Raw genomic sequence first — 72,089 nt, forward strand, 5'->3', positions numbered from 1 at the left:
CACCAGACACTTTTTTTTAACGCTGCTATGGACAGGCTTTGCACTACTGTATTGTAATATATTCATCTTCATCTGAAGTCATTGAAGTGACTATATTTTATATTTTATGTTGATTGTTGTTTGCTGTGCCTTTTTAATTTTAACTTAATTTTATGCACTTTGTTCCTCGGGATTGTGGGAAACGGTATTTCGATTTTCTGTCTGTGTAAACTGGCTGAGGATTGACAATAAAGTTGACTTTGACTTTGACTTTGAAACAAGAATCCCGATTGGAAACGTCACCCGTTCATATTCTCCAGAGATGCTGCCTGACCCACCGAGTTACTGCAGCACATTGTGTCCTTTTGCCTGTTTGATGATGTGTTGGATCAAGAAAAACTGAATCAATTTTGTAGAGACTGTTGGATCTTTGTGGATTACTCTTTCCAAATGCAACCACTTCACCACCAACTCCAAGATTTGCATCTTAAAAGGTATCTTACTGAAACAGAATAAGTCATAAACTCTGTGCTGAAGTCAATACACTTACTCAGAAGGCTGACTTTGATAGATTGCATCTAACTGTTCATTAATGTGAGTTATTCTATTTCACTTACAACTGGATACTACTACAGGTCCACCCTGGATTATGGATGGGTGCCATTCCTGAGAACTGTTCATAACTCAGATATCTGACTGTGGACCAAACTTCCACATGGAAGAAGATACCCACAGGGGTGAATTGTTCCATAGGAATAGATAGGAGTAACTCAGCGGGTCAGGCAGCATCTCAGGAGAGAAGGAATGGGTGACGTTTCCGGTCGAGACCCTTCTTCAGACTGATGTCAGGGGGTGGGACAAAGGAAGGATATAGGTGGAGACAGGAAGATAGAGGGAGAACTGGGAAGGGGGAGGGGAAGAGAGGGACAGAGGAACTATCTAAAGTTGGAGAAGTCAATGTTCATCCACTGGGCTGCAAGCTGCCCAGGCGAAATATGAGGTGCTGTTCCTTCAGTGTTGAAGGCTGAGGGGTGACCTTATTGAGGAGTACAAGATCATTAGGTGGAATGGACAAAGTGAATGCTCATGGTCTTGTTCACAGGGTAGAGGGTTCTAAAACTAGAAGGCATAGGGTTAGGATGGGAGGGGAGATATTTAAGAAGGACTCTGTGCAACTTTTTCACACAAAGAGCAGTTTGTATCTGGAAAGAGCTGCTAGAGGAAGCTATAGAAGCAGATACAATTATGACTTTTAAGGACATTTGGATAGATTTACGGATTGGAATGCTGTAGTCAAATGCAGGCAAAATATTGCGCTGCATTGCTGAGAACTATATTCTGCACTCCATATCTTCCTCTTCGCACTACAGATTTTTTTAAAGTTTGGTTTGATTGCACTTATGTATAATATTATCTGACTTCATTGGATAGCATGCAAAACAACACTTTTTACTGTGCCTCAGTACATATGACAATAATAAACTTAAGATAGACACAAAAAGCTGGAGTAACCCAGCAGGACAGGCAACATCTCTGGAGAGAAGGAATGGGTGATGTTTCAGGTCGAGACCAAACATAAATCCTTAAGCCTTTAAGCCAACTTGGTTGGAATGGACAAGGCAGGTAAAAGTGCCCATTTCAATGCTGTCCAGCTTCATGACGCTATGATTCTATCAAGCCACATTTAGGTAAGTCCATGCTAACTAATAATTAATGTTAACTCATCCTAAGGGATAACATGCAACTTTGTATTATCCAGTCAATGTATTTCATTGAATGGTTTTTAACATTTCTGGTCATCATGCCGTAAACTTTTGGTGTTCAACATTGCCCAGTTGTGGGGTTCTGAAGCTGGGTGAATGAAGAGCAATGGGATGCAGAATAGGTTTGAAAAGCAAACGGGCCTCTCGTGTTGTACCAGGAATTGCACAGAGAAAAAATTAATTGGTTTTTAAAAAATGTTACAAGAATTCAACACTCTAAGCACCACAGGGAGTATAATGCCAATACAAATGCACAATCTAAATATAGGCCAAAATCTAAAAGATTAATTCAATGGAAAATAGGGACTGGAAATGTTTATTTAATTTAGTTTAGTTTCGAGATAGGGCATGGAAAAAGACCCTTCAACCCACCAAGTCCACACCAGCCATCGATCACACTAGTTCTATGTTATCCTACTTTCTCATCTGCTCCATACAAAATAGGGCACGTTTACAGAGGTCATAGAACCTACAAACCTACATGTCTTTGGGATGTGGGAGGAAAACCGAGCACCCAGAAGAACCCATATGTCACAGGGAGAACATGCAAACTCCACACAGATAGCAGTTGAACTCAGGATTGACGCCAGGTTTAGTTTAGTTTAGTTTAGTTTAGTTTAGTTTAGTTTTGTTTGATTTAGAGAAACTGCACGGAAACAGGCCCTTCGGCCCACCGTGTCTGCACCGACCAGTGATCCCCACACATTAATATTACCCTATACACACTTGGGACAATTTTACATTTACACCAAGTCAATTAACCTGCAAACATGTAAATCTTTGGAGTGTGGGAGGAAACTAGAGATCTCAGCGAAAACCCATGCAGGTCACGGGAGAACGTACAAACTCCGTACAGCCAAGCACCTGTAGTCAGGATTGAACCAGGGTCTCTGATGCTGTGAGGCAGCTATTCTACCACCACAAGGACCCTTATTTCTAGGGAAGAAGAAACAGATAACTAATTTTATAAAAGACAAACAATCTCTTCTCCTCCTCCCCATCTTCATTCATTGACATCAAACTTCCTCAAAGAAATACTATTACAGCAGAGATATATCCTTCTGTCACTCAGAATGGGTAAATTACAATCCTAATTAATTAAGAACTTAATCAAAACAAAATAGAGAAGATTGTGTAAGCAGTGCAAACAATTTATGAGCATGGGCAAAAGGATACTCAGCAAATGACTGATCATTATTATGGAGGATGGAAAAATCAAATATAAAGGCATAGTTTTGAGGTGAAAGAGGCAAAGTTTAAAGGAGATGCTTGGGGCAATTTCTTTACACAGAGGGTGATAAGTGCCTGGAACGTACTGCCGGCATGATAGATACGATAGTGGCATTTAAGAGACTTTTGGATAACACATAGACATGCAGGATTGGAGGGATATGTATAATGTGGATATTTTGCAGGCAGATTAAATTTGGTCTTGCCATCATGTTTGGCCTGAAAGTGCCTGAAACATGCTGTTAGGTGCGGTTCATTAGTTCATAAGCGATAGGAGCAGAATTAGGCCATTCGGCCCATCAAGTCTACGCCATTCAATCATGGCTGATCTATCTCTCCCTCCTTACCCCATTCTCCTGCCTTCACCCCATAATCTCTGACATCCGTATTGATCAAGAATCTATCTACCTCTGACTTAAATATATCCACTGACCTGACCTCCACAACCTTCTGTGGCAAAGAATTCCACAGATTTACCACCCTCTAACTGAAGAAATTCCTCGTCTTCTTCCTAAAAGAACGTCCTTTAATTCTGAGGCTTTGACCTCTAGTCCTAGACTTTCCCACTAGTGGAAATATCCTCTACACATCTACTCTATCCAAGCCTTTCACTATTGTGGTGGAATGTGATGGTGGATGTAGATATCATAGTGGCATTTAAGAGGCTTTTAGATAAATGCATAGCAATGTAGGAAATGGGGGGATATGGATTACATGCAGGCAGAGGAGATTAGTTTAACATGACATCATGTTCGGCAGGCACATTATGGGCAAAGGGCCTGTTCCTGTGCTCTACTGTTTAATTGTTAAGTGTGGGTTATCTTTGAATGTAGGCAGTACAGCCAAATCCACTATAAAATGTTCTAGTCATCCTCAGGACTACCCTAGTTATAAACATACTAAATCTACACTGCAATGGTGACACAATCAAATGGAATTTTTCATCTGAACTTATTGAAAGTATCCTACAGAGCTAAAACCACAAAACTACTGAAAATTGATTTTCAGCACATATTTCGAACAGGCCTTGGTTATGCTATTAGTAATTACATTAGAAGCAAAGGTGAGACACTTATTATCCAATGCAAAATCTTAATAACACTGCTTGTGTTCAGATTGCATACATGTAACTTGCAATAAACAATTTAAAATGTTAAAGAAGACTTCATTATTGAAAGTGGGGAAAATACATTTTATTTAAAATCAAAAGTATCACATGCATTTTAGTTTAGTTTAGTTTATTATTGTTACGTATACCAAGGTACAGTGAAAAGCTTTTGTTTGCATGCTTTCCAGTCAAAGAAAAGTATACATAATTACAATCAAGCCATCCACATGCTCAGATAACATTTAGTGCAAGATAAAGCCCGATAAAAGATAATTCAAAGGTCTTCAATGTGGTAAATGGGAGGTCAGCACTCTAGCTGATGAGAGGACCATTCAGTTGCCTGATAACAGCTGGGAAGAAATTGTCCCTGAATCTGGATGTATGTGTTTTCAAACTTCTGTACCTCTTGCCTGATGGGAGAGGAGAACAGAGAGAGTGACTGGGATGAGACTGGTCCTTGATTAGGCTGGTGACCTTGTCAAGGCAGTACAAAATGTAGATGGAGTCAATGGAAGGGAGGTTAGTCTGCTTTTGATTAATTCAAATGTTTCTGGTTTACAGAGTATATCATAATCATACTGGTCTACAGCGAGTGCTTTTAAAACATTTTAAATGAATATTCCTAACTTTCAATAGGTTGCTTCTCCAGAATAGTTATCCAAGTGAAGAATATCACAGTAATATTGCAAAGTTGGTTGTTTGAGGAGATTGGCAGAGCAGACTACAGTGGAAAGGTCCAGTCTTTTACACTTGTCATGAACATCGTTTATTAGATACCACTGGACTAAAATGTAGGGACATAGTGCTAAAAGGCAAAACAATAATCCAGAGGAGGGATGTTGGTTACTGCAGGGAGAGCGCTGGACATGGGGAACGGTTGAAGAAATTAAGAAAGAAACTCTCATGGATAAATGTATGGAATCTTGAAATTCAACCCTCCCCCCAAAAAAACCCCAAATATTTTGAAATACCTTGTAATAAAATGAAATTTGACATTTTAGATTATTATTAATAGATGGCTTCAAAATAGATTCAAATATGCTAGATTAGAAATTTCCTTGAACAAAAAGTGGAACCTGATTCATTCAATTCAAATCAGTGACAGGGAATTAAAAAGCAATCTTGATAATTGATCTAGTATTAAATTTTGGTCCCATAAGAAAATATCTGAGATTTCAAGGAAAATCTTGTAAAGATATTAATGTTGTGCAGGACTTTTTGTGACGTAATTGTAGTCCACTTTTCGCTGCAATTATCTGAATTTATTCAGCATTCTCACATGTATATGGTATTACTGGTTTTGGAATACATTGTAAACTGTCAGAAGACCAATCTTTCCATTGCAGCTCTGGGTGGTTGCTGATTTGCATTAACATAACTAGTTTGTTGGCAAGTCTTTCTGAAAGCAGTGTCAGGAAACAAGATGCTTTTATAGCTCCTTCAGCATAAAGGTAGTCGACTCAGGGCAGTATTAAGACATATGGTACTTTGGTCTCTTACATAGGGTTTTGGATGTTTATTTGAGCACCCCTACCGTAATGGGGAATGCAACAATTCTTAAAAAGTAGCATTGTCAATGAAAAGATTTAGTGAGGTGTGAAGAAATTTCTTGAGACCAGAGACATAATCTGGTGATCCAATTCTCCCCACTGTGTCTATTTCTGTGAAACTCCATTTGTTTTCTCCCAGTTGCCACATGCCCCCCCCCCCCCCCCCCCCCCCACCCCACACCCTACCTAGCCGGTCCTATAGGTTTCCCACATTGTCATGGCCTTTTGTCTTTCTGGCTTTAAGCAGAAGAACAAGAACAAAGTTCTAAGGAGCAGGGAACATCAGGAGTGGGTGAAGAATGGTGGGATGGAGGTCAGGATCCTGCCCCTACTGCCATCAGTTACTAGGGTCTGTGCTGCCCGACTGAACACTGTTCAAAGACATTGCTGGGCTTTGTTCGACTGTGCAGGGATTAGGCAGAGCAGTCTGAGAATTTGCCTTCTAATTAAAAAGGATAAAAGATGGGAGTAGCATGAGACTAAAACGTTGCAATGTTACTTCACAGGCTGGTGCCTGGTCACAAGACTTCCCAAGAAGTAGTAAAGTTCTTCAGCTTTTTTTACAATTGCAATTTAACCATCTTTAAAAGTAAACTTTCATTCATATCTGAAAATGACAATAATTGTCCTTTCAGAGGAACTTTAATTTCACCTTGCAAACTTAGCCTAAACAATCCGAAGGTTTATTCATGATTGACTTGTGAGCATGTGATAAACTGGTTAAGCAAATTTCTTTAATTAGAAGCTTTCTTCAATTATTTATTGTTCAATGGTAATATTGTTTCACAATATGGATATGATTTGACATTGCACCTCCCAATGGGATAACATTTGATTAAAATAAAAATCAAATATGATGTAAAGTTACCAGATAACTAATTCAGTTTGAATTCAAAGCCACATTTAAGAGTTTGTCAGCAGACAAGTGCTCAGAATGCTTTGCATGTTTGATGAAATGTAGTCTATATCACAAATGTCATCAAGGGGATTTCTTTCTTATGGGCAACTTGTAGTGACACTGTTACCTGTGAGATATTCTAACCGTAATATAATAAATCCGTGTACCGAACGGAGCAAAATATACCAAAGACACTTAGTAGGCCTGTTACTCTAATTAAAACTGTGGCTTACTTGATTTATTCTACAGCATGCATCCTGGTGTCATTAAGCCTGCTCAGGTTTAACTTGTTTTGTTTGTATTTTACATATTCAAGAGCTTGATCTCGGTTCACGCTGTCATTTGTGTAAAATTAAACAAATTGCTTTAACTTGGAGCATGTCTGGGATGTGTTCTGATTAATCTAATTCAAAGCCTTGACTCTTCCAAGTGTGCTTAGGCAAATCCATGCAAAACTCCTATATTTATGAGCAAGGAGCCCTTGACGAACACAAAGGCTCCACTTAACTGTCACAACTTTCCCCTGGCAAATCAGCAGTGGAAGTAAATCAAAAGTCGCAGATGCTGGAAATCTGAAATAAAAACAGGAATTACTGGAAACACTTCACAAGTCAGGCAGCATTTGTGGAAAGGGAAACAGTGTTAATGTTTCAGATTGGAGATGAAGGTAGATGTTTGTGTGGATTATAACAAATCATTCACTGACCCTCTACCTGTCCACACCGTTCAGAATGTTAAAACAAACACAATGACGCATTTGGCAGAGCTGCGGTCTCACAGCACCAGAGATCTGGGTTCGATCCTGATCTCAGTTGCTGTCTGTGTGGAGTTTGCATGATCTTCATGTGACCACATGGGTTTCCTCCAGGTTCTCCAGTTTCCTCCCACATCCCAAAGATTTCCAGGTTTGTAGGTTAATTGGCCTCTGGAAAAAAAAAACCCTGGTGTGTAGGGAATGGATGAGAAAGTAGGATAACATAGAACTAATGTAAAAAGGTAATCGATAGTTGGCGAAGTCTCATTCCACTAAAAACAATTACTTTGGATGTAAATGGAGGACATTTTTGATTACCAAATAGTGCCTGACGGAGTGAGACACATTGGAGGAGATGGAAAATTTCAGAGAACTGATAAAAAAGAGATTATGCGATCATGTTTTCTCTGATAATGCCAACAAGGACTAACATATGGATAAGAAACAGAAGAGGACCAAAGATGGATTGTTTGGAGATGCAGCAGTTAACAGTGCAGAGGGCCTAAGAGAAGATATTACAGGTTACTCTTTGGTTATCACTGGATAGACAAGCAAGGAATCAATGAGGAGTTGAGAGGTATTGGAAGAGGATGTTGTGGCCACTAGTGATTTACGTTCACTCTTTCAGCAACCATTACGATCTTGAACACAACATAACACTAACCACTACCTCAGTGGTTACGGTCTACTGTGGACTTTGTTTCGGTTACATGACATACTTTGGTTTTACACTATTTTGGTCTGGTTACCTAGTATTACTGATTATCAATTTATTGTGTTATTGATTATTATATATTTATTTGTGTGTTATTCCATTAATAGAACATAAATCAGTACAGCATAGGAACAGGCTGCTCAGCCCAGAATGTCAGTGCCAAACACAATGCTAAGATAAACTAATCTCCTCTTGATCCAAATCCTTATATTCCCTGCAAATCTATGTGTCTACCTAAAAGCCTCTAAAATGCCACTATTGTGTCTGCTCCCATCACCACCAATGCCAGCGAGTTCCAGGCATTCTGCACCCTCCATGTTAAAAACTAGCTTGACATATCTTCTTTAAACTTTGCCCCTCTCACCGTAGTTATGCCCTCTAGTCCTTGACATTTCCACCTTCAGAAAAAGGTTATGACTGTCCACCCTATCTATGCCTCCCATAATTTTATATACTTCTATCAGGTCTCCCCTCATAGTCTGGCAATCCAGAGGAAACAATCCAAGATTGTCCAACTTCTGGGCCTGAAAAGCTGCAGCACGTTTTGCAGCAGCTGCAGCAACTGTGCGGTACACATGACAATGAAACACTCTTGACTCTTGAATATCTCTGTCATTAATTGATGGTAAACAAGACACAATAGCCTGGTTTGTCCTCCGTCCAGCCTGCCACCTGTACTTTTCCGCATGCAATTTTCCAATGGCTGCACTTACATTGGTTCCATTGGATGGAGCACGCTGGAGTTAGATTTAGTGACTAATCGATGGGGCAGGCCAGGCAGTTAGTAACAATGAGGCCTTGAAACACCACTCTCCGCTGCCTTGCCCTGGGGCTGCTCATTGTCAGCACAGAGACATCCACTTCCCACCACCCCCTCCAATCGAGCAAAAGAGACAAAAGCTTGAAAGCATGCACCACCAGACTCAGAAACAGCTTCTTCCCCTCTGTTATTAGCCTACTGAACAGTCCTTCCATAAGCTCGGATACAGTCCTGATCTTGGATTTTTTTCTCTGGAACTTTTGCACTGTAACTCTGCGACATTATGTTCTGCACGCTGGTATCTTTCTCTTCACTCTAGCTCTTGTAGTTGCTTTTATTTGGCTTGATTATTCTCATGTATAGTATATTCTGATTTGAAAGGATAGCACACAAAACAAAAGCTTTTCATTGTACCTCAGGACACATAACAATAATAAACCTAAACCTAAGCCTAACCATCAATGCAGGTAGATTTAAATAATTTAAATAAATAAAAAATATTAAAAAGTAGATTTTTTAAAAAGTGCCTTCATGTATTATGAATCACAAATTAAAGGTTAAGTAAAATAATGAAAATTAAATCAGCTATTTAACTACACCTTCCTTTTTAAAACGATGTTTGCAATCTCATTGTATCTCAATCTTCACTACACTCCTTCCACAAAATTATTGTACCAGCATTCCAAGATGGAACGTGAGGGGGAAAGTTGGCATCTGTGAGCGGCCCGTGAACTTACCTCTTTTGCCCTCAGAAAATGCCCTAAAGTTCTGCGATTGTTTTCGGGAATGGGACACGGTGGCCTCTGCACATGGAAGCAGAAGGGTGGCTGCTGGAGGTGACCATCAGTGTGTTTGCGGAGGTTGCAGGGTGGTGGTGTTGGCAGCGGCGTCCGCGGGAGACCCTATAACACCTGGGTAGCGAACGCAGCCTGCGCAACTGCAGCATCTACGCGCTGTTCCAGAAAAGGATCTATTCTACTCATGTATAGTATCCATATACCCCTTCATTATCACCTCTTCCACAGCCAACAATGGACCATTGTGGGCTCTACTTTTCTTTGGTCATTGGTGCCGGCCCGGATTTGTTCTGAACCTTTTCATACCTTTAGTTTCCCTCTCCCCTGACTCTCAGAATGAAGAAGGGCTTCGACCCGAAACGTCACCAATTCCTTTTCTGCAAAGATGCTGCCTGACCCGCTGAGTTACTCCAGCATTTTATGTCTTTCTTCGGTGTAAACCAGCATCTGCAGTTCCTTCCTACACATTTTGTTTTCTAGTCACTTTTTTTCACGGATTTATTCTAAATTTCCAAAGAATCCATTAAGTTTAAAGGGAGTGCAGGAAAAAGGTCCCAAGTGAGGTTCAAGGGAGTGTGGTAAATAGGGCACTGATCAGTTTAAAGTCTGTCTGTCAAACTGGGTCCCTGTATGTGCAACTGCAGCCTCTACGCGCCGTTCCAGAAAAGGATCCATTGTACTCATATATAGTATGATTTGACTGGATAGCCCACTGAACCACCATCTCACTGTACCTCTGTACATGTGACAAAAACAAACAAAACTAAACTAATGGGGTATGAGTGCTGATACTGGACCTGTCTGGCTGCATGTGAAGTATCTTTCCATCTCTGAACATGCGTGACTCTAATGTGTTTCCTTGACTGAGGTGAAACCGATGGCAGAGCAGTGGGTCAGGTGCTCCAGACATCCGTGTCCTCAAAACACAAGTCCGGAAGTCAGTGACCATCTGATCCAACAAGAGGTACAATATAACTCCAATATTCAGGCACACTCAGGACTTTGGTGGGAGACTTTCCAGACTTTTGGATATTATTCCTATTCACATCCAACTTGTTTTCAAGTCAGACACAAAATGCTGGAGTAACTCAGCGGGTCAGCTAGCATCCCTGGTGAAAAGGAATAGGTGCCTTTTCAGGTTGAAACCCTTCCTCAGAATGAGATACAGGGAGGAAGGAAACTAGAGGTATGAAAAGGTTCAGAAGAAATCAGAGCTGGCACCGATGACCAAGGACAGGTGGAGCCCACAATGGTCCATTGTTGGCTGTGGAAGAGGTGATAATGAAGGGATATATATGGATACGAACAGTGGAACAGGCAGGATAAATAGGGTGGGGGAGAGACGGAGAGAGAGAGGGAATGCAGAGGTTACGTGAAATTAAAGAAATCACTATTCATACCGCTGGGTTGTAAGCTGCCCAAGCAAATTGTGAGGCGCTGTTCCTCCAATTTGTGTGAGGCCTCACTCTGACAGTGGAGGAGGCCCAGGACAGAAATAGGAAGGGGAGTTAAAAAGTTTGGCAACCAAGAGATCATGTAAGCCAAGGCAGACTGAGTGTAGGTGAGATAGATTGTTCAATGTTTGAATCCATATATCCCTTCATTATCACTTCTTCCACAGCCAACAATGAACCATTGTGGGCTCTACCTTTCTTTGGTCATCAGTGCTGGCCCTGATTTGTTCTGAACCGTTTCATACCTCTAGTTTCCCACTCTCCTGACTCTCAGTCTGAAGAAGGGCTTCGACCCAAAACGTCACCAATTCCTTTTTTCCAAAGATGCTGCCTGACCCGCTGAGTTACTCCAGTATTTTATGTCTATCTTCGGTGTAAACCAGCATCTGCAGTTCCTTCCTACACATTTTGTTTTTAAGTCACTTTCTTTCACGTATTTATTCCAAATTTCCAAAGAACCCATTAAGTTTAAAGGGAGTGCAGGAAAAAGATCCCAAGTGAGGTTCAAGGGAGTGTGGCAAATATGACACTGATGAGTTTAAAGTCTGTCTGTCAAACTGGGTCCCTGTATGTCTAAAGGGAGTGCACCATAGAAGAGTCTCGACTCGAAACGTCACCCATTCCTTCTCTCCAGAGATGCTGCCTGAGTTACTCCAGCATTTTGTGTCTATCTGCACCATACTGGGTCCCAGTGTGTTTAAAGGGGTGCAGGAAATATCACCTGGTGAGCCAGATGTTAAACTAAGGGATTCATGAGTAGTCAGATAGCGATTTACCAAAGATATACCATTTAGCGGTCCACTATACAGCTGTGAGCCAGGGGGAGTAGAATTCAGTCAAATGGCTGATTTAATCCTTCTCGTGATTACACAACCCTCCTTCTGATACCAATCCTGAGTTATGATTTCCCCATAATAAATAATGTCATACAGTCATACAGCGTGGAAACAGGCCCTTCAGCCTGGGTTGTCCACACCAGCCAAGATGACTAATCTAAGGGAATCCTATTTGCCCGTGTTTGGCACATATCCCACTAAACCTTTCCTATCCGTGTACATGTCCAAATGTGTTTTAAATGTTATTATTGTACCTACCTCAACTACTTCTTCTGGCAGCTTATTCCATATACCCACCACCCTCAGTGTGAAAAAGTTACCCCTCAGGTTCCTATTAAATCTTTCCCCCCCTCACCTTAAACCTATTGTATAGCATGGAAAGTGTTGATTCTAGTTTTTGATTCCCCTACTCTGAAAATGTCCATTCATCCTATCTATTTCCCTCATGAATTTGTACTCTTCTGTCAGATGATGCTCAGCGTCCTGCACTCCAAAGAATATCGTCCTAGCTTGCACGAACTCTCCCTATGGCTCAGACCTGCCTTGCAACATCCAAGTAAATTTTCTCTGCACCCTTTTCAGCTTAAGGGCATCTTTCTTATAACAGGATGACCAAAACTGAACACCATACTCCAAGTGTGCCCTCACCAACGTCTTGTGCAAACATGACGTCCCAACATCTATACTCAATTCCCTGAGTGATAGCCAGCATGCCAAAAGCTTTCTTGGATATTAATTTGATAGTAATGCTGAGGTAATGATTTTTCAATGGGGAGTTAACTGCTAAAAGTATTAACTGACCCACATTAAAAAATATATCAAATTTTAGTTACAATGTCAATGGAAATTGCTCAATTTATCTGTACAGATGACTGAGATTCACTTTTATGAGGAATACAAAAGAGGATCGTTTTTTCTTCAAGAGGATAGGGCAGTGAATGTAATTGAAAATTATCAATTTGTGCACACAAGACTTTACTGGTTCTAACAAGTAAATACTTATGATGCATCAACAAAAAATAATAATCATACTATCATAGAGTCATACAGCACGGAAGAAAAGCCCTTCAGCCCAACTCATCCATGCTGACCATGATACCCCATCCAAACTAGTCCCATCTGCCCACGCTTGGCCCATATCCCTCTAAATCTTTCCTATCGGTGTTCCTGTCCACATCTTCTAAATGTTTTTGTTGTACACTGTGGCGCGGGGATGATGCCGGGTTTGGAAGTGACCACACTGACACTCGCAGTAGGGTGAATTCACGCATATATTTTATTTACTGTGGTAGGAAAATCCAGGACCACATGGGGCGCTCTACCTCACCATCAGAGCGCATGTGCGGTGATGCTGGTGATCTCGAGCTTGTCCCAGCAGCTTAGTCCTGGTCTTTGAAGGAGGAGGAGTGACGATCTCAGGGATCTTCCTACAATTCACCCTTGCCTCAAGAGAAGGTGCTGGTGGTCACAGGCTTCACACACTTTATGTGTACTGTCTCAGAAGAGGATCTACCATAATCCGCTACAATCGTTCAACACTTATACTGATGTAAGATTGTACTCATGTTATGATTTGGCTGGATATCACACAAAACAAAGTTTTTCCCTGTATCTTAGTACATTTGACAACAATAAACTTACCTGGAGGAAAGTTGTTCCTTGCTCAGCAGCTGACCCCTGTGGCTGTGTCTCCTGATTTGTGTGCAGCCCACCAGAAATCCAGGAAGTTATCTGACGTGGCTGCACCTGAGTTTGCATCAGCAAATGACCCTCAGGAACTGTGTGGAACAGGGTGAAGAATGGATGGGGAAGCAATCTTACACAAGCTTTCATAAAATGTGAAACTTTATACCAGGAGCACCATTTTGACAGTATATATTTCTCTGCTGTTCTGGCCCATTTCACAGCCAGATATACCTGTTGTCTCCTATTAATGGGCTCCGAAGAACTGTTTTTCTGTGCTGTTGTCTGAACGTTATGAGCATAGGCTTATGTCACAGAATGTATAACTGCAGTGGATATAAACTAGGGCTGGTGGATCTGCTGCCCCACAGCATCAGCATCAGTGATCCAGGTTCAATCCTGACCTCGGGTTCTGTCTGCGTGGAGTTTGCACGTTCTCCCTTTGACCACGGTAATAAACACTATACAAAAAAGACAATGGCCTTTAAATTAAAAGCAAGTCAAGAAGTAGAAGAAAATAAACAGCACATTTAGTGAAGATTGGTCTCCCTTGAAACATTGGTGTTAAATGACTCAAGTTAAAGCTTTGACTGCTAGGGGTTTCCTCCAGGTGCTTTGGACTTTTTGTGTGTAGTCCCAGAGGAGGTTCTACCATTATCCACTACAATCATTCCACTCTTATACTGTGTATGATTATACTCATGATATGATTGACTGGATATCACACAAAATGAAGCTCCCACATCTCAAATGTGTGCAGGTTTGTAGGTTAATTGGCCTCTGTAAAATTGCTCCTCATGTGTAGGGTGTCAATAAGAAAGTGGGATAACAGTGTGAACAGTGAACAGTGGTTGGTGTGGACTCAGTGGACTGAAGGGTCACTTCCCATGATTATCTATAAACTAAAATTTGAAATGAAAAGATTCAGCCATAAATCAGTGGCATGTGGGATCTAATAGACGATTGATTTTAACTCAGAATGTTGTCACGTGCAAAGCTACGGATGGGATACATAAAACCATCAAGATTCATCATTCTGCACCCTGACAGAGCAGTGGACTTCTTACAGAAAGGCCATCGACACTGCTGCCAGTGACTCCAATTGAAGCATTGTTTGTTGCAGATAGTACACTGCGCCCTACATAGCTTGTAAGTTCTCAGTGTTCGTCTATTGACGTGAGAAGTAACAAGGGCCACTCATGCAGGCGTTCACAAGGGAAACAGGTAACCAGAAAACATAATAATTTTTGCTAGTTTTGTCTGCTATTCTGTTTAATCCTGTTAATATTAATATTAATTGTCCAAAAATAAATGTAATAGAACGTTGCCAATATTATCGACAAAGAAAAGAAAACAGTGAGACAAATAAAAATTCTATGATTGGTCCTGGTGGTAGTGCAGAATTACATGGCTAACTGGCCAAAGGCTGGGGGTCCTTTAAATGTAGTTATCGTACCTGCCTCAACTACTTCCTCTGGCACCTCATTCCTTATACCCACCACCCTCTGAGTGAAAAAGCTGACCTTCATGTTCCAATTAAATCTTTCCTCTCTCAACTTAAACCCATGCCATTTGGTCCTTGATTCCCCCATCCTAGGGAAAAAAAGATCCTGTACATTGACCACATATATTCCCTTCATGGCTTTACACACCTGGATAAAGGATCCGTGACAAAATAAATGTGAAGGTTAAAATTTGTATTATGCCCTGTGTAAGCTGGAAGTATTCTAGGGAGAAGGATCTGGGGAGAGAATCAACACTTTGTAAGTGCAGCCACATTCTGAAAGAATAGGAGGCACAGTGCACAAGCATGGTCAAAGTATGAGGAACCTTTTACAGAATTCAACATAAATCTCTGGCCATTGCAACTGTGGCAGATCATCAAATAACAATGCACAAAATTGTCGGAATCAGAGAAAGGGGTAATGACTGTATCACGTCACTGAAATATTAAATGAATACACCACTCAAAGTTAACATGCTCTAATTTTAAATTGTACATTTAGATCATTTGTCATTGTTTTTGAAATCTAATGTCATAGCCATACAGCTATAGAATCATACAATGCAGAAACTGGCTCATTCAGCTGAACTCATACATGCCGACCAAAATATCCCGTGTAAGCTAGTCTAATTTACCTGCATTTTGCCCATATCTCTCTGAATGTTTGCTATCCATGTATCTGCCCAAATGTCATTTAAATGTTGTTATTGTACCTGCCTCAAATACGTCCTCTGGCAGTTCATTCCATATACCCACCACACTCTGTGTGAAAAGGTTGCCCTTCAGGTTCCTTTTAAATCTTCCCCCTATCACCTTAAACCTATGTCCTCTGGTTCTTGATTCCTCCATGCTGGAAAAAAATACTTTTTGCATTCATCTTATCTATTCCTCTCATGATTTTATGCACCTCTATGAGATCACCTCTCAGCCTCCTGTGCTCCAAGGAATAAACTCCGAGCCTGCCCAACCTCTCACCACAGTTCAGGCCCTCGAGTCCTGTTGTATTGAAGCATATAATAGCCTATGAATATTATAACATTTCTCATTTAAAAGTAATCTTTTCTGTCGTGTTCGGAAACCATTCACAAACTGTACATTGTAAAATCCTGCAGTTCGTTGACATTGGTAAATAATGTAAGTGAATGACTGAAATAGGATTCTCAGCAATCAAAATTCTAAAGATATATTTAGATATATATACACACACATCTTTGTAAAATAGTATATATGACATGTTGTCCTTCCCCTTTTGTTTGTGTATCACCCAGATGCTGGGAATGGAGGGATATGAATCACGTGCAGGCAAAGATTCGTTTATCTTGGCAGCATTATCAGCACAGACATTACGGGCCAAATAATCTGTTCCTAGGCTGCACTGTTCTGTGCTCTATGCTCTATGTATGTCTTGGCTGTGTGCTATGTTATTTTACATGTCACACGCCAACGACATACTTATTGTTTGCATTTTATTTTGAAGAATTTCCCACCTGACATAAAGCTTAATTTAAATATATCAAAGCATTTGACATTGTGTTTGCTGATGAATAATATGAATAATAAGAACGGTAAATTAAATAAGGGCAGCAGAGAGACACAGCTGGTAGAGCCACTGCCTCATAGCGTCATAGACCCAGGTTCAATTCTGATCTTGGATGCTGTCTATGTGAAATTTGCACATTCTCCATGTGACCGCATGGGTTTCCACCAGATGTTCCAGTTTCCTCCCACATCCCAAAGACGTGTGGGTTTGTACGTTATTTGGCCTCTGTAAATTGCACCTAGTGTATAGGGAGTGGATGAGAAAGTAAAATAACATGGAACTAGTGTGTATGCGTGATGGATAGTTGGCATGGACTTAGTGGGCCGAAAGGCCTCTTTCCATGCTGTATCTCTAAACCAAAAACTAAAACTAAATTAGTGTGAAATGGTCGGCCTGGACTTAGTGGGCCGAAGGGTATTTTTCCAAGGTGTATGTTTCAACTGAAACTAAACTAAACTGAATCATGTTTTTCATTATTGCTTTGGGTTCCACTCCATCATGATCTGTATCACCAGTGTAAACCAGTTTATGAGGAATACCACAAAACAAAATCTGTCCGTGGCTTGGTCCAGTGTCTATAAAGACTTGAAGAGCTGAGCTTATGCAAAGGCAACTTTTCATGCTGCCTTGAATTCCTGCCACATTGATCTTGGTGATGTCAAAGGAACAGATGCCATACGTATATACGTTTGAAGGAAGGCTCAGCAATATGTCACAGAATAAAGCAAAAACCATATGTAGGATGGATTATACATCAATGCAATTATGATAGCATCAACCAGGCAGCTGTTCAACTCTAATAAAGCGAAAGCTGAATGATATTTCCCTGAAATAAATGCATTTCATGATTTGTGAAAATCTTGATGTCAATAATTTCACTTCAAATTTGTACGTTTCTGTCCTAGTTTGTAAAATAAATTGAAACAGAAACTTGTTTTTAATCTAAAATTCACATATTGAGATGTTTCAGATTAAGGGATGATGCAATTTTTTTTGTGTGTGAACTAATTATCACTATATGACCATTTAATGAATTAGATGGCACTCCCAGCCCAATTAAGCCGATGTTACAGCATTTAGCTTATTTTCCCATTTGAAAAAGCCAAGAAGAGATCATTGTTAAAGACCATCTTGTACTTGCTGGATGAAGTCCCAATTACTTCTTGCTGTTTTATATGTGTATTACTGTTGCTATGGAGCTTGCTAAAAGTAGTTAAGCTGCATATAGCTCTGTGCTCAAAGTGAGTGTTGCATAGTTCATGAAGTCGGGCTGTTTGTGACTTTCATTACTTAGTGTATAACAGAAGAATAAGGCAGTGTCAGCAATCCATCTGATTACATTCCGAGTCTCCATTATTAGACTTTGTGTTAGACACTACATTTTCCACATTTCCTCCCGTAGCTTAAGCCAGATGTTTTGGAAAGGCATTTTGAATAGTTTCCATTAAGTCTATTCCAAGCTGCATGAAGTGACTTAATAGCAAGGCCACCATCCTGAAATCAGGTTGGGGAGGGGGGATGTCAAATAAATAGAGGCCACATGATTTTCCAAGAAACCAGAGAAATAAAAAGGGTTTCTGTCAATCTTCATCTGAATCCAGTTACCAGGGATGTGATCAGTCAACAAAAATAATCACCTGCAGGATGATTAATTTTATAGTTGGTGCAATTATTAAAAGCCTATAGTTTGCACTGAAAAATAACTGCCTTTAAGAACTCCGCAGAGGCACTAACGTTAGTGAATATACCTAGAATGCATCAATGATTTATATCAGAATAAAAATCTAGTATTTAACAGAATTCTGGATAATTCAGTTTTAATCCTGGCCTCATTTTACATAAGATTTTTTTAAATATTATGTTAGAGACAAATAAGGTATAACAAAATAGTTCACAAATGTGTGGTACACTGGGGTGAAATGGATCCTATTGCCAAGTAGCAAGCATTGGATTATCTAAATTTGATGGCAGGTGTGATTTTACTTTTAAGTTGTTCTTCAGCTTCATTCACACCCATATGTACACTGCACACACACAAACACTGTGCACACACACAATACGCAAACACCCACACATTTTACAAGCACACGCGCTTACATTTAAATGACCCTTGGATAGGTACATGGAAAGGAAAGATTTAGAGTGGAATCGGCCAAACGCGAGCAGATGGGACTAGTGTAGATGAACTAGTGTAGAGTGGCATGGGTAAGTTGGGCTGAAGGGCAGGTTTATGTGTTGTATGACTATGACTCCATGATTTACACACACACAATGCACATAAACACACACAGACACACTACACACACACACAAAGGTGCACACACACGTATATGAACATATAGACACGCGCACATACTGCACACTAAACACATGCAAATACAATAGCACACACACATATGCGCACACACACTACATGCATACACTATACACACATACAAACATAAAAGCACACACATACACATACACAACGCACACACACTCACACAGTCTAATTAGCGTAATTTAGAATTTTAGGTATTTGTATTATTTAAGATTTTAATTAGTGTAAAACTGATAAAAACAGCTGGATCTATAATTGTCATTTCAAAACAGTGGGTTTCCTGGACAGGTCGCATTATTAGAATCCTTACTTACACCCCCAGGACCTTTTTGTTCCATTGGGGGTGTCTATCACTTGCCACAAAGTGTACATGCTCAGAAATAGCATGCAGAGTACCAGCAGTCTTGTCTGACATTCCCCACCATCCCAGCCAAGCTAGTGCGGCCTATGCACTTTCTTCATCATTTCAGCAAGCTCTGTATGTGAGCCAGCACATTCTTAAGCAAATGATCCAGTAAGCATGGTTACTGGCTCCTGAGCGCAGGCTGTCTGAGTGGCAGCTCTTACCTCTTAGCGGGAGATTTGGACTAACTGAAAGCGCAAGTTCAGGTTATCAGTTTGATCAGAGTTTGTTGGGTAAATTGCAGTTTTACTCCGGTAGCTGATGCATTCATGGAGGAAGCCATGTTCTTTATATCTTCGCACTGGAAATTGTTGATGCTTCAGGTACTGTGGTTTTTACAATGAATGACTGCTGTGTTGACTTTGTCTAATTATAGGGGAGTGGCAACGGGGGCAGTTGATGGGCAGCGTCACACTTGGTGGGATAGTTGAGAAAGTCTGCCGCAGCCGTGGAGAGCGAGCGAGACAAGGCAGACTGATGACTGACACAAAAATGGCTCTTCACTTGGCAGAAAGCACAGACAAATTGGCAGTGTTGCATGATGTTGCTTTACTTTTAACTGCGACTTTGACTGCCGAAACATTTGCCAAAATGTCCGTCAGATTTAAACAGTTGATATGCAGTGTCTGTTGGCGTAAGTGACAGAATGTGACGGCAATGTCTCTAAGATAACAACCAATAATAATTCATGAGTAAATCTCACGACAGTAAAACCTGTCTTCCGTGTTCTTGGCAGGTACATTTATTTTTATCCAAAATTATTATCTCAAAGTGATTTATTTATTTAAAAAAATAAGAAAAAACGACGAAGTAAAAGAACACAATATATGGAAAAGATATATCCGTAGAGGCACAAGCAACTTTAGATGCTGGAATTTTGTATAGAACACAAAGTCGGGTCAGGCAGCATCTCTGGAAGACATGGATAGACGATGTTTTGGTTCGAGACCCTTCTTCAGACTCATTGTAATGGGGTAGTAGGGGGGAAAAAGGAAAATAAAGTGGGGGTGAGGCAGTCTGGCAAATGATAGGTGGATACAGGTATGCAAGGGTTTCATTCAACGGTATCTACCTATCACTTGCCAGGCTTTGTCCCACCCCCACCTCTTTTATCAGTTTTCTCCACCCCCCACCCCCATCCCCGCCTCAATTGGTCTGAAGAAGAGTCCCGATCCAAACGTTGTTTGTCATGTCTTCCAGAGATGCTGCCTGATCCATTGAGTCACTCCAGCACATTGTCTTTTTTTTTTGTAAAGCAGCATCTGGAGTTGTTTCTGTCTCAAAGGTTGAACAGTACTTTAGGTTTCACCTGGGCCCTATCCATCAAAGTGGGACCATGACTACTCCAGGATTAAGCTGTGAGAAGAATATTGTGAGAATATGTCTTTAGGCATCTAAAGATCAATGAATCCTCCAGCATCGATCTCTGACTGAATGTTCAGAATCGGTGTATGACAATGTGCACTGTGGCATTAAGCTGCTGCTGAGTATTTAATGTTACCATGGGTTCTGTAAGGATCAGTCAGTGACCATGTATATTATGAATAATGTGCTACAATAAATACTGTAATATTAATTTATTTCTGTATAGTGTGTGAGATCAGTCAGTGACCATTACTCGACAGGGTTTGGTCAGTTCATGTCTATGAAAACTGGAGGGCCAGCATGTGACATTGCCTGGAATCAGTCTGTGTCTGTACAATTTAGGGTCAGTCTAACAACAATTAATACTTCAGGATCAATCTGTGACTGTCTATTTCAGAATCAATCCATGACAGTACAGTGCTCAGGTTCAGAGTACTTTAGGATTAATCCATGATTGTGAATATTGTTGGATTAAGAAGTACCAATGTATAGTTTAGGACCAATTAGCAGTTATCCAAATTGTGTATCGATTTGTAATTACATATAGTATAGAATCAACCTGTGATAGTGAATACTGTAGGATTTATTTATGGTGTTCTACTATGGAATTTAGCTGTAAATTTGCACTAGGTAGGATCTATTTGTGACAATGTATAGGGGAAGAAATATTGATGACTGTGTACAGAGCAAAATAATTCTGCCTCTTGAAGCATTCTAGGAACAATCTAGACATACTGCAGGATCAGTCAGGACTATCAATGCTGAAGGATTCATCTCTGTAGTAATACTGTAAGATTCATCTGTGACTATTAATACGGATGCATCTATGACTATTAATACTTGGATTCATCTATGTCCATTAATACCACAGGATTCATCTGTGGCTATTAATACTGGAGCATTCATCCAAGGTTATTAATACTAGGATTCATTTGTGAGGTTTAATAATGCTGCAGGATTCATCTATAACTATTAATACACTAGGATACAACTGTATCTATTAATAATGCAGGATTCATCTATGACTATTAATCTGTGACTAATAATACGGTATAATGTATCTGTAACAATAAATACTGTAGGATTCATCTCTAACTATTAATGTTGTAGAATTCATCTGTGGCAATTAATATGGCAGAAATTATATGACTTAATACTGCAAGATTCATCTGTGACTTAATACTAAGGATTCACCTATAGCTATTAATACTGTAGGACTTATCTGGACTATTAATATTACAGAAATCATCTGTCACTATTAATAATCTAGGAATCGTTTGTGACTATTAATACTCTAAGATTCATCTGTGACTATTAATATTGCAGGATTCATCTGTGATTATTAATACTATGGGAATCATCTGTAACTGTTAATACTGAAGAACTCATCTGTGATGATAAATATTATAGGAATCATCTGTGACTATTCATACTGCAGGATTCACCCATGACTTAATGCTTTAGGATTCTTCTGTGACTATTCATACTCAGATTCATCTGTGACAATTAATACTACAGGATTGTTCTATGTACAATCTGGGTGTAATAATAATACAGGATTAATTTGCACCTATTATTACTGTAGGATTCATCTGTGACTAACAATACTCTTGGATTCATCTGTGACCGTTAAGACTGCAGGATTCATCTACGATTAATAATAGGATTAATTTATGACTATTACAAATTTTCTGGCTACTGATGGTCCGCCCACCCGCATAATCCGGACAAAATTACACGGGCTCAGTTGAAATTCCCTAAGTGGCCACAGATGGCATTGTAAGAGGTGAGCACCCTTTCTGGTCATGTCCCTCCATCATGAAAGAGTGATTTGTTTACATCTAAACATTCAAATCCCTCCTTAGTGTTGTCTAATTCTCTCTCTACTGGGTTAATGTTTTTTTTTAAATTGTGTTTCAGCTGTGCTTGCCCCCCTCCCCCCCCCCCCCCCCCATGCACCATGCAACACCCCACAACCCCTCATCCCACTATTCTGCTCAATTTTCCGCTTAGCCTTTGGAACTCTGAAATTCCTATCAAGCCTTCTCAAACTTTCTGAGCACGTTTCAAAGGCTGCTTCCCAAAATCCCTTTATAACTAGTGCAACTGCAAGATTTATCTATGACTATTAATACTACAGGATTCATTAGTGACTATTAATATTCAACTGTATCTATGTATCTATTCAACTGTATCTATTAATACTGCAGAATTCATCTATGACTATTAATACTGTAGGATTCATCCAAGACTATTAATACTGTATGATTCACCTGTGAGTGTTAATAATGTTGCAGGATTCATCTGTGACTATTAATACTCTAGGATTTAACTGTCTGTATTAATACAGGATTAATCCTGTATTAATACTGTAGGGTTCACCCATGACTATTAATATTGTATGATTCATCTGTGACTATTAATACTAATGATTTATCTGTGATTATTAATATTGCATGATTCATTTGCGACTATTAATACTGCAGGTTGCTTATGTGTCTACTAATGCTCTACGATACATCTTTGTCTACTTGTGCTCTAGGATTTTTCTGTGAACTTTAATACTGTAAGATTTGTTCGTATTGATTACTACTCTAGGATTCATCTGTGACTATTAATACCACACGATTCATATGTGTCTATTAATACTCTTGGGTTCAGCTGTGATTATTAATACTATAGGATTCATGTGTGACTATTAATACTCTTGAATTCATCAGACTATTAATACTATATGATTGTCTGACTCTCAATGCTGTAGAATTCATCTGTGACCATTAACACTCAAGGATTCATCTGTCACTCTTGATACTCCATGATTAATCTGTGTGTTAATAATGTTGTAGGATTCAAATGTGATCATTAATACAGTAACAACTAATACTGTAGGATTAATCTATGACTATAGAGCACTGTAGGTTTCATCTGTGACAATTAATACTTAAATTCATCTGTAACTATTAATACTGTAGGATTAACCTGTGACCAATAATTTTTATAGAATTCATCAGTGACTATTAAGAACACAGGATCCATCTGCACGATTAATTCTGTAGGATTAATCTGAAACTGTTAATACTGTAAGATTCATATGTGAGTGTTAATAATGCTGCAGGATCAATCTGTGACTATTAATATTCTCGGACCCAACTATATGTATTAATATTGCAGGATTCATCTAAGATGATCAATATTGTAGGATTCATGTAACTATTAATAATCTTGAATTCATCTGTGACTACTAATACTTTTGTATTCATCTGCCAACATTAATACTGCATGATTTATCGCTAACTATTAATACTGGTGGATTAATCTGTGACTGTTAATACTGCATGGTTCATATGTGACTATCAATACTATAAATTCATCTGTGACTCTTAATATGGTGAGAATAATCTGTATGTATTAATATTGCAGGATTCATCTGTGAATATTAATATGGTAGGATTAATCTGTGTCTGTTACTACTCTAGGATTCATCTGTGACTAATAATACTACAAGATTCATATGTGTATTAATACTGTAAGATTCTGCTGTGACTATTAATACTGTAAGATTCATCCTAGACTATTAATATTATATTTAATATTGTATTTAATATTACAATATTAAATACTGTAATATTTTTGTAATCTCCTTCATTCCTGGGCATTTGAGTTGCCAAAGCAAGTCGTGATGCAACCAGTCATTATGCCCTCTACCGTACACCTGTAGATGTTCAAGAGAATATTCATCAACATACCAAATCTCCTGAATCTTCTAAGTAGAGGTGTTGATGAGCTTTCTTTATGATTGCATCAATGTGCTGGGTCCAGGATAGGGTCTTCAGGGATATCCACACCCAACAACTTGAAGTTTTTGACTCTCTCCACCACCATTAACAAAGACATATTTGTGGATCCCCAGTCTTCCTCTTCTAAAGTCATCAATCAATTCCTTGATTTTTCTGATGTTGAGATCAAGGTTGTTGTTCAGGCACCATTCAGTCAGCCAATCAATCTCTCTCCTGTACTCCGACTCATCATTATCTTTAATTTGTCCAATAACGGAGATGTCATTGGTGAATTTAAAGGTGGAGTTGGGACTGTGTCTGACTACAATCATGGGTGTAGAGTGAGTAGAGCAGGGAACAGAACTTACATCTTTGAGGTGCCCCAGTGCTGACGGTTATTGAGGATCAATCTGTCATTGTGAATACTGTACCATCGGTCTGTCACAGTATATACTGTGCGATCAATCTGTCACCCAGAATACCATTCGATCAACCTGTCACCATGAATACAGTGCGATCAACCTGTCACCGTGCATACCGTCCGATCAACCTGTCACCGTGAATACAGTGCGATCAACCTGTCACCGTGAATACAGTGCGATCAACCTGTCACCGTGAATACCATATGATCAACCTGTCACCGTGAATACAGTGCGATCAATTTGTCACCCTGAATACAGAGCGATCAACCTGTCCCGTGAATACAGTGCGATCAACCGGTCACGGTGAATACCGTCCGATCAACCTGTCACCCTGAGTACAGTGCGATCAAGCTGTCACCGTGAATACAGTGCGATCAAGCTGTCACCGTGAATACAGTGCGATCAACCTGCCACCCTGAATACTGTGCGATCAACCTGTCACTGTGAATACCATATGATCAACCTGTCACCATGTTTATTGTACCATCAATCTGTCACTGTGAATAGCGTACCATCAGCCTATCATAGTGAATACTCTATGAACAGTCTGTCACAGTGAATACTGTACGATCAGTCTGACACAATGAATACTGTATGTTCAGTTTGTCGCAGTGAATACCAAGATCAGTCTGTCACAGTGAATACTGTACGTTCAATCTGTCACCGTGAATACCATATGTTCAGTCTGTCACAATGAATACAGTACAATCAATCTGTTATCAGGAATACCATATCATCAGTCTGTCACCATTAATACTGTCCATTCAATCTGTTACTATACGACGAATACTGTACGATCAATCGGTCACCATGAATATTGTAGGATCAGACTATCACCGTAAATACTGTAGGATCAGTCTATCACTGTGAATACCATACGATCAGTCTGTCACTCAGTCCACACACAGTGCAGCATCAATCTGTGACTACAAATGGCCTAGGATCAATGATATCAGTCCATGGCCACGTGTGGTGCAGTGTGAATATATATTGGAGGGTCATTGTGATAATGAGCAATGTGTGACCACAGTATGGAGTCAACCTGTAACTGTATAGTCTCGGATCAATTTGCACCTTTGTGAAATGCAGGGCTGAACTGTGACGATGAATCAAATCTGTCACTATGCACCGAGTAACTTCAACTTGTGAACGTGAGCAGTCCAAGATCAAATGTTGAGTTTACAAAGTGCAAGATGATTGGGTGTTGATGTATATTTGAAGATCCACCTGCAGGTGTGAAGACTGTTGGACTAATCTGTGACCATATCCAGTGTAGGGTCGATACAACACAACATGGAAACAGGCCTTTTGGCCCACTGAGTCCACACCACCCATCACACCAACCCGATTACCCGTTCACACTAGTTCTATGTTATCCCACTTTCTCATCCATTCCCAATGCACTAGTGGCAATTTACAGAGGCCAATTAACCTACAAACCCACACAAAGGAAACAGAGCACCCAGAGGAAACCCATGCAGTGAAAGGGAAAACTTAGATACTCCACACAGACAACTCCCGAGGTCAGGATCAAACCCAGGACTCTGGAGCTGTGAGACCATTCTGCTGCTCCAGTGGCCTCTGTTACTTCTGTTCTCTTCATCTCAGTCCTGACTGTCTTTACATGTATCTGAGACTATGTATATAAAACACAAGTCTGATCTTTGACAAGAATTAGCATAAGATCTGACTGAGGCTCTATTCTGTGTAAAGTCAGTCTGTGACTGTAGTTAGATTAACCAAGCAACCTTGCAAACATGCAGGTTTAAACAGTGTCACAACAATGTGTGGCCCAGAACACTCAATAATTTGTCAATATAAGATCATTTCTTACTCTATGCACATTTAAGATCACTATGAACAGCAGTGGATCAATTGCAACAACATGCATTGTGGATCAATCTTTGACTAAGAATGCTGCAGATACTGTTACAGTCGGGCCAGTACTGAAATGTGAACACCATATGATCAGTCTATGTCAATGAAGGTGTATATCACTCTGTGACTATGTATGGTGTGAATTATTTCTGCATTAGATCAATTGTTACAAAGTACATTATAAGACTCATTTTAGACTGCACACAATGCCAAATTAATCCATGGCTCTGTCCAATTTAAGATTAATCAACCACTATGAATATCCTCAAGTCAACTTTAGAAAGTAAACACCTTAGGATTCCTCGTTGACTGGGTTCGTACATGGGGTGGGATCTTTTGTTAACTACATTCAGCATTGGATCAAACTGCTCAATTTGTGACTTTGTGCAGTCTGGTTGCAATCTGTGACAATATAATTTGTGGGATAAAACTGAAAATAGGTTCTCTAGAAACATTCATGCGAATGGAGTATCAGTCTGTGAGTATGTGCTGTGGAGGACAAACCTGCACTTATAAATATTCTAACAATAATCTGTGACTATAAGTAGTGTAGGATCGAAGTGTGGCATTGTGCAGCACTGCACCAATCCAGATGCTGCGATATCAAACTGTAACTAGGAATACTCGAACATCAGTCTGTAACTATGAACAGAGAGTTATAGAGCTGTTCAGCACATAAACGGCAAGGGCGGCATAGGGCGGCACGGTGGCGCAGCGGTAGAGTTGCTGCCTTACAGCGAATGCAGTGCCGGAGACTCAGGTTCGATCCTGACTACGGGCGCCGTCTGTACGGAGTTTGTACGTTCTCCCCGTGACCTGCATGGGTTTTCTCCGAGATCTTCGGTTTCCTCCCACACTCCAAAGATGTACAGGTATGTAGGTTAATTGGCTGGGCAAAAGTTTTTAAATTGAAAATTGGCCCTAGTGTGTGTAGGATAGTGTTAATGTGCGGGGATCGCTGGGCGGTGCGGACCCGGTGGGCCGAAGGGCCTGTTTCCGCGCTGTATCTCTAAATCTAAAATCTAAACATGCCGGTTGACCCACCTTTTCCATGGGCTATTTTGTCTGCATTTGGCTTCTTGCTCTCTGAATCCTTCATATCTATATATCTGTCCAAATGTCTTTTAAAAGTCGTAATTGTATCTGCTTCTGCAACTTTCTCTGGAAGCTCATTCCAGATACGGACTACTTTTGAGTGGAAAAATTGTCCCTGAAGTCTCTCTTAAATCTCATTTTAAGCCTATGCCCAGCAGTCTTAGAATCCTCCACCCTGACAAAACATTCACAGTATAGAATTATACCTTGACTGATAAACCTCAGCACAGCTTCTTACCTTTCTTACCTCTTACGATGGAGGATCAATTTGTGGCAATGAATATTGTAGGATGGGATTGTGTTCTAAATTCCAACATCACAAGTAGTGAGTTCAATGAATGTTATGCCTCTAGAACAATATGTTGCCATGAACCGTATTATAACAATTTGTGAGTCATTTAACCTCATGGATAAACATTTGATAATAAAAAAATACAACAGAAGTGTGTGACAACAATTCATACAAAAGAAATTTATAGAAAAAGTTAAGCTAAAAACAAAAAAGTCTAGATGCTGAAAATCTGAAATAGAAAAGGAAATGCTGGAGATACTCAAGGGGCCAGGCAGCATCTGTGGTGGGAGAAGAGGAACTATCCTGAAATATCAACTCATCCTATTTTTAGTTAAATGCAGCTGTGTGTTTGCCAGTTAAAACATTGTCAAAAATGGTCAGGGGATTCTGGAATGGCAGCTAAGTGATATTCCACTTGTGTCCCTGTTGCCTCTTTGGTTCAGAGAATTAACTCATCCAGCACTGCGTACAGCAAAGGCAAGGCAGATGGGCAGGCACCACCTGTGGTGAGTCTGCACAGTATAATCCAGTCTGACAAAAATGCTTAATTTGCAACTACTGTCATTCGAGGTCTATCTGCAAAAGAATCATTGCAAAGGTTCTTTGAGAGGACAACTTAACACAGGAAGATTTGTGCATGCATGATCATGGGATGTATTCTGTCACAGAAATAACACAAAATTAATAAAAACACATTTACTATAAATTCAAGCAATATTCAATTGAACAAACAGGGCAAGATTAGCAAGTTTGCTGATGATACAAAAATTAGTGGTTTTGCAGATAGTGAAGATGGTTGTGAACGATTGCAGCAGGATCTGGATCGATTGGCCAGATGGGCGGAGGAATGGTTGATGGAATTTAATTCAGAGAAATGTGAGGTGTTACATTTTGGGACATCGAACAAGTCAAGTCAAGTCAAGTCAATTTTATTTGTATAGCACATTTAAAAACAACCCACGTTGACCAAAGTGCTGCACATCTGATTAGGAAAAAAAAAAAAGAAACATACAGTAAGGGCAGGACCTACACAGTAAATGGTAGGCCTCTGGGTAGTGTTCTAGAGCAGAGGGCTCTATGAGATCAGGTGCACGGTTGCTTGAAGGTCGAGTCGCAAGTAGATCAAAAAGGCTTTTGGCACTTTGAGCATCATTAGTCAGAGTATTGAGTATAGAAGTTGGGAGGTCATGTCGCAGTTGTATAAGATGTTGGTGAGACCGCAGTTTAAATATTGTGTTCGGTTCTGGGCACCATGTTATAGGAAAGATATTGTCAAGCTTAAAAGGGTTCAGAAATGATTCACGAGGATGTTGCCAGGACTAGAGGGTGTGCGCTATAGGGAGAGGTTGAGTAGGCTCTATTCCATGGAGCGCAGGAGGATAAGGGGTGATCTTATGGAGATGTATAAGATCATGAAGGGAATAGATCAGGTAGATGCACAGAGTCTTTTGCCTAGAGTAGGGGAATCGAGGACCAGAGGACATAGGTTCAAGGTGAAGGGGAAAAGATTTAATAGGAATCCGAGGAGTAACTTTTTCAAACAAAGGGTGGTAGGTGTATGGAACAAGCTGCCAGACGAGGTAGATGAGGCTGGGAATATCCCATCGTTTAAGAAACAGCTAGACAGGTACATGGATTGGACAGGTTTGGAAGGATATGGACCAAGCACAGGCAAGTGGAACTAGTGTAGCTGGGACATTGTTGACTGGTGTGGGCGAGTTGGGCCAAAGAGCCTGTTTCCACACTGTATCACACTATGACTCTTTGACCATTGTGCTCAACTAAGCTAGTCCCATTCATCTTTGTTTGGCCCATTTCCATCCAAACCTTTTCTGTCCATGTACCTGTCTAAATGTTTTATAAATTTGGTAATTGTAGCTGCCTCTACCATTTCCTCTGGCAGCTAGTTCCACGTATCTGCCATGTACTATTTGAAAAACATCCATTGGATCTCCTTTAAATCTTTCCTCTTACCTTCAATCAATGGCCTCTAGGTTTGGACTTTACTACTCTGGGGGAAAAAATCCCATGACTATCTATTCTCTCTATGCCCCTCAAAATTTTATAAATCTTTGTAAGGTAACCCCCCCAGACCTCTTCACTCCAGGGAAAACAGTCTCAGCATAACCAATCTCTCAGTCCTAGCAACATCCTACAAATCTTTTCTGTACCCTCTCTACCTTAATCACATCCTGTAGCAACCAGGAGTGCACATAATATGGCAAGTGTGATCTCACTAACATCTTATACAGCCATAACATGACAACCTAACTTTTGTGCTCAGTGGCATGCCTCGTGCTTTCTTCGCCACCCTATCTATCTATGGCACCACTTTCAGGGCCTGTGGTCCTACTGTTCAAGAACACTACCCAGGACTCTCCCATTCACTGTGTATGCCCTGCCCTGGTCTAACTTTACACAATGCATTATTTTACAATTGTCTGAGTTAAATTCATCTGCCACTCTTTTGCATACTCTCCCAATTGCTCTGGACCCTGCTGTAATCTTAGAAAACCTTCTTCACTATCCACCACTCTAACAATTTGGTGTCGATCGCATTAGGGTTAGGGTTAGGACTCAGACTCAGATATCATATCACCGATATTCTCATCCAAATTGTTAATATACATGACAAATAACAGGGGACTCAGCACGGATTCCTGGAGCACACCACTGGTCTCCAATCTGAAAAATAACCATTATCACTCTCTGTCTCCATCCACTAAGCCACTTTAGTATCCAGTTGCCTAACTTATCCTGGATCAAATGTGATCTAGCCCTCCGGAACAGTGTACCGTGTGGATCTTGTCAATGAACATGCTAACTTCCATATAGATAATATCTGCCATTCTGTCCTCATCGATCCTCGATCGGCTCCTCAAAAATTTAAATTTGTGAGACACAATTTCCCATGTGCCCGTGTTATCTATCTCTAATTGGTCCTTGTCTTTCCAAATGCAGATGGATCCTGCCTCTGAGTGTCCCCTCCAGTAACTTTCCCACCACAGATGCTCAGCTTACCATATCTGAGTTCCCTGTCTTGTCCTTTTAGCCCTTCTTAATAAAACACAGCATTAGCCACTTCTTAGTCTACTGGTACCTCAGCCGTGTATAATGAAGATACAACAATCTCTGTCAGAGCCAGAACAATTTCTTCCCTTGTTTCCCACAATGTCCATAATTGAAAATGTTATAATTGTTCACCTACAAATTGTGGTATTTGCATCACACAAAAAATATTCACACTTTTAAAAAGATGTATTGTATTTATTATTAAATCTGTTTGAATGCATGGATTTAAACCAATGAAGACAATCTGGAATGTTGAGCCATGTAGAGATAACCTGGACAATGCAAAAAAATAATTGGCATGAGAACAATTTATGATTGACAATGGTTAAGGCACAATATATGATTACTTTTAACATCAGAGAAACTTGTTTCAATCAGTAACACAGGAGCAATTTGTAGACTTAAAATACATTGAAGGGATAGTTGCATTATTCGACAATAGTAAATATTAATACATCAGCTTCTACACAAAATAACAGCAAAGTACAGTCATGAACAATATATAATAATAACCTGGGATTGCTCATCAAAATAGTTTTTCCGGAGAGAAATTATCCCATATAAGTTTCAAACAATTAACTTATCTACTTACATTTCCAAGAGACATTTCAATTAGTTCTAACTTTCTTATTAGAAACCAAACCCGGTTCCCTTTGAAAAATACTTAAATATCATTGTTATCATGAAGTTAAATACTGTAACATAAAATGAGCAAGTTGTTAAAAATCTGAATTACATAAAAAGCCAGTGTCCAAATCCATCTGATATATAATAAAAGATAACCATATAGAAAGAAGAGGTAAGGATATAATTGTTCCTTAATATAGTGTTCAATCAAGTAGTTTTCATATAATTCCTGGGAATTACCTGCAATAAATATTGTAAATCAAATAAAATAATGACTCTTTCATAATATAGAATATTTTAGGATAATATAGTAGTATTTCAGGTGGGCTAACTGGACAAATAGAAAAGGGTTTGTAAATCTGAACAAAGTATAAAAGGTTGAAAATTTCATTTTGTCAAATAGAATCAAGAAGTGTTTGATATTACATGTACATGGTGAACATAATTTAGTAAAAATGTGCAAATATCAAAAGTACAATAGAGTATTTGGCATTTACATTGAAAAGTGTTTATTATATTCTGAATAATTGAACTATCTTGTCATGTATGATTACAATAATTTATTGGTTCAGTTTATTCAAGTGTTAGATTATTAATGCAATAATTTCATCCTATAAATTGCAACACTGATGTAATTTCAAAGAAACATGTTATATTGCCACATTCAGATGCTTTTATCCATTAGCCAACAAAGTAAGATTATGTTTTATTTTGTCTCCAAACTTGATAATTTATAATTGTAAAATTTACATTGAAATACAATAACCTGTTATTTGAGGTATTTTCAATGTCTGAGATGCTTCAGAAAATAGACAATATTGGTGCAAAATATTATTGCAGACTTTATTTTTGTAAAAATACTTTACACATTCACATTGATGAAGGAAAATCACATTTCCCTTATCTTTAAACTTTTACTTTTGTTACAATTCTTGTTTGCCATATTATGCAAAGTCAAAATGGATTAAGCTCCAAATTATAATCGATGTACTGCTTGCAAATGTGCATTTTGTTCTGTTGCATTAAATTTAATTTTAATAATTTCCAGGAATTCTTTTGGAGGAAACAGATAAGGATATTGATTCCGTCTATATTTAATCGGCAAGATCAACGATAAGCATAGTGACTAGGAACTAGTTGAATGCAAGCTATAAGAAGTTAATTTTGAGGCTCAGCTATACAAGATGCAAATGTTTTATGGAAAAACTATATGCAAGTGTATATTCTGCCTGTGATGAACAGATGGCAAGATTTTCTCATGCTGTATATACATAGTTTAACAACTAATTGAAATTGTTAGTTGAGGCACATTCACATTATCTGATCAAAGACATCATTCGAAAAAGATAGACACAAAAAGCTGGAGTAACTTGCCGGAGCAGGCAGCATCTCTGGAGAGAAGGAATGTGTGACGTTTCGGGTCAAGGTTTCAAGGTTTCAAGGTTAAGGTTAGTTTATTGTCACATGCACCAATTAAGGTACAGTGAAATTTGAATTACCATACAGCCATACTAAGTGAAAAACAACAAGACACACAACCACATAAAAGTTAACACAAACATCCATCACAGTGGATTCCACATTCCTCACTGTGATGGGTCGAGACCCTTCTTCAGACTGAAGAACGGTCTCAACCCGAAAAATTACCCATTCCCTCTCTCCAGAGCTGCTGCCTGTCCCGCTTAGTTACTCTACCTTTTTGCGTCTATCTTCAGTTTAAACCAGCATCTGCAGTTCCGTCCTACACATTGGAAAAAGATAATTGGAAATATTGTCTTGAATGAAAAACCGTTGTCTGCAAACTGTAGACAAGTCCCACTCATGAAATGTGACTCATCAAATTTAGAAATAATAAATATTTTTCAAGAACTTTCTTAGAATTTAGCATGACCTGCAGAGTTACTCCAGCACTTTGTGGCTTTTTTGTAAACCAGCATCTGCAGATTCTTGTTTCTTTATTAATAATTATCTCTAATTGAAGCATTCTTAAAATTGTGAGAGTAATGTATGACAAATAAAAATATGATGCTTGTGTGGGGATTGTAAAATTATGAATGCTGTAATATCTCAATTAAACATGAAAGATCCTGAACATTCTATTTGTACAACTAAATATATGGCCAAAAATATCCAAACTCTCCTCCAGCTTATCCTAAAAATAAATCATGATTCGTGCTCAAAATACGATTGTTTTTTTGTAGCAAAATACAAGTCCTGGAGTAACTCAGCGGGTCAGGTAGCATCCCTGGAGAACATTGATAAGTGACGTTTTGGGTCAGGACCCTTCTTCAGATGGAATGCAATATGGGGGAGAAAGTTGAAGAAGAGGTAGGATCTGGGCAAAAACTGGCAAGTGTTGTGTAGTGTCAGTCTTGTTCAAGGATACAAGTTGCAAAATTGTTAGAAGTCTTTTAAGGCACAATGTCAATATGCAGAAGGATTCAGTTCAGTGATGTTGTAAAGAAACCTAAATATTTTAATTCTACTTAATTAGCATTACTTTTGTCAAAGGAACTGGAGGGACATGTATTTGATGTTACTTGTGGGAAACCTGTGGCGTTAATGGACTTTACCTTGAATTTCGATTTAGAAGGTCTTCATGGTAATCTGAGATAATATATTGCAGAGGTCTGGTCCACAAATGATTTCTACAAAGTGAAAATGAGACAAAATTTTAGGAAAGTGTATTTTACTCATGGCCAATGAATAATATGTCAAACAGCAATGTTAAATCTGTTTGTATTTACCTTAAAGGTTCAGGCTCTCAAGCCGATTTGCATGGTTTGAGGGGAGCAGTGGAGTGGGATGTGTGAGATTTAAATACAAAGTAAACGTACAAAGATATTGTTCTTCCAATCACAAGATTACCAGTTTATTTGTATGAATTAAGGATTAATAAGCCAGTCCAAATTTAAACAGCCCATTCGCATGCTTCATGAGTGTCACAAGTTTGCTATTTGATGTTCAATAGAAAGGAATGAAGGAAAAATTAATTGCTTTCAAGCCAATCATATCAGCCCCAACACATCACTGCGAGTGTCCCTTACCATAGTGTCCCAGGCAAACCCATCTTCAGTCATCAAAAACGTTCTCTCCATCAGAGATATAAATGTTCAGTAATCAATGGATGACTTTCAATTCCACTCACTAGCCAAAAGGTAATACAGCACTCTGCAGCTAAAAGGCCAAGATAGGGCTTCTTAGTAGGCATGGTGTGGACACGATAAGAAGAAGGAGTAGGCATGGATGAATTGGGAAAAAATGCCTGTTTCCAAGCTATGTGACTCAATGACCTGAGACAAAGACACATAGCACTCATATCACATGGGTGTGACACATTGACATCCTCCAAAATCAAAGTATAGCCATTGGTACATTTACCCAACATCAATATTTGGAAACCATTATTGACCAGAGAGTGAGTGGATCAACCATGTAAATACAGTGGGCAAAAGGTCAGAGGTCTCCTCCTCTCTCCAGCCCCCAAACCCCCAACATTCACTGGGCCCGGATATGTGAGGATGAAAACATGCGGGAGAGAGAGAGAAATGCTGTATTCAGTAATTCTGGATATAAAGGCAATTGAGGGATCCTGACACAGAAAGATGGAACAGCCGCAAAGGTCTGGATGGCCACCTCCTGCTCCTCCTTCTTATGTTTTTTAAAGTTCTATGACTCTATGGAAAATTTACCTTTCAGAATACTGATGTAGCAAGTGTCCTACATCATTTGACACACAACATGTACCATATGTAATTAGAGGATGTCGCTCACAATAACTGCCTAGTACTGAATTAACGTCCAGGTCTGGAGGGATTACGCTGAAATTCATTTTTCCGCTTTCCCTGCACTTGTTTAGTGAGGATTTTGTTGCTTTCACTCTGCCAAATTCCATGGGTATTCTTTGGTGTGACCGGAACAATATTGAACTGTGCAAATGAAACATATTTTTTATTTCACAGTAAGCAACCAATGGTTATTTTGGTCAGCAAAAGTCACAGTTAGTTTGATTGATTAAATTAAACGTTGGTAATTTCGACATTCCTTACAGTATAGTAGTTTTTGTTTTCCCACAGTTACTTTGCACATATGCTAGCAGAAAAACTAATAATTGTTAGGTTAAATTATTCGTTGAGATATTGAAGACCTATAGGATTTTTAATACTCTTTCCTTACTGTTGATAACTAGTCTACACACGCTTGTTTTAAAATATGTACAGGTGATGCCCTCTGCTTTGTGGTTGGAAATATTTCTCGCTTGGGATTCTGTAAATATGTGTCTAGTATTTTCAGAGGGTACCTGAAATATTTGCGCCGCCTGTAAAAATAAAGGTAATATGTTTAAAGGATGGTATTACTTTTAAATGCTTCTGAGAAACTTTCAGGAGGTGGGTCGTCTCAATGCCGTGGACTCCTCCTGTCTCTGCATTAAATCATCGATGTCAGAAACATAAAGTCGCAGCACTCGGATGTTTGCGATGCTTTAATTGCCTTGTTTAAATTCTAAGTCTTAAATCTTGTTTCCAGGATAAAATGTCCTGACAGATATTTTGCGTTTGTTTACATGCCTGGAATTATGCATAGGGAAGAGCAGAAGATGGGTGGGTTAGTGGAGGCAGTGTTGGGGGGGGGGGGGGGGGGGGGGTCTTTAGCTTCCTCCCATTTGCTTAGTGGACGCAGTGTTAGGGTTTTTTCAGGCAGTTGCTCATTACCTTTAAACTTTTATTTAGTAAAAGAGGGGTGTTTCGTTCTGTACATTATGCCAGAATGGGATTACGTACCTTATGCACCAGGAATGGGATTTTAAAATACGTAATTCCGGAGGAAAATACGACTACTATTTGCAAATTGTGATGACGCCAATAAGGTTCTGTAATTAAATATTACGCAAGGTTTAAATTTTACTTTGTACGCCTCTCCGTGGAAAAACAATAAACCACTAATTTTGCATTGCAGTTCATCTTTGAGGTAAACACACAAGTGGTTGTTTAGGAGGATATTTATGAAAAGCAATCACTTTTATTTTATTATCTTCAACTGTATGCTGCATTTGTAATTGTAGTCTGAAGAAGGGCCTCGACCCGAAACGTCACCCATTCCTTCTCTCCAGAGATGCTGCCTGACCCGTTGAGTTACTCCAGCATTTTGTGGCTACCTTTGTGTGCTGCATTTGTTAGCTCACAAGAAATATTTTTCCCGGCGCAAGTTTACAAGTCGTCTCATTGATTGGGGATTCTCGATAATAGCATTGGAAACTTACGTTGCGTTTAGGGCTGTTTTATTTTTTAAACAAAAAAATAAAAGCTGTAGCAAGCATTCATTTATCACAATTTCGAACATTATGTCACCGTCGAAAAACAAATTGAACTTCGTCTTAATTGGAGTTGAATTAATTGGAGTTGAATTAAATCTCGATTGCATTTGTGAATGTAGTCGTATTTTGCTCAGATCTATAGAGTAGTAATACCAGACTATAATTTTAAAATTTTTGAAATGTAATTAACGTGTCAAAATCTTTCCTCGGATTTGCAACTGCCGAAACTGGAGTTGATACTTGAGGTTCAGTAGTAAAGCACTGCCGAGGAAATGAGGAATCACTTAGTCTAAACCAAATAAAATCCTACATCGCTGCACTGCTATTAAAGGTGTCTTGGCAAAGTAGACTTGCATGTTAATCATCGCCCAGGTCGACTACAATTGTTAATAAACTTTGTTTCAGCTGTATAGTCATTTTTCTCAGGCTCTTTTAATACATGCCAAGGTAATGGAAGGGATTTCGAGTCTATTGTGGTTCTCTGGGTTTGTTTTTCTTTAAGTGCTTTTGATATTCCAAGCTATTCCTGTTGGCAGATAGGGCGGCAAATTCCCAGCCACAAACCACTCGAGCGACTCCTCTAATGTTGTTATTCGCCGACCGACATTGTCGGAACCTGTGTTGTTTTACTTTAAATAAAGAGTTGAACACGTCACGTTGGCTTTGCAAAAGTTGCTTACTATTTTATTGCGATGGGTAGTACAAAATAAATTTGGCTGGAGCTCCGCTCTTTTGCCACAAAATGGGCAGTAAAGAAGGTCGAGGATAAAAAAAAGGCAGAATTGGGATAAAGAATGATTGCAGTAATGGTCAAGACCCATAGACAGTGAAACTAAATATGAACCATCAGGGTTTGATCATTAGTCTGTGCTAGATGAGTTGCGAATGCTGTTGGCCTCACTTCTGTCTAAATTTCAAAATTGACATTTCGCAAACATCCATGATAACAGAGTTAGATTTAAATGTAATCTGGCTTGATGTATGTTCTTGCTGCTGTTCACTCCTCTGCGCCTCTTAATTTCCCAAAAAGTAACAAAACCTCTCCGATCGACCCCATAACTTGCAGCCCGTGTTCGAAGAGGCGATAAAACAAATACATTTTACATATCAGAACATAATTAAAAAATAAATAAAAATTAAGAATTCAAGCAATCACCCCAGATGAATTCATCACACTCGTTCTATTTAATTCATCAATTTAAACAAAATTACACGGTCTTGACTCAGAAGTTTTATATAATAAATGTTTCACTCAAACTATAATACTGGCCTGGTCGTGTAAATATTGTGAAATACTTTACTTTATAAAATCAGATTCGCCCAGCAATTAATATAACCTGTTATATTGGAGCCAATGTTTTTTGGTGTTTGGTTGGTATCCTCGATCCCAACAGTAATTGTTCGAATGTTTGGATAAAGTATATAATCTTCTTCAGTTGCATTGCTATTGAAATATGGCGGCTTTTCAATTAAAAGATCTCTTCAGCTCAACAGTCAATTTCCATAATGAAGACATGTCAAAAGTGAATTATATTCATTTCCTAATTTTAGTAGTAAAATTCCAACCTAATCAGTCTGTGAGATACAAAGCTAAATATTCGCATATGTCACGATCATACACAATAACACCCTCAGAATAAAAACGGAGTACAATCGACAGCTGGCCCCTTTGTGATGTTGCAAAGAAAGTAAATTATTTTCACAGGAGACACCCCAAGACGAGAAAATCGCGAGATTAGCAAAATATTGTTTATTTAAAGTAACATCAGCTAATCTGATATTTTAAACTATTGTCTGATTTCTAGTGTGGAACTTTAATGAATAAACAGTGTCGCCCGCAAAACTGTTATCCAATTGTTACACATTCATGAGAATAAAAGGTGCTGACATTTCAGTATATATTTTTTTTAAGTAGAAGCTCTGGCAAGTCAGTCTGCATCTGGAGAGGGAGACGTGCATATGAGCTATCTGAAATATCTCAACAGATGTTGTCTGATCTGCAGTGTATGCATTTTTTTTAGTTTCAGATTTTCAGGGATTTCTTTGTTTAAAAAGAACAGTACACTGGCCCCTGTTGTATTTTTTTATTTGCATTGATTCCACCAATGTGTTATTAATAATGAATGTTAAATGCAACAAAACGAGTTACTGATAGCCCAATTTACAAATCAACTTTCACCGAGAATGGCCAATTCATTAAGGAGAAATTTATGCCAGTTGTCTAAAAATCGAGTGCCGGGTCTTTTGAAAAGCGCCACTTGCCTCGAAGGAGTTAACCTGTTTCAAAGGGAACAAGAATAACAACAGTGCAAGCGAGAATCCTAGAAAATGGGAAACTGGCAAAACCGGAGAATGGAAGGTGATAAGGCAGTGACAGGCACGAGTGTGTAGTAGTTCTGTGTTTCTTACACGCACACACTCACTCACTCACTCACACTTGGATATGCCTTAGATTGCTATTTTTGCACCGAGCTCCTGTTTCGTTCCTTTTTGTGTGTGTATGTGTGTGTGTGTGTGTGTGTGTGTGTGTGTGTGTGTGTGTGTGTGTGTGTGTGTGTGTGTGTGTGTATTGGCAGCCCGCTGCTGTGAAGGGATTAAACGGTATAATTTGGAAAGGAGGCATCTGCTCCAGAGCTGTGTCAGAGACTGATTGCAGCGCCGCGTTCTCCACAACACAACTTTATCCCGATTAAAGCAATGAAAAAATGCCTCCTGGCAGCTGATCCTTCCGAGCCCGCTACCTCGGATTTTATGTGGCAATGCATTACAAGACTGTAATTCCCCCCCCCCCCCCCCCCGTTTATTTTGCTTGACGACTGATTTGGTTTTTTTCCTCTCTTGAAATATTCCTGTGAAATTTGGGGAATTTTTTCACTGTTGAGGACATTCTTCTATTTGCTCCAGGTGAGGTGGGAGGTTTTGTGTTTTTGTCCCAACTAATTAAATTGTGTCTGATACTTGGACTAATTAACTAAGAGAAACACCCGTTCTATTACTGGAGGAAAAAAGTGAGCCCGGTTTAATCCGTTTTAATGCTTCTGATCGAACGGCGTTCGATGACTTAACGCTCCTTGAGTTCTTATTTTGACCGGCGGTGAGGTGATAGCCGATTTAGACATAAAACTATCCAGATTTTCATTGATTTAAACGACTCCTCCTACTTTTCTTCAGATCAGGAAGTGGTGTCTCTTTAAAGAGTACATCTGGACTACGAAATAACAGGTGCTGGGCAAATGTGATCGGATCTACTTAAGGAGCGAACTATCAATTTTATTTAATGTTGGGCAGAAGATTAACATCTGTAAGAGTAAATCATCAGCTGAACTGATGGCAACTGACTGGGTGCCAGGCAGCGGGTAAAACTGCGTCTTTTCATTCCTTGGTTGCTATTTTGTGAAATGTTCCTATCAAAAAAGCACCAAAATAATCTGTATTCCTATGCCTTTTTAAGAAATGTTAGAAAAAACAGTATGTTGTATCGACATAAAAGTTTATTAGGTATAAATACTGTCTGGTAGATGTACAATATTCCGTAGAAATTTGTGTTTTAGATTTTGTTTTAGATAGAACGTCCAACAATGATGATTTATAGACGATTTATAGACGAGCTTAAACCTATTTCTTCCATCGTATTCAGATTTAAATTTTCCTTCCTTGATTAATTTAGCACACCTAAACGTTAACCCAACAGTCATTCAGATCCATTATCCAGAAAACAGATCTCCGGTACCCATGTCACTATTACCATAGATTTTCAAAAAGTTTAAAAGCTCACTGAAACTAGAATACCTTTTCTTTAATTAGAAGATGCGGTCCTTCAATGCGTCTTGCACTGTGACAGTGAAGATACTTCAAAAGTACTTCGACATTAAATCACTTCTGGGAGTCCTGAAAGGCGCTACATAAATGCAAGTCATGTATTCTTTTAAAAATCTTTGTGATACTCTACATAGCTCAAAGCTATGATCTAATACTTCCACAGCTGTGTCCGCATTTAACCTGGGCACTAGTTGGTAAAATCCTTATTTCACAATTTAACATCCCAATTGGGTGCTACCAATATCAACCATTGGACTTTAATGAATTAGCCTTATCCATATTATAATTTAACTGTTAAAGGTATATTAAAACAAAGATCTTAAATATAAAAAAATTAAAAACTCAACTATTTCCAATAATTAGTAGACGATTTTGCAGAGAACAACGCGCAGCCAAGTCTTCGCCAACCACTGGAACAAGTAAAACTTTAGAGAGATATATCTCTGTCAATAATTTAAATCGAAATAATACAAATATGAAGTATTTAAAGAAAATGTATCCTTACATTGCCTATCAAATGGCAATAGGTTAAATAAATGGCATTTTGGTTAAAGAAATAAAATCATTTGAAAGTAGAAACAATTTCAAATTTATCCGCCGCACTCTAAAGAAATGGTTTGGAGTTGGAGGCGATTTATTTTTTCCAGTGTGGAAAGCTGCGAACACATGTTCATGTATTTAAAAGTGTTTTCGAATGTTCCTTCTGGGACATGAGTTTAAGCCCCGGCAGAGTGCTCGCTGGTCGCGGTGGTACAAACAACAGCGAACATTTCAGAGACGACTTCCAGTCATTTGGCAGCTTTTGTTCGCATTTACAATTAATAGGGAGGGGGGGAGGGCATTTTTCGCACTGAGCGAATGGCTCGGGCAAAGAAAGACTGATTGATTTAGTTGAGATCGAACTATAAAACTATTCGATAAAAGGTAATAATACGTCGATAATAAATAGAATTCGATCGTTTGTAGCGACTAACTTGTTACTTAGAGAGGTGTTTGTAAAACAAGGTGGCAAACTTAACGTGGAATGCACTGGAGAGTAATACTGAAACAGAGGCAAACAAACAGTTTCCCAGTTTTTTTATCAAGTGCACCAGACATCCAGCCCAAAGTTCTGATGTCATTTAAAATATTTCACCGATTCTCAGTGTCACGCTATACCACATTATATTTCTCTGTGATCTCGGTGTTATGCAATTTGTATTTTGCTCTGTGACTGTGTAAGGAATTAGATACCAACGTGAGCAAGAAAGCATTTGCGTTTTCTGCAATTAGGCAACAAATCTCAGAAACTTGGCTGAAGCGAAGTTTGCAATGGTGGATACACCAAGTTTTGTTATCGCCTTTTGCATTGGCTTCGACCTTCTGAAGTGGTTTTCACCAGCGTGGCGCTGTTGTGCTTTTATAGATTAAAAAAAATATAGGCGATGTTGTTCCAGCAATTTATTCAGAACTTCTCAAATCTTTCATCAATATATGAGATAAGTGCGCAAAGGTAAAAATCGGAGGCGAGAATTCCTTTATATCAGTTGGTGGCAGTCGAATGAGTGTTGTTGGTCATCTTTGTTACTTGAACATTCTTTGCTGGTTGCCTTGAAGGAGTGCGTCTCAGTTTGTTATTTTAAAAATTTTATAGCTGTGAAAATATCCCGAATTACTTGATGGAGAAACACTTCTTCAAAGAAAAAAACCCATTTGTTGGCCCTAAAAGTTGTATAGCTGTGGGTTATGTTTAGAGCCTTGAATGTTTCACAGAATCACGCTTTGTTGGGTTCAGAAAAGTGATACGTCTTATTGTAATTCCTTTAAAGTCGGAAGGAATCATTTTATGTGTAGAAAGTTATTATTGCTGTAAAATATGGATCATGTGTAGAATCGCTGCAGAGCAGATTGGGAGAACTCCATTTGCTCAGGCGAGTCTTTAAACGGTTGGTTTGGACAAAGCCTCGAAAGGGACAAACATTTTCATCAGTTTTCTAATTACAATTTCTCCCGATTCCTCTTTTGGACTTTTCATTTTGCAGTCTCTCATCTTCCTCCACACGCTCACATTGTGTGATTTAAACAACCAACACCTTTATTTCTATCCGGTATTGTCACCATTTATCAAGCATCAAAATGTTTGCAATTAACGTATCTACGATTTTTTAAACGTTAGACTAATACAGTCTTGTTTAGGACCAGGAAGTATGTGCGCCCATTTGCATTGGGGTTTTAATAACAGAGGACTCTATAAACGAGAAACATAAACAGGCATACGATAACAGATCGCAAAATATGAAATAATCAGTCCTACCCGACCTAATCAATTTCAGAATATTGTTATTCTCCTTATAAGTGGAACTAATTTATTCATGGTTTGAATTAAAGGTGCATTGTTCTCCGTTTGTGCGAGGGGTGTTTTTCTTTTATCCGAAATGCTTTTCTTCAAAGCACGCAAATTGCATCCTAGGCCACAGGTTACTGATAAAACTCGTTTTATTAGAGTGGAGTTGCCACAATCGGCCTCGTTTCTTTCTAATTAATCAATCTATCTGCCTGTACGAATGTCTATCTATTTATATGTCTATCTATCTATATGTCTGTCTATCTATCTATAAGAAAATAACTGCAGATGCTGGTACAAATCGATTTATTCACAAAATGCTGGAGTAACTCAGCAGGTCAGGCAGCATCTCGGGAGAGAAGGAATGGGTGACGTTTCGGGTCGAGACCCTTCTTCAGTCTATCTATCTATCTATCTATCTATCTATCTATCTATCTATCTATCTATCTATCTATCTATCTATCTATCTATCTATCTATCTATCTATCTATTTCCCTCCCTACCTACTCACTTGTTTTTCACCTTTGCCTACCGACTGATTAACTGCGATGTAATTTTTCTTTTGAATTGGCATCCTTGGTACATGTTGCTTAATACTATTTTTGTCGCTAGATTAAGTCCTCTCTTTTGACAACTTTAAATGCGGTTCTCTTACCTTGTGTTGTACAGTCCCATGTCTATCTATGAATTTTCCGCACTCTGGTGCATTACTGGTTGTTCTCTGGCTCTCTGGCATTTGTAGCCGGATTTAATTTTGTTTTTTTCCTGAGCCAGCTATCCTGAATTATTCTAGTTCATGCATCCTCACTGTGTCACTCCTGCCAGTACAGCTATGGTTTATTCTTATCGAGATTCCTTCCCCTTGCCGGTTCAGCTCAGAATCACTAACCTGATTGCTCCCTCTGTTCTCTTAGTTAATGCCTTCACGATCTCTCTCTCTCTCTCTCTCTCTCTCTCTCTCTCTCTCTCTCTCTCTCTCTCTCTCTCTCTCTCTCTCTCTCTCTTTTTTTTTCTCTCTCTCTTTCCTTCCTTCCCTCCCCACCCCTCCTCTGCTTTCCACCACACGTTCTAAATTGTCCTTCTTTGCCTATGTCTTGGCCTAACCCCCGTTTTTCTTCAATCGGTCCTGTTTTAGTAATATTTATTTTAATCCTAGACTACTTCCAATGGCTGGGTTATTGGCCCTGTTATCCTGGCTGCCTAAGGCCAGTTCACTGTAAACTGGGTGTATTCACTGTGTAATCTCTACTCTTTCGCTTGGGATTGTCGCTCCCATTGCTTGACTTGGTTTTATTTCCTTTATTTTCCTGCTTTGGGTGACTTCGCTCTGTTTTTCCCCTCTTGGAGTAGGGTTTCTCTCTTCCCGCTGCGTGTTATTTTCCCCCTGGTTCTGCTGAGATGTGTCAATCACTCTCCCTTTGCTATTGGCTGCGGAGTTTGCGTCAAAAAGTTACCAGAGAGGCGCTTTCTCAGCAAGTCTCAGAGAAAGGAGAGAGAGACCGGTGCAACTGAGCAATCTCAACCATTTTCCCACTCTGCAAACAACATACACCGCCTGTAAACAGGCTCATCTCCTTCCTAAAACAGAAATATTAGCTTGGCAGGTATTGAATCCATTTCATGCGAAGGTATTTTCTGAATCCACAATCTGAAGACTTCTAACCTATTTATTTTATTTTTGTTTTCAGGGACAAAGGCCGTCAGGAACGTGGACGCCTGAATTTTAGGGTGTTTAACGTCGACCTGAGTCCAGTAAAACAGGTGACTTCTTTGACAAATCGCGATTCCTTTTTGATTGGGAACCGCTGATAATATTTTTTGAACGAACTGGAGATTTTGTCCGGAATATTGCTCGAAACCTTTCCGGGAGGGGGAAAAAAAAGCTACGAGTGTACCCGCCCTGGAATGAAACCGTTTGACATTGATATGCGTGCATGAGAACACTTTTCGTTGATTCCAAATCTTGATAAGTCTTTTTCCATTTATTCCCCCCAAAGTGGTTGCAATGTGTCTGGAATTTATGTACTGTTTGTTTTCACTTATGTTTTTAGTTTGGGGGTGTGTATGTGTGTGGGAGGATGTGCTGGTGGGGTGGGGGAACGGCTGACAAAAATCTCAGCTTAAACATTATTCAAGTTGGGAAAAGGGTTTCGCTGTTTCTCGAGTTGGCTGTAGGCTTTCGGATAAATATGTTGCAATTATTGGTTTCTCCATTCCTGAGTGGATAGAGCCAAAAACTCTTTCATTTTCGCCCGTGTTAGGATCGCTGTTAAATCCCAGTAACCCCCCCCTCCACCCCCCTCCACCCACTTCCCAATGAATGTTCAAACACAGGGATAATTGAGGAGGCGTGGATTTCTCTCGGTCCCTCACCCCACCCCCCTTCAGCATCGCCGATCAGTCCTTGCAAATCACATCCTCATCTGGGAAGCGCTGGCTGCAGATGTTTATTGTCAAAGATTTATATGTTCAAATAAACTGGGATGAAATCGATCGCTTCCAAATTATTGACCAAGAGCTTTTCCAGTAGGTGAATCGCTCAGTAGTCCGCAGAGAAGAGTCTTTGGCACACAAAACCTAGATCATTCACTCTGCGTTTCAATTTATTTTTAAAGACAGAATATATTCATACAAAATGTGTTCAAATTTAGGATCTTTTTTTGGGGGGGGGGGGTGAGAATAGAGTCTGAAGATTAAACTTCCTAGCAACATTTCCAGCCAAACAATAGAAAGTTCACTACATATGCAAAACACAATTGCTTATTCATTCGTCTTAGTCGTGTAGGCACTTGAACGTTACAGAAAAAAAAGTTTAATTCACTTTACCTTTCCTTTTACTGGCCATATGCTTGTTTACAACAAAATACTTTTTGAATTAAAGTTTTCCCATTTCAAGAAACTAGTTTTCAATTAGAATGGGATGTTTTTCTTGAACTAAAATGAAAAATTGAAATCCTGAAAAAAGAGGCATTAGCGTTTAAAGTTTGAACGTTTACTGGTAACTGTATGGTCTCTAGTGTGTTCGTGTTTTAGTTTGGACGACATTTAAGAGACTGAATTTAAAAACAATATTTTTAAATGAACATTTGCTCTCCTCGACCTTAATCTCATTTGGGATTGTTTTGTGTTGTGATGTTTTAAGCAATTTTCAGGCGCTTTTTGTCCAGGTAGTTCGTGTTGAGGTTTAAATAGTTGGATTGTTTATATCACAAATAACGAACGACTTAAAGATTGTATTTAAACCTAGTCTTCTAAAAAACGATACAGAAAACAATTATCAAGTTTGCCGGAAGTTTGTAGAATTAGTACAGGCCTTCTAGTATAAATTCAACAAAAACTGTGCCCGAGCGAGGCAAGGTCACCCCGTGTGTGTGAATGCTGAGATTTACGAGGCACCTTCCACCTCAGCTGCTCGCCCCTGAGTGTATAAACTCAAATTCGAACGAACTGCAAAGTCTTGAAACAAAATTTCAAAGACTCCTGAGACACGTGCAGGCAAAGACAGCTCACGCGTGCAGCTCGCTTTAAAGACGAATTTTAAAAACAACTGCTATCGAAAACAACATATCGGATATTCATCATTCCGCTTCGTAACTAGCACGATGTCCATTAGATGCGTGTTATGATAAGCAACTTACTAGCCAATTTTTAAACACATTCCTTTTTAATCGTTGGACAGCGACCTTTGCATGTTACAAATAAAACCAAATGCTGAAGTGTGTGCCGTTGTTCAGAGAAGTCCCACGAGTCTAAAAGTTGCAAGGGCCGAGGTTAATGGTGTTTCTTTTTAATAAATACAATTCGACTCTGTAGCTTTGTTTCATTTCCATCAAGCATAAAATTAATCAGAACAAATGCGGCAGGGATGGGGGGAGAGGACGCGTTCTCCGCCATCCCAGTTTTTTTTTTGCAGCGTCTCTGTAATTAAGGAACGTGTGCCACCCGGATAATCTCGTTAATTTATCAAGAAAACATTTATTATAATTAATTCTCGGCCGCATGCACGGCGGGTAATTATGGTCGACCGAAGGACCGAGCAACTGGTAGATGGGATTCTTGCAAAAAGTGACAGATTGTGCTGGAAAGCCGACAGATTCGGGCAGCTCTATATAACTGGCCTCACCAGTGAGCAGCCAAGAGACGCGATTTCCCTGCAGGTTCGGCCGGGGAAGGGAGGTGCGGCTTGCAGTCAATTGTAGCCCATTGATTGTTCGGGTGAAGTTTTATTTTAGGTAAGAACTTACACTTGAAATTGGAGAAGCGACTTTTTGCGCGTTTATTGGTTGTTTGATGTTGAAAGTCAGCGAATAGTTCAACGTGTGGAGTAGTCATTGCTCAGCACAGCGGGTTGGACTGCAATAAAAAGCCTTTGCTAAATGCTACGTTCGGTAAAGTGGTTCCCATTCCGATTGCGGTGCCACATAGCTTTTAACGACGGAACGGTCTTGTCATTTATTTTAACCCTTTTTTAATATGTTTAAATGGTCTTTTTTTTAAATAGACTATCTTGCGCTGGTCAAAGTTTGTCATTGCAACCCCGCCATGTTGAAGGTGTGCGCGCCCCTGTTAAACCGCGCTGTGGAAAGTGGGATGTAGATCGCCACGATCACACGGCCGCTTTGTTTCAAAGTCAGTAAGAAATATATCTTCAATATTGTCGCCACGCGGGGGTTTATCTGCCATTCCTTGGGCCATGTAATCAGGTGACAATATGTGACTTCCGCGGCCAAACAATGTGCAAAGTTGTACAATCAACAAGGGATCCTGCCTCTTGTTTGTGCAATCTGCACACTAAGCTTTTCATTAAATAATGTTGGATTTTACATTCACCTGCAATACAATTAGGCGCAAATGATTTGCCTTCCCAAAGTATTTTTTTCCTGACATGAGAATCAATTCATTGTTTGCTTTCCCTTATTGGTTCTGGAGAGCGTAGTTTCAAAGGCGAAGAGATACATTCTTTATCCCAAAAATATAGGCACTCGATTCGATGAAAGCGTCGCAGAAAACATGATCTTCCTGCTCAAAGGTGTATTCGAACAATCTAGAACCAATCTAACCTCTCGTTTGTCAAACATGCAATGTAAAACTACAAACTTCATTCAAGTTGCAAATTACCTATCTTCTTACGCATTGTTATTTTTCCCTGTTTCTGTTGTTGCCGGCACATCGCCGATTTCTCTCCCTCTCTCTCTAGGCCTGCCACTGTCTTTGCAAATGGTCCCAATCAAGTTTTTTGTTTGAACCAATTAGCGTAATAACAGCTTGATGCTAACGAATGGGATCTATGCAAATTGCAATGCTAACAATGTGGTGTGCGCATCTGAATTATTTGTTTTGTTGTGTGTGTGTGTGTGTATGTGTGTGTGTGTGTGTGGGGAAGGGCGTGTTGGAAGAGGGTGTAGCACGTTTTGGGGGACATATTTATCCGTTCAGCATCCCTTGGTTCAAGAGGCAGCTGGGGGTCCCCGGATGCTTTAAAGGGACAGGCTGGGATCTATAGAGGGTTCAGATACTTTGAGTGATCGGAGATACAACAGCTCTTCTGGATCCTTCCTATTAACACGCTCTTTTACTCTCTGCGTGTGTGTATGTGTATAGATTTAAACAGAGGCCTTATTGCCAAGTCACCAGAGGACCGAAGCAAACCAGATTTCGCATTTTAAAAATTTTACTTATTTATTGCAAATTCGCCATCCGAGCCAACTTTAGCATGATGTCGTATCTCAAGCAACCTCCATACACAGTGAACGGTCTGAGTCTCACGGCATCGGGGATGGATCTGCTTCACCCTTCGGTCGGCTATCCCTGTAAGTATCTTTCTACTTTTAGCTGCAATCTCTGGGAACAAACTTCAAAGCTCCCTCTTGGTCACAGAGCAAAACTGACCCCGTTTTTTTGCGGAGTATTTCGGGCTTGTTGTTTAAATTAGATTTATTGAAGGAGAGCAGACACATTCTCATGTCCCATATCCTTGGAAAAATGTGTTTCCCGTGAGCGACATTGGGCGACATTTCACTCTCTTGATTAAACTTCTGACGAGCTGAATTCTTTCTCTCCGCGGCAAACATTAAAGCGAGAATGGCGTTTGTTGTGGTAAAGGAATGAAGCCTAAATCGTTTTTGCCTGGAGAGTAAGAGGGGGGGGGGGAGGGGTGGGGGGGGATGTTTGGTCCCCCGAGTTTACTGTGCAGTTCCCAGTCCTAGAAGGTCTGGTTTGTTTTTTATGTTTGAAGCTACCCCACGGAAGCAGCGGCGAGAGAGAACCACATTTACACGAGCGCAGCTGGACATATTGGAGGCGCTTTTCGCCAAGACTCGTTATCCAGATATCTTCATGAGGGAAGAAGTGGCTCTGAAAATCAACTTGCCCGAATCTAGAGTGCAGGTGAGTTGAACCTGATGGTAACACACTCTCCTTCACCGGGAGCACGCCTGGCGCTCCTGTTCCGACGCCAAATCGGCTTCACTGAGGAAGGAATTCTTTAAAATGGGATCGGATTGAACCAGGTGGTCAGTCACTATGCGGGGAACTCGTGATAGGTCTGCGATTTTCTAAAAGGGATTATTAACGAACGGCCGTAAACTCGGTGAGATAAGTTTATAGACACAAGGAACTGCAGTTGCTGGTTTACCAAAAAATGATACAACGTGCTGGACGAACCCGGCTTGTCAGGCAGTTTGACCCGCTGAGTTACTCCAGCATTTTGTGCCTTTTCTGAGATAATGTTATCAAGTCAAGTCAAGTCAATTTTATTTGTATAGCACATTTAAAAACAACCCACGTTGACCAAAGTGCTGCACATCTGATGGTGTGTGTTACAAGATTTCATCCTGTACATGTAATTATTCAGGGTAAAATTATGCAGGAACATGTCCCAACTTTACGTAAAAAATGGGAACCGATGTAAAAGATCCAGAAAACTCATTCGATTTTCTTTCTGAAGATTATGGTCATTAATATTGATAAGAAATATTGTTTATCGATTAGAATGGGAACTAGTTATCTTAACGCCGGGAACTCGGCGAAGAGACAAAGATATTTGTATTTGCAGTCATTTTATGTCACATTAATTAATTGCATTGATTCAGTAAATACCTTTTTGTGTTACGGTTGAACGGTTTTATTTTTGTTTTTGATGAAGGTGTGGTTCAAAAACCGCCGAGCAAAGTGTCGCCAGCAGCAGCAACAACAGCAGAACGGAGGGCAGCATAAAGTTAGACCCGCGAAGAAGAAGAGTTCTCCTGCGCGGGAGCTGGGCTCTGAAAGCGTGGCCGGCGGCCAATTCACGCCGCCCTCCAGCACCTCGGCGACGGCCATCTCGAGCAGCACCGCCCCGGTGTCAATCTGGAGCCCCGCTTCCATATCACCCATCGCCCCTGACTGCCTCTCCACGTCCTCGTCTTGCATGCAGCGTTCCTACCCCATGACCTACACCCAAGCCTCGGGTTACACGCAGGGATATGCCGGATCCACGTCCTACTTTGGGGGAATGGACTGCGGCTCTTACCTGTCCCCGATGCATCACCAGCTCCCCGCCCCAGGCACGGGGCTCAGTCCCATGGGCACAAACGCAGGCCACCTTAACCAGTCTCCGGCCTCCCTTTCCGCCCAAGGCTACCCGGCCGGCGGATTAGGTTTTAATTCCACCGATTGCTTGGATTATAAAGACCAGACAGCTTCATGGAAACTCAACTTCAACGCCGACTGCTTGGATTACAAAGATCAAACGTCCTCGTGGAAGTTCCAAGTTTTGTGAAGCGCTGGGACTCTGTTTGAACCTGGACAAATCATTCCAATGTCAGATCTTCGAGCACGAAACGACATAATTCTCATGCTTGTGGCCAAGTCTGGAGGTTGAACATTTTGGAATGGACAGGACAATATTTGTGATTATTCCAATGTTAGCCATTTTTTTAAAAGGTTGGCATTTAAAACGTAAAGGACCATCAGGGCTGTGTGAATTGTGCGATTGGTTGTCACAGATGCACTACTTTATTTAAAAATGTTTATAAGGATCTCCATATGTGGTCCTCAGAGACAATCAGTGTGCGTCTTATATCAGTGGTACATCTGTGTTTTTATTTGTGTTAGACTCAAAAACAAGTATGATTTGCTGTACTGTATGCAAGTATGTGAACCGCTTGATGCTGTTGGACAAGAAAGTCAGGGTGGTGTGGGGTGGGGGTTCTGCTGAATTCAAATGGAGCCAAATTCTGCTGGGAAAAAAATTAAAACCCGCCATCGTTTGAAACGAGCGCCTTCAAACATAAACTGAACTGTGACTGCTTCATCCTGACTACAAACTTCACATGGACGCTAAGGCTCTATCACACTGATGCCAATATCTTTGAAATGTGATCGGTTGTATTGGTCCCATGGAGGATCAAGTATTCAGAAATTAGCTCTATTGGTTGCAGATGTTAATAGAGTAATGTTATATATGCATAAATGTGAACCATACTGGACTCGACAGATCCGTGTGGCTACATTAAAGTCATTCGAGCACAATTTTTTATTTGTCTTCCACGGTTCAATCTTAAACAATATCCGATAAACAAACTATAGAAACCACGCCGCTTGCTGGCACTTACAATGAGTGTGTACAAAAAGTGCGCCGACTTCAAGTCTGTCATTAGGGTCCATCAGTTTACCAAATAATGTCTGTTCAGGTTTTCCTCTGCACCTTTCCACCCCCCCCCCCCCCCCCCCCCCCCCACACACAATACTCCTCCCTTCATATTCCAATCATCAAACATAAAAGGATGATAATATGCTTTATAGCTGGCAGCCGGTCTGTTATATTGGAGTGGTGAAAATTTGCACTGCACCAGGTATCCTGTTTTTCCATTTTGGTTTTTCTATTTTTTTGAGGCACAGATACACGCCCTCTGTTTATAAGTTTTACATCGAGAGGAAAACAAATTATTGTAGAAAATGATGCGCAGAAGTGATGCCTGAATTAGAATGTGTAGATATATTTATATATATTATACATACTCAGACCAGCAAATTCTGAAGCTAAACTGACGCTCGGCGCTTTACTTGTTTATTTTCCCTGAAATTTCTCAAATTTTATCAAATTTGTTATGTACAGGATACTTTTGTAGTTAGTATTTCTTATGTAAAAAAAAAAGGACTCGGGTTAGACCTGGAAACTAGTCTCTGCAACATACTTTCTTTTTTTAGTAGGTATTGTAAGTGTTTTCAATGTAAATGTAGGTGAGGCAAAATAATTCATAAATTGTGCTTTTTACAAGTGATTTTTTTGTCCATTTCAAATATTTATTGTCCAACTAATTCATATAAATATTCGGTTATGTACAGTGTTTATTTTATGATAGATAAAAAAAAAGTCTTGTGAAATTTCGATAATTTCTTCATAATAAATATCACTTTTGCTGCTAAAATGGTTGATAACTCCCCATATCCATTCTCCAAGCAGATCCAACCCACTATTTTGTAACGCTCCTGATTTAGTTGCCGATTAAGGAGGCTTTAGTATGACCCCCGTGTGCTAAACTTCCTAACAAGTAATAATGCAGAGATTTAACTTCAATCTTGACTTACATTAAGATGACAGCACATATCAAGTGTCTGAATGCAAACAATGTAACCTGACGCAAAATCTCGTTCAAACAGGATCTCCTTCAAACAGAATTACAATGTATCTCCCATCAGTACATCGAAATCACATCCAGGCAGCACACACTGTACACTATTTTAATAAGTGTGCATCAAACCAAACGTTAGTCTTCACGTCAAAGAGCGCGTCCTTTGGTGCAATCATTACCAACATGGGGAAAGGATTAGCAAGATTACAGATGTGTTCAAAAAGTGTACGGCCATTCAAATTAATTCCTCCTTCCACAAGAAATTCATTTTAGGGTATAAACGTCAGTTTGCATTGCGACGCTAGTAACTCCTTGAAATAGCCACATTGCAATATCCCATCCTAACTTTGGAACACATAGAACACCTTTGGCGTTGTGAAAACATATGATTGCACACCGGTCTGGTTATTCAATTTGCTTTCCAACATAGACCCGGATACGAACGAGCTCGTGACCTTTATTTAATACAAGTACCACACGGAGTCAAAGCAAATCAAACTAGTTGTAATTTTAATTAATTGAAGAACAATTTCTCGGCCTGTTTTATAAGTCTAGATGTATAACTTATAACGTCTTTCAGTCAAATGTTCCTTTATGATCTGCCTCGGAGTTAGCCACCGGAAAAAAAATGAACTGGCTAATTAATTCATGGCTAACACGAAAATTGAACACTAGAAAATAAGAACAAAGAATTGTAACTTTAAATATTTCTGCAAATATACACAGTTAATAAACATTTGCCTCGCCTTTTTCTGAATCAACTGCATTGTGTTGGAGTTGGAATTGTGTTGGAGTTGGAATCGTTTCAATCTCAATTGTATTTCACGTTTAAGATTGCTCGTGTAAATTGGTGAAAAGTTTCTTTCAACTAATTGCCAGGACACTCGTATTCGGTTAATACATTTACAATTTCAGACCACCTTGATATGACTGTAGCAGTGATTGTCTCCCTGGGCCACACAGACGAAGTTCACGCTCCGTTTACGCTGCCAATTAGTAGGTTTGTATTTGTTGACGATAAGAACGATAATAAATCAGAAAATATACTGTCGCAGGAACAGACCGACCCATCCATCATGCCACTCATTTCCTGACCTCTCCCGCTTTCACGTTTCTCATTTATTTTGTGAACAAAATGGAACAAATTCAACAAACACAGAAAGTTGGGAATGGTAGCCAGCTTTTGTAAAATATTTCCCTAATTTACACCCTCCCCGCCTCTCGCCACCCGCATCTGCACATGCCGCTGTCGGTGTCTGTGTGATTGAATGGATGGCTAGCCTTTCAACGAACGACGTGGCCAGGTGAGATTCTCTCTGAGTCTCGCCCGTCTTATCTCTTCCCTGACCCTTCCCCGCCACAAGTACCCCTATATATATTTATAAAGCTGTCTGTATGTATGTCTGGGTGTTTAAGAGTGTCTTTCAATTTTATTTTACTGTATCTTATGAGCTGTGCCTGACTTCCGGTTCCTTTTGCGGGAAAATGGACAGCCTGGTGTGCAACAACAACCTGCATTTAGGTAGCCTCCGCAGAGTTAGAAGATATTCCTGAGGCGCATCAGTTTGGGAGCTTGAGTTTAGAAATCACGGTGAACAGAATATTATGCTACTCGACCTGTGGAATTGACAAGTTTGATATAACATTTGCGGAAGAAGTGAAATAATCCAAAAAAGTATGTGATTGAAATTCATTAACTTCAGCTGATCCATTGTTTATTTTAAAGGGCAGACACAAACAGTGGTGCTTTGCAACGTGTTACATCGTAGACACAAGTTAAGAGTAAAAAATGCTTAATTGTCATATGTACCGACACCGGAACAATGCAACTCTTTATTTTGCTTGCCTCAGCTTAATAGGCCCGTAAACACGATATGCACAGAAAAATATGTAATAAAGAAAATGTTATACATTAATAACCACTCAATAAAGAAGGATCGTGGATATTTAATCGTCGTTCCATTGTGTCTAATAAAACAAATACACAGAACATTAAATACTTACAAATATTATTACAACATATTACATATTTCAGGAAAATTGAAAATTATGATTTCAATGCATATGAAAAGTAGACCCTGAACAAGGATTCTTCAGAGCTCAACGTACCATTTCAGAGCACCTCAGAAGTGCGAACATCCGAAAGCCAATGATTAAGTAACGCACCATATTAATATATCCATCGACGCCTAAATATTGGATACTGTAGGTTGACTGGTCTTCCGAGACACAAATAGTTTAATATGTTCGATGTGGAGTGTTGTTCCACTTATTATTTATTTCTCTTTATCCTAATCAGATTATGTAGAATTGACTACTTTTTGGATATATGGCCGTTCTTCAGCAGATTGCCATTTCTACGAAATTTAGTACGATGTTACACAATGCAGCATCTAGCTCTGTATCCAAGCAAACACAACACATGGGAAACATTAGGCTGTATATTTGATGAAGTTTGAGCAACAATTTATGTTTGTTTCGGCAGCCTTTACATGAATAATGAATCTCACGTGAACGAAGTGCGCTAACATTTTGCAGAAGATTCATCGTTGCGAACAACTATAGGAAAGTAATAGGGACAAACAATCGCAGTCCTCTCGTTACACGCATCCGATTCTAGCGTTTCCAACAAACTAACGTTAAACTAGGCCAACCGGTCAGCGCATATATCCGACAGGAGAGGTCAGTGCCGACCATAAGAGGTGTTCCTCAATGTTTGAAGGAAACGCAATATGGGCAGCCAAGGTAATGTTTAAAGTGTCCCTGAAAGGTGTTTTAAGGTCCCTTAATGTGTTCCTAAATCTCTATTTCATACGGGGAATTTTTTAACTAAAATGGCCAATGGAGAAAGATTTCTCTGTGTTCTTGTCCCCGTATTCTTAAATCATCCATAAAAAACATGTACCATGGAATCTGGAATCGAAGCGCCGCTTTCCCCTCTGTACATGATCAGCAGTAAGTCGGCAATATTTCGCACATCCAGCACACTGGAGATATGGCAGTGTATTCAATTAAAAATATACAATCAGCCGAAACATTGTCAGGTATGTCTCACGGTTGCCTTGTGGATTACGGTACTTTGAAATGACAGGGAAGTCTAATTCCTGACATAAACTCAGTGTACGCCGTGCCAGTGTAATTATTTATGTAATGTCTATTTGGACAGGAGACAGGGTTCATTTGTCATTACTGTTCTTGCATCGGGGGTCAGAATACACATCAGATAGCGGCGCAGAATCGGAATTAATATTTAAAAGGTGAATTCGCCCTCCCTTGCTCGTAAAGTTGCCATACAGTGCCAAAGGCAGGCACTACACGGAGACAGGCCGACAGGAATGGACAGTGCGAACACATCAGGACCTGACACGTTTTAGGAAATGTAAATACACAAAAAAACCTTGGACAAAACGATTTGCTCCTTTGAATAAGGCGCCCCGTGAAAATTAATTAGGAAGCATTCTTAAAAACAAGAATGGAAAATTGCGATTAGAAGTAAACGATTAGAAAAAGATCAGTTCGGTCTATGATAAAATGTAAATGCTGCTCCGAATGCCTCATTTGATTCACCTTTTCATTCGGCCACTTTGAGAATTAAACATTTCTTCTGTTATTCTACAGAATAATTCTTTTAATCTTAGTTATTTTTTCAAGTATTCGATGTTATCTCTTCAATCAGAAGTACCCCGCCAAACGTGTTGGGATATGTGCGCGGCGCCTCCAGTGAAACTGGCATCTCTTGGCATGTGTAGGTGCCTCTCCTAAACCGCACAGAAAGCGCCTGAAGTCCGATCTAATCGCGTACGCTACAACCATCAGGTAAAACATGGCACCATGCTTTAAATCTTGACTCAATCTTATGCAAAATTGCCATGTGAAATCTGCAATGATATTTGATCAAATGCGTACTTAAAGCAAATATATTCTGTTTTTGTTTGTGCGCCTGTCAAATTTGACATTTCGACTCATAACACATCAATCATTTGGGGCATGTTCGCTTGAATTTTTTTGTTGCACTGGTATTGATGTTACCAATTTATTGACTTTTAGTTTATTATATTTATTATATGTTTGGGATATTTATTCACAAAATGCTGGAGTAACTCAGCAGGTCAGGCAGCATCTCGGGAGAGAAGGAATGGGTGACGTTTCGGGTGGAGACCCTTCTTCAGACTGTTTGGGGTTGTCGATTATTTGGCCTCTGTTAATTTCCCCGAATGTGATCGATGGTCGGCGTGGACTCGGTGGGACGAAGGGCCTGTTTCCAATCTGCAGTCCCTTCTTACACGTGTATCTTTTAATCTGTGTGCATTGTGTTTACAGGCCTATTATGCTGCTGCAAGTAAGAATTTAATCGTTTCCTTGTCAGTACATCTGACAATTAAATACTATTGGCTCTTGGAAAATAACCTCTCTCTCAATGTCAGCAAAACTAAAGAGATGATCGTGAACTACAGGAGACAGCGGGGGAGTGGACACCTCCCCATCCACATCGGTGATGCTGAGGTTGAAAGGGTCAGTAGCTTTAAGTTCCTCGGTGTGCACATCACTGAGGACCTTTCCTGGACACTGCACAGGGACACAATAACAAAGAGCAAGCGGCTCTTTTTCCTGAGAAGACTGAGGAAGTTTGGCATGAACGCCTGCATCCTCACAAACTTCTACAGAAGCACAATCGAGAGCCTGCTGACAGGCTGCATTACAGTCTGGTACGGGAACTGTTCTGCCCACAGCCACAAATCACTACAGAGAGTGGTGAAGACGGCACAACACACCACTGGCAACTGTCTCCCGGCCATTCAGGACATTTTCTACCGGCGGTGCCTGCGGAAGGCACACAGCATCATCAAGGACCACAGCCACCCAGCACGCAGGCTGTTCTCCTTGTTACCGTCAGGCAGACAATACAGGAGTATGGCTGCGCGTACCACCAGACTTAAGAACAGTTTCTACCATCAGGCTTCTGAACTCATAAACACATTTCACATCATATATGTTGATTGTTTTAATATTGTCTTTTTACCTTACTAATGTCATTTTTATCTTATTTATCCTTGGACTATTACTGCTGAGGTGACCCGTTGTCTTGTCAAATACATTTCATTGTATCGTTGACCTCGTGCCAACCTACATATGACAAATAAAATAATTATTATTATTGATTGGGAAACGAATATTTTAACATTTTTTTGCATGAGACTCACTAGGAATCCCGTCCCTTCCCTTCCCCTTAGCACAACGAACAAGAAGGCTGCAATGGTCTAGGTTGTAGCTGAATGCGCTTCACACCACAAGCCATCGAGTCTCTACACCTATCATCCCACCCCGATTCACAAACCCCATCAAATTATGAAACTCCAACTCTCTGGCGATCGGCGTTACCGCTGAAATGAATCTACGTCTCCGACACTCCCGAGGAACCATGTGGATATTGTAAACCTGTTCAGGTCACCAAAAGTTATCTGACATGAACCAATTACACATATTTTTAGTCCATCAATATTTCTAATTTGTTTACTCACCAAAATATTTCTAACTTTACAAAGGAGTATTAAGGTTTCATTTTCAACAGCGCCTGCTGTCCACGAACAAGTTAACAACACGAACAATTGCGTTTGATAGTCCTCAAAGTTTTGTATCAGATTGAGAATATTAGGCATTAGAATTTGGGTCATCTTCAATTATGAAATCACACCGGATAAGTCGGACTCATTCACTCTGAATTAAATCGTTACTTAAAAAGGTATCCTGCCGTCCACATTTAGCGGAAGAAATGCGTTAATTCGAACTAAACAAGTATTCGTTCTGGTGGGGCTGAGGCCGTTCTTTGGCGGCTGTTCACATTCTGACACGATTTTTAAATTTATTGTTGCGAAACATTCGTGACCGATCGAACAACTGCCATTAGAAACTCCGCAGAAATTATACAACTTGCAGTCTCGCCCGGTATAGATCCTGTATAGGACATTAGTTTTAGACCAGTCTCCCCGCAATTTCCTACTGCACGTGAGATCTTTACCGCAGAGGACGGGATGAGACGAGGCAATGGAGTCCAGCCAGATGTATTGTCTGGGACTCACCCGATGGCGATTTGATTTACCGCAATATAAATTCAATATTTAAGTATTCACTGTCCAAATCATTTAATTAGCAATCGTAGCTAGAAATATGTATGTTATATATAGATGAGCCGGAGAGAGCGTGCTTAGGTAAAACATTTTTCAAAATGAACGACTAAATTGAGCAACAATGTGTTATTTCACAATGCATATTATAATTTTTAACATGACTAATGACAAAAATGTTTCGTTTTCAAGATCTGAAAATAAGACACTTCAATCGTCTATAATTTAAATGGGATTGGCTTGTTTTAAGCTTTTGATTGTTATTGTTAATATCCCCATTGTCATACTTGGCACAGAGTCGTTTACTTGAACTTTTTACCCTTTGAATCAGGATTGGTAAGCAAATGAACAAGATGTAACGTGTATGGTTACAATCTGACTATTGACTGCGACATTCTTAATCAGAGTACACACAATCGAATTTTGTTTTTTCCAATAAATATATTTCGATTTCAAATGAACGCCGCATGTGGTAGCTACACGTACAAGTTATACATCACACGGAGGTGAGAATATTCCTACATGTATCCTGGGAAGATTCTGGGCGAAAGTGTGGACACCGACAGCATCTGTTGGCTGTGACACACTGCTGAACCGTGCGAATATCATGTCATTTGCAGTTAAAGTTGGTCCTGCTGTAAATGCGCCCTTCACCTTGCACTTCCCCGAACTAATAGTCAAACCAAGTGCAATCGAACGCCTTTAACACCACAAAAAGGCGAGTGGTGTCCCGAGTTACAATGCATCTAGAGTCAACAATGATGCTTTATAAAGTGTTGGAAAACAACAGCTTTCTCTCTCAGCAGTTGAAGTTTTATCCTTATCCAAGTTGGCATTTGCTGAATGTCTACTTTGAACAATAACCATCTTGAACCATTAAATATAGGCAAAAATTAACACATTCCCAAACTAACCAAATATCCACGCTCCCACTATCTGACCTTTTACTTGAAATGCAACCGGGAATGTAAACTGCTATAACCTATTTTGATGAGGATTACAGGCTTCTAGTGCAGTACGGTAAAACATTGTCTGGGAGCATTAAACTGTTTTAAACCCCATCTATTGAATATCATCTTATCGCAATTTTAAATCTGGTGTTCTTAATCGAGGCTAGATTTCTGTATTGTAGAACACAAAGTGCTGGAGTGACTCAGCGGGTCGAGCAGCATCTCTGGAGCACATACTCCAGGTTTGTCTATTGGATTTAAGTATTGTTCGTGCCAGTGAGGGCCCAGGTTCCCGAATAAACCCTGACATTGAAAAGTAAGTTTTGTTCTCCTCTGAATATTTGAGATTCAAGTTGCTTAAGCCTCAGCTAATAAATTGGGATTCAGATTTCCGTTCATAGCACAGCAAACACTGACCATTCAGAATGCCTGCTGTTAGACAACGTTGATTTAGGTTAGATTTAGGTTTATTATTATCACGTCTACCGATGTACAGTGAAAAGTTTTACTTTGTGTGTTATCGATCCAAATTGGACAACACTATACATAAATACCAACAAACCAAACTTAAGTAGAATAGGCAGAGCGAAGGGAAAGATTGAGAGCGCAGAAAATAGTTCTCAGCATTTTAGCGCATCAGGACAAAAGACAAAGTCCAATATCCGTAGTGGGGTAGAAGTGAATTGGATGGACAGTGCCCTGGCGTTTGGAAGATATTTCTTTGGAATAATATATAACGGCAACACATTTTCTTTGGAAAATATATAATGGTCAAAGTATATTTAGCCAGGCGTAAATCGATGCTTTTCTAATTATGCTATCGGTCGCGAGCTGAATTGAATCACGGATTCTGCGCGTTATTCTTTGAATTAGAAGCGTTCCGGTATTTCAGTACACCATGCTTTGCGTTTATTACTGCGATATAGTTGGCAGAGGGAAAATATTTGCCCAGTTATACAACTAACAGTTATGAAACAAATGACACAGGTTAAGCACAGACCCTATTAATGAGATTGATAGTGTTTAGATCATTAAAAAAAAAACTAGAGTGGAATTGAATGATTCGGTGCAATGAATTAATTCCGCAGTTAGGTGTAATTTGATAAGAGTCAGATTATTTTACTGACATCGAAATTTTAAAGGCAAACCTGCGATCTTTGCTGCGAGTTAGTGTGGTCTTTGTGCAATTGAAGGATTGGATATTGCAGAGCAGTAAATCTGTGAGGATTGGGAGGTTTGTTTCTGCAGCATATTCCGCAGAGACACTTCATTAACCCAATTAGGCAGGTGGATGGAGAGGGGCTCTGATCATTTACACCTTGTAAATGAAGTGCGCGACTCCTAATCTCCTTCAAACAAGATACAATCATGAAATGCAGTTCCATAAAAGAGAAATTAATTAGGTGGAACTATAGGATTAGAGCATAGGCTCTCCCCCAAACCCAGAGAAACCTGCCTTGTTGCTTTTTGCCTTAATTCCATAGGCGACATTTGCGGCAGAACATGTTTCCTAACCCTTACACTTATTGCCTGTACTCTTTAATACACAACTACACGTCGAGATGGACACGCGTGCAATATGTAATGTGTTCATATCTCTTGACTACGCGTGTGCACCCTGTCCAAATAATTGTCAAGTTGTGCATTTTAAAATATTACAACATAATGTGTTTTATATTTACTGATATTTAGAAAACAATTTCTAAGTTACATAGGAGTTTTGCGTTCATTTATATATCTCGAATGATAAACTTGGGCGACTGGATGAAATATTGGGCTATTCTGGAAGGAAATTTTTCAAAACATTATATTATAAATATGCAGATGATTATAAATTAATTTTCTCTGTTGTGCATTTCCCCCCCTATTTTTGCAGTATTGTTTTAGCCCATACAAATCAAAGTGGATTACAGCAGAATGAGTGGGAATTTGTTTCCAGAGTGAAAGTACCTAAATTGCAAGATTACAAAATGTAGGCAAATGTTTACCAGACCTGGAGATAAATTTGACAAAATTGTCATGCATTCCATTCTATATTGAGAAATGTTGCATTAGAATTCTGTAAATTTACGTTATTCTGTTGTGATTAATTCTATATTGAATTATTACTTTATTGTAATTTTTAAAACAATCATACCACAGTATCAGAGAAGCATATTGACATGAAACAAAGAAGTAATTTGTGAACAGGATCGATTCTTTAGCAGCAACTCAAACCATGCCTTTAAGGCCACATTTTGTTCCTAAATATTCAGAATCAAGTTAACTTAAAATCCACATATTCTTGGTATAAATTACAAATCACCAATTTTGAAAGTACTTTAATGCATACAACCTAGAAACGGTTTAGAGATAGCAAAGGATATGTAGAGCTCCTCATCATATCAGAAATTAAACTAAATATTAATTCTGTTATGTTACAAAACTGAAAATTACATGCCAACATGTATGTGCAGCAGAAACAGGGCAATTACATGTCAAGATTAAGAATAAAACATTAGCAGAAAGAAAATCGGTACAATCTGTCTTAGTCTATTATTTCTGATAAATGCTCTGTATGTTTCTATTGAGTAGATACTTTGAGTAACGTGTTAATAGCTATTATGACAACGGATAACACAATAGATGCCATATTCAGTCTGAAGAAGGGTCTCGACCTGAAACATCACCCATTCCTTCTCTCCAGAGATGCTGCCTGTCCCGCTGAGTTACTCCAGCATTTTGTGTCCACCTTGCCATAAACCATAGCTCATTAAACATAGCCTCATTAAATTAAATTATGACTTCTGTTCATTGTAACATCAACCTTCATGAGTGAAGAGAATTCTTTATAATTTTCAATCCAGTTAGCACAAATATTGCCAAGTGTTTGTAAATGATCTTTTTAATTATTAATTTTATTGAAAAAAATAACCATGTCGCTGTGTATTAATCTTGAATCTAACAATAAAAGTTTGAAACTTTTGTTGTGAGATTGAAAAATGTACATATGATACTAATAAATTATCTTGAAGTTTGAAAGCCTTTTATTTACAATTAATTACAGTGTGGTTTGAATCTCAGTCTGAGTATCAGACATATTGATAGGAAACAAAGATGGCATTTGTGAACAGGGAGCAACTCAAACCATACCATTTTAAGAAGCTTTTAAGGCCACACTGGAAGCTCATCATATTCAACTATATCAAATCATATTAACAATGTTTAGCTCCAGTATGCGTAGAATGGTATCATGCCCAGAGAACAATTCAGTACTGCAAGCGTACATGGACACAATGACTGCGTAAATTATACAAAACAATGAGTGGTGGATTAAGATGATGCAGATGATTTCAAACAAGGAAAATATTAAGAAAATGGAATCCTGTAAATGCTGAATTGTACAGTACAGAATTTAGCACTACATAACAAACTGCCACTATTAAAAACTAGATACCATTTCATGCTGCTCCAAACTTTTCACAGGGAAGGGGTGACAGATACGTAGCAAATGTACTCTGTGCATATGTGGATAAATAAATGACTGGTGGAGGAACAGTGGTACAGGCAGCATCTGTGAACGGAATGAACAGACAACGTTTTGTGTCGGGACCCTTCTTCTGACTGAAGATAGATAAATGATGCAAGTTGTAATATTCTTCTTGATTCACAAATATGACACTAAAACATAAAATGAAACATTGACCATCGATGACATCAAATGTTATTTCCATCCTATTATGAAGATGAATTCTCAGTCTGCTCAGATTGTAAAGCAGTTTGTTCTGACATACAGGAGGACTGGGACATTGTTCAGAGACAAGCTGAAAAGTCATAAGCAAGTTTTGGCACACAAACGCCACCATGAGAGGCTAATTACTCTCACTTGAACTTCATCTGTATCGTTATTGTTGAATTCTTCAACAGCATTGTACCGATTAGAAACTTGACAGGATCGGTCATAATTTTAGAAGCCAAGTTTCTATTGCGAGTTATTCACCAATTGACACCTTAAACATTTTCCACTATCTACAAGGCACAAGTCAGTTGCATCACAAAATATCCAAGTGCAAAAGAATTCCAGGCAAAATAGATGACTTAACTGGAATCCAACCTGTGCCTGAAATTAAAAAATAATCTTGGAAGATCTCAGCCAGTCAAGCAGCATCTGCAGAAAATGCAACCCGTTAATGTTTTGTTTCAGAAACAAAGAACTGTAGGTGCTGGTTTATACAAAAGATATACACAAAGTGCAACATTAGCTCAGCGAGTCAGGCAGCATCTCTGGAGCAAAAGGATGGGCGATGTTTCGGGTCAGGACCGTTCTTCAGAATGAAAGTTGGGGGAGGTGGGGTAAAGAGCTGGAGGCGAGTACAGACCAGGACCAATCAGGGCTGGCCACAAATGCCCTCATGCAGGGCAGTGCCCTGGTTGGCCCATTGTTGAATAGTGAAGGTGTGATCTCAAGAGGGAAACAACATGCAGAACTGTGGAACTAGTAAAAAAGCTAGGGTGGAGGAAGGTGACAAGGGGGGGGGGGGGGGGGGGAGAGTGTAAGTGGAAGTTACTTCTAATTAGTATAAGTTATTTAAACTTAAAATTCTCATTCCAATATTGACCTTTCCGTTCTTAGCCTCCTTCATTCCCAGAGTGAGGCCATAAGCAAATTGGAATGGTTATGGAGGCAAATACAATAGTGGAGCGCAAGAGACGTTTAGAAAGGCCAAGCAATATGCAGGAATTGGAGGGGTATGAATAAGCTGCAGGCAATGAAGATTAGTTTAACACGGCATCATATTTGGAACAAATATTATTAGTCGAGGGCCCTGTTTCTGTGCTATAGTGTTCTATGTAACCTCTCATTTACACACTGGCTACTATCTATTCTGCTGTCCTTGTGTTAAATGGAGTGACAATTTTATTCATTATCACACTCTTTCTGCTCTCCTATGACTTCTTGGAGAGGTTGCAATGTTTGAGTTTGAAAGGAGGAAAAAAAGAAGACCCTACAGCAGTTGGGTGAATGAGGGAATCGAGTGCAGCGTGCGGCAGCTGCACAGACTGGTGGTAGCCGTGAAAGTAACTGATGGCATCTATTGCATTGGGCCAGGCTGACCCTTAGGTCATCAATCCAGGACATTGGGCCTCTGAGTAAGACAATAAGAATTTGCATTATTTCCTTCAGCAACGATCAGAGACTTGAAAGTTGCAAGATGATGCCGAATTCTGGTGACTTTGTTTGCTGCCTCAGAAGAGGATCCACCATTATCCATTGCAATCATTCCACTCTTAAACTTATGTATGATTGTACAATTTTATGTATAATAGCCGGCGTGGACCTGTTGGGTCCAAACCCCTCCTGCGGGCCTGGCAACCCTCTGTGCAAATCTCTCCTGCCGCCCGGCAACCCTTCCCCAACTGACGACATTCACCCACTCCATCCTCCCTCAACCCTCCTTAAAACTCCCCCGGGGCCAGGGGAGAGTGAGGGGGGAGAGGAAAGGGGAGAGGGAGTCACTCACCCCAGCCCCGGGCGGCCTTCGTGGCGGCCAGCAGCAGGAGAGGTGTCCTCACCCCCCCACCCCCTCATTGTTCGTCACTCCCGTCACGCGGGCGGGTTCTGCCCCCCTCCGAGCGGCAATCCTCCCCCAACTGCGCACGCGCGGATCCAGCGGCCATCTTACGTAAGTATTAGATCAACGGGCCCCAACTGCGCAGGTGCGGACCCGTTGGGTTCCCATTGTGACGTCGAACATGGAGATATTACTGCGCAGACGCAGCTGACAGGCAGGGCAAGAGAAAAAGGGATTTATTAAAGTTTAAAAAGTGTTTTTTAATGTTTAAAAAGTGAATAACTTTTAAAATATAACAATCATTTGAACCGCAGGCCAATGGTGAGTAAGGTGGATCTAAAATTGTTGCGCTATCGTGTACCGTTTTGGCTGTATTTCGGGTACATCCAATTTTTGGCTGTATTTCGGGCACCTACAAACAAACTGACAAACACACAAGATGCGAGTTTTAGTAATATATAGATTTGACTGGATACCACGCAAACCAAAGCTTTCACTGTATTTTGGTACATGTCACAATAATAAAGCAAACTTAGCTAAAAATAGTGACTAGAGTGGAGAAAAATAAGAGTTGCTTCCTTCTGCCATCTACAGCTTGTATGTCAGTAGAAATGACATGTTGAGAGGGAAGGGCTTATAATAAGGATTAGATATGTGGATTGACAGGGTAAATGTTGAGATAATTCTGCAAGTAGGAGAGTCTCAAACTACAGCACACATTTTCAAGATCTTGGACCTGAAACGTTAACATTTTCTTTTTCCAGAGATGTTGCTTGACCTGTGGAGTGTTTCCGGCATTTTCTGCTTTTATTCCAGTACTGTGGTGAACATTGAGTCATTGGCTGCAAAATGTGGACGCGGAATTAAATGCTGATCTCGGGTCCTCTGCTGTCTGAGCTATGCACAACTTCATGGCAGTGACGCAGCCATCAATGAATTTTATCTTACAAATGAGAAAGGCAAACAATAGGCCATGTCTATATTAATTCAAGGGACCTTGTGACTTCCAGGCACATTTCTTCCTACAGTATGTCATTCATGGAATTAAACAATAGAATGGTCCATATCTTTCTTGGACACTGTACGTGGTGTTTTTGAATTTTAATGCAGAAAGATTAAAGTTAAACACATACAAAAAAATGCAACTAAATGTAATTTATTTACCACGGAATCATCATTTGATAACATTAAGCTTTGCAAATTCATAAGTAATATGCCATTTAGACATTCATGAATGTCAAAACGATCATTCAACCTGTCATGTTGGAGAGGACTCTGACAGATTAAGAAATCGAAAACTCCATGGAACGCAGCATTCTCTCCCGGACTCTTAGAATCTCAAAACAAAGTTGGGGGGAAGGAGAATTCTGACTGTTGCTGAATTAAGTAATTATGGATTTGTTCAGAAATCTGTTAGAAAAACTACAATATTTTCTAAGGTTTAAAAAGGTGGTACAGTTTAAATATATTTTATATTTTTCTCGTAATGCTAATTCTACAGAGTCTGTGGGAGAACTATAGACATCACAGTTACTATACATAGCTACAGCTGGTTGGTTTTCTTCTTGCGCAATGAGATATTATCGATATTTTTGTTCAAATCTTGCTTAAATCTTTGTTTTCTCACACATCCTATTTTAAAATCAGATTTGTAAATTATTTCCAGTATAACTAAGTATTTTCAAATCTCAAATTGGACCAACACAATAGCTAAACTCACCTGAGCTGTCCACCGACTAGATTCTAAAGAGACCGATGCATGGCAACAAATGACAAAATCAAGTTCAAAGATTTTCCATGTAAACAGTAAGCGTCAATACTGTGTCATTAAATTGGAAGTTGTGGCACTCATGTTGAACATTAGCTTTGTTAATGTTAACTCATTTAATTTAAACAGTGATATTTTACACATAAATCGTATTTATTTTCGTATTTAAAGATTAAACCTTCACCTCAGGGTAAATACTTAACAAAAATGGAATGGGATATTAATATATAGGGTATTATTAACATTACTATAATTGTGGTATAGTGAGTAATAAGAATTTACGTTATGACAGGCATTTTATAAGAATCACCAAATATTAAAACAGGAGGGCAAATAGGGCAACTAGATTTTTTTAATGAAAATGAATAGTTCAGACTAATCAGCTTCTACATTTGTGTCAACCCTTGACAGTTCTTTTTAAAAGATGGAATAAAAGGGAATGGCTGTTCATAGTAAGGAAACAGCTTCTGCATTTACAAAAACACATATCTTCCCAAACACTCTTTTGATAACATTCTCCTCTCGGCATCGATAGTTCTTTGAAGCTTTCTCATATTAGAAAAATGATGTGCAGACAGATGATAAACTTAAAATATAAATGTTTAAATCTCTTTAAAGCCTTATTAGTCATTTCACATTTGCAGCTGAAATGTCATGGTGTTTTTCTCTTCAGCGCTTTTTACCTTTAAAGGCTGTTGCAGTTTCTGGTTCGTCTCTTTCATTGTTGCCATTCAGATTTAAATTTCAAATTAATTCTCTTACTGACAAAGAGATTTTCTTAAAAGTAACAATGAATGCAAAATGCTTATTCCCCACGCTATTAATATAGCAAAAACATAGAGTTGAGTCAGCTGTGGAAATCTGTTTTACAGGTGACCCAGTAATGGTATGTCAGTGTCATCTCATGGGGCAACATCCTCAGCACCATGGCCCTAATTACAATAGTCGGCTGTGTTAAGGGGGTCACGTCATTTACATGCCTGACACCTGGCTCCTAAATACAGATACTCTGTCATGAGAAAAGTGTTACAGGTAGATAGAGGAAGAGATTCAACAGTATGCTTAAAACATCCCTGAAACAAATGTAACATCACCACTGATTCCCAGGAATCTCTGGCCCATCAAAGTGGAGTTGAAGCAATTGGCTTAGTTTTGAAGGACCATGCTTTAGTAGCACATGTAATAGGCAGAATTGTACCATATTTTACCCCTTTCCAAAAATAGAAATTATGGGAGCTGAGTGCGTAATGGTTAAAAACGACAGGCCACCAAGTCATAGTATTGGTCAAATGAAAAACAAACTGAAGGAGAATCTGCTGGTGACCTTCTACCGCTCCACCATTGAGAGCGTACTGGCATACTGCACCATTGTGTGGTATGCTGGCTGCTCAGCTGCAGACCAGAAGGCCCTCCAGAAGGTTATTAAGACAGCAGAGAAAATTATTGGCTGTCCACAAACTTCTCTGAAGGACATCATATATCATATCATATCATATATATACAGCCGGAAACAGGCCTTTTCGGCCCTCCAAGTCCGTGCCGCCCAGCAATCCCCGTACATTAACACTATCCTACACCCACTAGGGACAATTTTTACATTTTACCCAGCCAATTAACCTACATACCTGTACGTCTTTGGAGATCTTTGTACATCTCCAGCTCGCGTTGTCTAAACAGGGCCAGAAATATAATTAAGGACAGCACACACCCAAGATATGAACTGTTTGCTCTCCTGCCCTCTGGGAGGCGCTACAGGAGCCTAAGGGCCAGAACAAACCGTCTTAAAAACAGTTTCTTTCCCTGGGCCATACGAACTGTGAATGGAAACACTTGATTTGATGTGACTCTCACTTTCGTCGCACTTTAAAAAATATTTTCAGCATTTTAGGTGTAAAACTCATTCATTATTTATTAGGTTTTTTATTGGTTTTATTGATATTGGTATTTGTTGTGTTGGTTCCTATGTTTGTGCGATTGTCTTTGAAAGTTTTGCATTGTCGCACTGTTTCAGATGTAGCACTTCTAATTTTGTTGTACTGTTCGTACAATGACAATAAAGGCATATTATTATTATTATTATTATTAATAAGCAATTTACTTCCACGCAGATGAGCGTGTTGGGAGTGATAGGACAGGGGGCTAGATGTGTGGTACTGATAGTGTGTCTACTAAATGTATGGAGTGAATTGATTAAGAGAGTGAACAAGGGCAGATAAGCAGGTCAAATGAAAAGGAAACAGGGAAGAGGTTGGATATGTGTGATGAAGTCAAGCCAATAAATTCCCATTCATAAAATGTGCTGCCTCGTCATGATAGTTTGAAAAGACAGCCATTGCAAACCATTGTGGCCATTGGCAGGGAATCACGGGTGTTGGGGGAAGGCAGAGGGTGTTGGTAGTGCTGGATTCTGTATCAGTGTTCAATGTAGTGAATGGAAAGCACCAGTTAAAGCTAACCTGCACCTCAAAGGAATGCTGGTTTGTGCGGAAACTAACCAAGGAGATGATCCAACATGGGCTCCATGGCTTTCTTGTGCTGCACTGCAGGTCTTGTTTCAAGAAATGGAAAGGAACCAGTTTTTGCAGAGACCTGGAAGCTCCTCCAGATTTGCACTCCACAGGCTTTGGGGCATTTCTCAGATTGGCTTTATCACACATTCTCATCTTCTTGCCTGTTGTACAGTTTGTTCCATTTAACTCTATGAAACCCAAGATCCCTGCAATGCAATGAGCACCAGGAAGAATTGCTGCAAGATTTTTAGTTACCTCACATAAATGGTGCGTCGTCAAAGGCCAGAGCTGACTAACCTTCTCAAATACAGTACAATGTGTGTTGATAGCGCTGGCCACTAGTTCATGGTTTCATGGAGTTAGGACATGCAGGTATACTCATCTCTTCTGTCCAGTTAGTTCCAGCTTCCAACTGTCCACCATCTGCTTGGTAAACCCCTGTCCATCACGGAAGGAAGTCTATTGATCTTATTTACTCCGGTCTTTTTGAGCGATCTATGTGTGTACTTTTCAATAACCTCTGAAACAGCCCAGTAAACTACTTAGTCCAGGGAAAAATAAGTATGGACGATAAATACTGGCTATATCCCACAAATGAACAAAGAGAATTCCTTACCCTGCAAGAATCAAGTTTGTAAATGAACATGCAATCTGCCCGATCATGTACTTGTCATGTGCAAATAGATGGCAGTGTGATGTGTGGTTGCAGTGGTGCCAAATGTGATAGTGCAGCATAATATTATATTATAAGTAGATACTGTATACTCTTTACTATCCCTGAGACCCATATATCCTTTTAACTCCCCTCTTTCCCCTGCCCCCTTCCACCCATATTCCTCCATCCAGCTTTCACTCCACCTCTTTGCTCCTTTTCTGACACCCTATTGTTTCCAGCCTTTGTCACTTACTCTACCCATCTACTAATCAATACCACTTACCTGGATCTACTTGTCAGACTTCGCCCCTCCCACCTCTCTTTTCCAGCTATTTTCTCTCTACTCTAGTCAGTCCAAAATGTGACCCGAAACTCATCTGTTCATTCCCTCGACAGCTGCTGCCTGACTCACTGAGTTTCTCCAACACTTTGTGTTTTTCTCAAAATTCAAGCAACTACAGTTTCTTCAGCCTCCCTAATATTTGAATATATAGGAATGAAGTTTGAAAATCAGAGGCTCAGCCGATGTATGTGAGTGAATGGAGTGTGGTGAACTTTACCATACCGGAGATTGTGCTCCAGTCAGTAGGATGTGGTTTTTGAATTCACTGACCTTAACTTTCTGCCTGCGTGGTCATTTAACATCACTCACCCACGTGTCCAAGTCCCCGTCATCTCTATCAATAGCTACAGTCTCCCAGCATTTTCTTATATGTGTCCTGCGAATCTTCTGACCCCTGCAGATCCAGTACATAACCCTCAGAGCCCACTTCATCCAATGATGACGTTCACCATTGCATCCCAGGTCAGCTTCCTTTGTAATAAAAGCCTGCAGACACCTGCTCCAGGCACAGGACATCTGCCCTTTCTAGAGGTGCCGGCTGGCTTTAACTGGTTCCAGCCACTCAGGATGTTGGCACCCTGCTGAAGCGTCCAGTGCAGTCTGCACTGTCTGGTTCCTGCAATTATTAAAATTAACAGTCCGCACAAAGTTGGCATGCTGCCCACGTAACATGCTTGGGTTAATTGCACATCGCCACCGCCTCTCCCCTTTTAGGGAATTATCTTGTCTAATATCACTACAAATACTCCAACATCACCAGTCTAATATCACTACAAATATCGCTACAAATAATCTAACACTATGATCTAACACTAACATCTCTACAAATACTCTAATACTATAACATCTAACATCACTACAAATACTCTGATATCACCACATCTAATTTCACTACATCTAATATCACTATTAAATATTTAATATGACAAATAGTCACTAAAATGTAAATGTCCTTTCAGTTTTAGTAAAACAACACTTTATGTAGTTTAAGTACATCTTACTCATTTGCAGCATTTTGATCGGTCAGCAGATTTCTTACAAACTTGTTGTCAAAATAACATTGCTCTGATGTTAAAGTGAATCTATACATCTTGATGTTTCTGCAATAATTACACATCTATTGTTTAAATGTAGTTAGTAATACAATACATTTGTGATGGTTCAGGGAAAAGGTCAAATACAAAAAATTAATTAGTTTTTCAAACAATATTTTTTAATTATGAGTGATCTGCAGCCCATGTTTACATGTGAAGCTTCCAGCTGTCAGGTGTTCATTGTCTGTCAGAGAAACTCTCACT

The 72,089-nt window shown here is 39.6% G+C and overlaps 1 protein-coding gene and 1 long non-coding RNA gene across 4 annotated transcripts; one reads left to right on the forward strand and one right to left on the reverse strand.

Moving 5' to 3' along the window:
• Positions 1 to 31,392: 31,392 nt before the first annotated feature.
• On the reverse strand, positions 31,393 to 44,133 carry LOC144597360 (uncharacterized). The gene is made up of 3 exons (XR_013547743.1): positions 43,933 to 44,133; positions 34,395 to 34,469; positions 31,393 to 32,061 (listed from the first exon to the last, which is right to left on the reverse strand). It is a non-coding gene; the product is annotated as an uncharacterized LOC144597360 (long non-coding RNA).
• otx2b (orthodenticle homeobox 2b) lies at positions 40,364 to 54,829 on the forward strand. 3 transcript variants are annotated; one of them, XM_078406640.1, is made up of 5 exons: positions 40,364 to 40,491; positions 44,966 to 45,038; positions 48,990 to 49,087; positions 49,478 to 49,664; positions 50,422 to 54,829. In XM_078406640.1, exons 1-5 carry the CDS (start codon positions 40,463 to 40,465, stop codon positions 51,034 to 51,036), a joined length of 1,002 nt encoding a protein of 333 aa, XP_078262766.1. In that variant the 5' UTR covers positions 40,364 to 40,462; the 3' UTR covers positions 51,037 to 54,829. The 3 variants fall into 3 exon arrangements, with proteins under 3 accessions (XP_078262766.1, XP_078262763.1, XP_078262764.1); XM_078406637.1 differs by lacking the exon at positions 40,364 to 40,491 and adding an exon at positions 44,359 to 44,881 and having other exon boundaries at positions 48,879 to 49,087; positions 49,513 to 49,664; XM_078406638.1 differs by lacking the exons at positions 40,364 to 40,491; positions 44,966 to 45,038 and adding an exon at positions 45,089 to 47,509 and having other exon boundaries at positions 48,879 to 49,087; positions 49,513 to 49,664.
• The last annotated feature ends 17,260 nt before the right edge of the window (positions 54,830 to 72,089 follow it).

The sequence above is a fragment of the Rhinoraja longicauda genome, chromosome 10 (assembly GCF_053455715.1).
Source record: "Rhinoraja longicauda isolate Sanriku21f chromosome 10, sRhiLon1.1, whole genome shotgun sequence".
In the NCBI taxonomy this organism is placed as follows: domain Eukaryota; kingdom Metazoa; phylum Chordata; class Chondrichthyes; order Rajiformes; family Arhynchobatidae; genus Rhinoraja; species Rhinoraja longicauda.

Coding starts and splice junctions, on each gene's coding strand:
- otx2b (XM_078406640.1), top strand. CDS start 40,463: ATGGCAACTGACTGGGTGCCAGGCAGCGG. Junction 40,492..44,965: donor GACTGGGTGCCAGGCAGCGG/GTAAAACTGCGT, acceptor TTTTGTTTTCAG/GGACAAAGGCCGTCAGGAAC. Junction 49,665..50,421: donor TGCCCGAATCTAGAGTGCAG/GTGAGTTGAACC, acceptor TTTTTGATGAAG/GTGTGGTTCAAAAACCGCCG.